The following is a 72,089-nucleotide window of genomic DNA, read 5'->3' on the forward strand; positions in this document are numbered from 1 at the left end:
CTAAACAGCGGTGTTTATGTGTGCCGTCGTGCAATTCGCTTTGGTTTTACCAGGAAACTTTATTCCTTGAGCTTTTATTCTGCGTTCGTGTCATCTTCCACAGCGTGAATAAAGTAGGCAACAGCGTACCTCTCATGTTCGCAGCTTCGCTTATTTGCTTCGCACATGCGCAGGGGACTTAAAGAGCGCATTGCATGCGTGCTTCAGTTCTAACGAGAAAAAATGACGCCTGGTCACGCCAAAATAATGATATTTCAGTTTTATTCAATGGTCACAATAACGCAATTATACACTGTGCACAATGAGCAAGAAATGTCACAATAAGTACAAAAAGGGCGTAGACTACGTGCATTGGTTTTGCCTTTTCTTCCGATAAATTAACCTTACGTGTAACATATCAAGACATGCGAATTAGTGATTGTAGCGCGACAGATAACTTAGCAATCTGTTCACCGGTAACAGGAAATATAGTAGGCACAGCATGTTCACGAAGGAAACCGGGCAAGGAATACTGATCCATGAAAATCCGGCAAGCACAATACTCCGAACCGTTGCCCCGGTGTCTTATCTAGAAGAGACGGCTCGCCAGGCGTACGCGTGTTGCTATTGCATCCTTGGAGCACCACATGGTTTCCGCGAGTGCCGAGGAAAGCGTTCGGCGTGAAATGTTAGCCGCCTCGTGCTGTTGTCCGTTGAACGCCGTAGCCAACACGTTCACCAACGATGAAACACAGCCTCGCAACTTCGCGCACACCAAAATCAAATTCTCACCACATTAATTCACAGAACGCATGCACGTGCGAAATACCAGAACACCTGAGGGGGCGTGTCATCGCAGACGAACTTACGAGCGCGCCTTTCCATGCACTGCAAGGGCTGCCCTCGAATGACAATGACGTGCGCCTCTCTTCAAGGGGCGCTAAGAAAATGATTTTTCGTAAGAATTAAACACTGTCGTACATTCTTGGCACATTGCACCTACATAATATTGTTCGGGAAATAAATGTAATTTGTAAAACAAACATTGTTTTACGTTTGAATAAAACTTAGTTCTTCGCTATTAGTGTTTGTTCCCTCCAAACATAGTCGCGCTTCAATCGCAGCACCCATGGCTTCCCTTGGTGGGTGTCGTTGGCAATAGGTTCTGAACCGTTTTTCGCCCGAAGCTTCGCGACCTATTTGAATCGACCTTGTCGAACCGGCCAACTTCGGGTCCAGCAGCCGAGCACCGTGGCCACTGATCCACAGTGCCAGACGCCGTGTTTTACAAGGAATTACCTTATATTAAAGCGTACTTGTTAGCGTAGCATGCGCCAACAAAGCGTAGATATTTGCTACTTAAAATGCCTTGCTGTCGATTCCATCTGCGGGTAGCATCACCTAGATTATTGGCTCGAGCCCCTGTCGGGCCATGATCTGCGTTCGGGCCGGGCCCGGCCGGATAAGTGTAATTTTTTCTCGGGTTCGGGCCCGGCCCGGGTCTCGCTTTTGAGTCACCGGGCCGGGTTCGGGCGGGTAAACTTCAATGAGTTCCGGGCACGGGGCCGAGAATCGCGGCCCGTGCAGTGCTCTAGCCCGGGCCCCTAAAGTGCTCTGCCCGTATCATCATCAAGACGGTCGAAGAACAAGACGAAGAAGACATCTCCTTGGCGCGAGCGCGTGCTCTGCATGTATCATCATCAAGGCGGCCGAAGAACAAGACGAAGACGACTTCTTCTTGGCGCGAGCACGCGTTCAAGATGTTACAGATGGCTATGGTAGGTTTTATAAAGCGGACGGTCGCCAATGGAACTACGGACAAAGCCCAGCGCAAAAGCTGCTTCGCATCTAAAATTAGTAAACTGAGTGTCGACGCACATAAAAAGCAATGGACCAAGGTAAATACACAATCATGGCTAAATTCCAGGGCTATAAATTAGAAAATAAACATTATATAAGTTAATCAGACAGTAAATTCTTTAGTTGGCATTTAAACAAGTACAATGTAGATCGGCAATTCGATGTAGCTCGTCCTTCGTTTCCCACATCCTCTATTACAGTCATTAGCATTTCATAGCTCCAAGTAAAATATGTGTAAAGGCAAATAGACATTGCAATAGGTTTCTTTATCATCAATCAATATCCCGTAAGCGTAAGTATGCCTTAAGACTGTACACAGTGTTACTCTTCGCTTGCGCGGATGCATTTCTCACGTAAGGCAATAATAAATTCACAGTTCTAGCAATAAAACCGTGTCAGAAGAGAGGATCTGCATGGTATAAACGACGCTTCTTTAAAACTTACAATATAATTCCAAGATCAAGCAAATATGTTTGCAGTCCACGATTGGAATGATCGTTCCACATTTAATTTCCATCATAATTCTTACCAACAAAGTTCCCGACATAAAACAAACAAATGCATCAGTAAGATTGCGCCTGGGCGTTTGTGGTGTCTTGACGTCTCCGTTGTCTGTGTTTGCACGCCCAGTCTTTTAGCATGAGTAAACACGCCATATAATCCCACATATGTATCGCGATAGTAATTATGGCACACAAGCAATTCAACCAAGCTTCACAGCGCGAATGGCTAATTACATCTCGCAGAGGTTTCTGTGCGGCTATTTCAACTGAATGATTTCACACAACACACCAAGTGCAGTCAATTTGGGTTTCCCTAGAGACATCCCTGGTATGGCCCCGTCAATGAACATAGCTATGTATCCGAAAGGCAAACACAGGGAAGGATCTCCAAAATTCTTCTCCATTAGACCACACTAAATACTTGAGGCGATGACGTTTATTCTCGTGATTTCCAAAAGCCAGATAATATTGCTTAACTACGTGCGTCCATTACAGCTCTTTGTCACGAGACGAGAAGCAGACATCTCACACACGGGGTTTTAATCATTTTTGTTTTATTTTCAAGAAAGAAAGGCAGTATTCTTTGTACTGCACCGCTTCTTTCTCACGTCTTGAAATAAAAGTTGAGCTATAAAATTGACTTATGCAAGTACGATTAGGCTGCTACGAGAGCACGCGTATGCATGACACATAAGGAAAGAGGTAAGTTAAAAAACACTTTAAAAATAAAAATAACTGCACCGCAAGACTGCAGTGTGCAGACTGCAATGGAGGTTCATTCACGCGATTAAGGTGGACACGTAGAAACATTTCTTTTGTGTACAGGATGGATTCCATGCTCATTTCGCTAGTGAAGCGCACACGCCTGTACGACAGTGGAGTTACTAATTGATATATCACTTCTCGAAGTGACTGTGATGCTTTCTTTGCGCGGGAGGCTTACAGAGTCCACGGTCTGTGCGCGTTCGTCGATGTCTTTGAAGAGAGCTGAATGCCGTGAATGAACGACCACATATTTCGCATTTAAACGGCCTCTCGCTTGTATGCGTTCGTCGATGACTTTGAAGACGGTAGCCTGTCGGGAATGAATGACCACATATTTCGCATTTAAACGGCCTCTCGCCTGTATGCGTTCGTCGATGACTTTGAAGACGGTAGCCTGTCGGGAATGAATGACCACATATTTCGCATTTAAACGGCCTCTCGCCTGTATGCATTCGTCGATGTCTTTGAAGATGGTAGCGTGTTGGGAATGAATAACCACATATTTCGCATTTAAACGGCCTCTCGCCTGTATGCGTGCGTTGATGTCTACGAAGAGCTCCCGACTCGGCAAAGCATTGGGTGCATGTCTCGCATTGGTAGGGTTTCTCGCCCGTATGAGTACGGCGATGGTTCACGAGATGACTGTCCCATTGAAATGATTTGTCGCATATCTCGCATGTGTGGCGTCGTTCCCTTGGTGGTTTCTTGACGCGGTTGACTTCGCCACGGACACCGTCCTTGCGCTGTTTCCATTGCGTGGAGCCAGTAGCACTGCTGCGAGTAACCGGAGAATGGAATGTAATAGGTGCATTGATATTTTTTTTTTTGAAAGACATCGTCACGTTCTCTCGATAAAGAGCTTGACGAACAGAATATACCTTTTATGGAAGTACTATTTCACTGGTTGTGGAAGTGAGAGTGTAATGGTGGCGATGTAAGTCACCTTACCGTTTACCAACTTAGTTAATGACTCCGAGAAGCCGGAAAAGAAATTTTAAGATTCGACGTTGCTGAAAACGAGAAGGCACGTGTACCAGCATTTTCCTTGACACATACAGGTGCTTGGGAAGTTGAGCACATTGTACTTTGTAGACAACATTTTTTTTTGTCACTGTATATAAAGAGCCTTCTCTCTCGCTCTTTCTCTTTTTCCCTCCCACGTGAACTCATACCTGCACTGGGCACTCGGCGGAATTCAACTCCCATCCAGACAGCTTGGATACCAATCTCCAGCTCCGTATTCCGTCTGGAATATCTTTGAGCTGAGGAGACGCTTCTGTGCCGCCTGTGGCCTGGCGTGCTCTTTACGAATGCCTACTCTTTTCGGATCGAAATGATGCACAACCCTACATGCAATAACTGGAGCTGCGAAGAAACAATTGTCCATCTTTGTTAATATCTGTCTCAGTGCGCCCAGAAAAGAACCTTCGAATACCTCGGAACGACTTCGTAATGGGCCCTTTGTCAGATCAAAGGGTCCTGGGACATTGGGACACTGGCCGAATCCGCCCCCAGCATGGAAGACGTTGATAGCTTTGTCGTGTTCTTTAGGGACAGCTGGGCGTAGAAGCAGACTTTAAACAGCATGACCATTTACTTTCTTTTTATTTTTTGTTTCTCTGCTCTTTATTTTTTGTTTTTGCATCGTCTCTTTCTATTCTCATTCATTTCCCCTTTCCCCAACACAAGGTAGCCAGCCGGTCTAAGAACTGGCTAACCTCCCTATCTTTCTGCCTGTTCCTTCCTTCCTGCTTGCTTAACCATAGTGCTAACTTCGGGAATTTGTATTTATCGATCAGTTGCCATGTTGAACTATGAAGATTGACGCATTTGGCTTGCTGGGATGCCAAACGCTGAGGAAAAAAAAAAACTAAAAATATTTTTCTGGTGATTCGAATAACAAACTTCTTGTCTTGATTTAATTATTAATGCCTTAATGTACACAACTATATTGTTAATAAACAGTAAATACATGTAGTCACTGCTTTCGAGCGTATTTTACTACTTGCGCGACACCTCTTTACAAGCCAGTGGATAGTAAAGCTAGTGAAAGGAGGAGGAGGAGGAAAGAGAAAGGAATGAAAGGCAGGAAGGTCAACCACACGTGCGTCCGTTTTGCTACCCTACACTGGGGGGAGAGGGATTAAAAAGAAGAAACCACTGCCAGATTACACGTGCCCCTGTCCACTGCGCGCTGGGTTATTTGCTTGTCCTCTGCACGCTGGGTTAGTTGGGTTATTGCTGTTCTCTATTTTTCGTACGGCTGCTAATTTCTAGTACACTTACTAAGAACTTAGTAACGGACTAACCATTCGAGTTAGTACTATGCGCTTACTAGCCAGGTAGCAAATTTCCCTAATGTGCATTTTACTACGTCGACTTACTAAGATGTTTTGTGACAAGTAAAGTGTTAGCAATTAGTGAATATGTCGACCTTTTTCTCTGGGAGTGTAGGGTACAACTCGACCAGAAAGGTGGCAAATACAGTTTCTTGGCCAAAACATGGAGAAAACTTGCGCATCCTAAGCGTGATATTTAGAAGTCTTGAAGATAAGGCCTTGAAGTCTGCTGTTGGACGTGAAATTATTGTTACGCGGAAGTTTCTACCCCGCACCTCCACCAAAGATGTTACGGTTAAGAAAGTATATTGCCGCGACATATTGGCCGCATTCAAATAGCGCGCTCGTCAACTTGCACACAGGACACTGCGCGCCGTATCCTAGTGCCACGCAGTGACCATCGTGGCACGAGCACCTGGCCGGACCCGGCTCGCATGCGCCACGCGCTCGTGTGCCTCTCGGGGAAAGTAAGAAGACAACAGCTGATCGACATCTTTGGTGTTCGACTGACTGGCAGTTTTAAGACCGCAGTCCCTTTTAGTTGTGGGCACAGGTTCGCCCTTAATAAATACGCTTGTTTTATTAGCCTGTGTGCTTCAGCATCGCTACAATATACACAGGCTATATGATAACAAAAGCGTACAACGTTGCCGCAGTCCATGCTCGTTTCTCTCAGCACTTCGTCGTCGTCATTTTCTGCCATCTTCGCCCGTGACAATACATACACTGAACAAGACTGCTTATCCGAGGGAGTAATAAGTTTCAGCCCTTTTTCCGACTCCTTCTGCGTCGCCAGTAATGTTAAATTACGACTATTTCAAACATTGTCTCTTTCTGTTATGTATGAAAAGCACAATTAAATTAGCTCCAATCGGAATTATTACAATGAAAACAAGTTGATTCAAGGAAGTCCACTTCTCGAAGCGTTGGCTCCAACGACACCCCCTAATCGAGGATTTATCATTACTTTGTTCACTAGGATTTATGCTATTGGATTTCTTCGTTAAACGCGCAATGCCGATCAATGCGATATAATTTAGTGTAATGGGGTTGCTCAGTCTTCGCGCATTTACACAAGAATTGTAGACCTCAATGATGTACGCTGAGAGCTCCAGCTAATATATTACCATTGGAATAATCCAGACATCAATCACAAGAAACGTCTGTGGGAAAACAGCAGACGCCGTCCTATGTACCCTCATTTGCCCAGTGAAGAGGACTACTGGACATACGCGCTCACCTCGCGTCATTACCACGCATGGTTTCTTCGATGCCTACACGGCTTGTACAGGGGACTGAATGGCAGGCGCCGCTTCTAGACGCTGGAACTGGGAGGCCGCTACTTCCGGTTATGGTCGGGTATGTAAGCCCTGAAAGAAAAGTGTTGGTTGAGTGTTGGCAAATGTATAAGCGGCACTAACAATGTGTCTCTTTTCATAGCTCTGCATAGAGTTTCAGTTGAGGGTTTTTGTGGAAGTGCTGAGATGTTACATATATTGAAGATATAGTTGCTTAGAGGACAAGATCCTTGTATATTGTTCAGGCCAGAGGTGACAGCTGGACTTATTAGCAATTTCCTTGGTAATTCAGACCCTATTGACGCTACCAAGAATGTGTGTTCGACATTCTCAGCAATAATATGTAACGTCTGAATGAATACCCAGCGTTTGTCCACTGCGATAATTTCTCCCAAACAGTTGCAACTGCTGCGAAGCTGTTTAGAGAGCAAGGATGAAGAATGAACGTACGTTTAGAAACTCCGGAAGATAGCATCACTCAGTACCTAGGCATTGAAAGATCGTTCACTCACGCTCACTTGTGCTGGAGGTATTTGAACCTGTCCGTAACTTCTTTGCTGAAGATCAGCTTACTCTATTTAAAGTTAAAAAAATGGTGTTGCTTTACTTTTGGTGAGCTAGGTTGTTATTAATTTCTGCGCATACATTGCGCAACAGAGTATCCTTATACTAAGGTTTGTTTGTTTTATGAGGCAAGATATGCTAATCCTGAGGTTGTGTTCGCTGCTAAGGAAGGTATAAAGTTTATGAAAGCCTCCGCAAACAAACCGTGGAAGGAAGCTGTGCCGTCCTCCGGTAGTGGCAGAACATTACAGGTGCCACCTTCATTCCTGCAAGCAAACATCCAGCACTGTACATCCAGCAATGGCAAAGTTATAATTGAAGCATTTACGGCGATATTTTGCGCATCTGTTTTCTTCATCAGATGGTGGCTTTTTTGTTGGCAATTCGTCTTTTGCATACACGTTATAACACACACCTTGGCCATAAGAACAGAGAGATGAAAAAAAAAAGAATGCCGGGAGAGTAACCAGATATTAGCATCTGCTTTGCTAACCAGCACTGGGGTGGGGAAGTAGGGGCAAGAAAGAGGGTCTGGAGAGAGAGAGGGGGAGAAAAAGAGGACAAAAAAACGCACGTACACACACAAGATAAAAACAATACACACTGGATGGGTGTTCTGGTTACAATCGTTCAAAAGGCCGGGCGATCGCAATAAGCGCAGTAACGCTTGTATGACCTTCTACGACATTGCGTCTTGTCGATGGCACAGAATTATTTCCTCGGACAAAGGTCGGTCATCCGACTTGTTGAGCGCGTTGCAAAGGAATATTCGTTGTACACTGTACAGTGGGCAGTCGCGAATAACATGTCCAATTGTTTCTGCGTTGCCACAGTGGTCACAGGCTGCGGTGTCGGACATCCCGATGCGGAAAGCATAGGCGTTGGTAAACGCAACGCAGAAGCACAGTCTTGTTGGGTATCTGATGTCTCAGCTTGCGGCTGCATCTGCGCGGAGCTGATAGACGGAGCGGACAAGGCGACGGTGAGTTAAGGCAAATTTATATACATATAAACGCAGGCGTTACATACTCGGCACTGGGGCCGATATCTTATTGGGCTCGCACTAAGGTGCGACGACGACTCGCGATTTCTTCGCTGTCCCTTTCCCCGCGAAGCTTGGTTCTTTTATAGCCCTGGCCGACCCCTGGCATCAGCCAGTTGTTCGAAGCCTCCAATCAGGAACCGCCGTTGTTCGCTGGCTGGAATCGGATCCGTGGATGAGAGGGCTTGCCGCACGTTGCGTGAGGAATTGCCGTCGGTTGCGTTCCCGCCTTTGTTGGCACCCGTTTGCACCATCCTCGCTGGTGTTGACGTTGGTTGCATCAGACAGTGTATCGATGGTGCGCCACTTGCGTCAGACGTTCTACCAGCTTGAATACCTTGCCGAAGCAAGTAAGTTTGGGTTGGGAGCCCTGGCATAACAGTCTACACAAAAGGGTCGCGTCTACTCGGCGAAGCCTCGATGGCACTTGAAGACTGAAGGTAGGGTCAAATGAGTGCAATCGAGCATCCTTGAAGTGAGGCTCATTCAACTGTGACGTGGTGCGTTGGCGAGCATGTAAGCAGAGTTTGCGTACAGCGTCGGTCCTAGAAATCGGTAGGTGTAGTTCATGTTCTTCTGCATGGGCTGAGCGTGCAGATTGATTGCCGATGATTCCGAAGTGTCTGGGTAACCATTAAAAGTGATTTGATGTCCTTTCTCAGTTAGGTGGTGTATAACCTCTGTTCGTGTGGCCCGCGGCGTAAGGCTGACAGTAGAGACTGCAGTGCCGCCTTCGAGTCGCAGAAAACAGTCCACATGTGTGTCGGTTGGTCATTGTCGAATTGTAACGCTTTACGAAGGGCTGCCATACGAATATGCGGGACAGTAAGGAGGATATACATTTATATATCGTCAGAAGCATGCAAATAAACTAATTAAATACTCCTACACTAATTCAACTTTTAAACATTCATCTTTTCCACTTGCCATTAGAGACTGGAATGAACTGCACCCATATATAACAAACATCAAAGCGTTCTCGGAATTCGCTAATAAAATGGAAGGCACAAATAACAAGAATAGTGCCAATCAAATGGCATCCCACGTACACTCATCCGCCATTTACACTTGTGGGTTGCCTCACCTTTGCACAACCAAGAACAAACACATGTTAATTCCTTATTTTCTTTGTTTCAGGTACTTTGCACGGGATGTGATGTTGCTGTTTTATGGCCCAAGTGGTGTTCACTTGAGTTCACTGAATTACACTTGAGTAATGTAGCAAATATATGCAAGTTCATTTTATGAATTTATTTGAGCACTGTGTGGTGTCATATATTACTGTAACCTATCTTTTCCTGCAATCGTTTGCATATTTGATGGTTCTATAAACCTTTCGTTATTCTACTGACTTTGTGTATTGCCCTCCTACTATGACCTCAGCTTAGGGCAGCAGTGTTGAAATAAATAAATAAATAAATAAATAAATAAATAAATAAATAAATAAATAAATAAATAAATAAATACGGATGTACGGTTGGAGTATACCATGTCCGGGCCTCGGGCATTTCGCCTGCACAAATAACATCTTTCTGTGAGAATGAAAAAAAAAATAACAGTCGGATCCTTTACAACGGTTTCATACTTATGACCAATGCGATATACTTGCTTACCTGGAACTCCTTGTGTACGCACATGCATTTAGGTGCGCGCGTGTGTTTCTATATTTGATCAACATGGAGACACCGCCTAAAGTGGTGGCGCGAGCAGGTGTGGCGCCTATGTGCTCCAATTTAAACGTTAGATGCCTGAACCTGCTAGGAACAAGCATTCAGCTCTACCGTCAAAAGGTGGACTCACCTGTCGCCGTTTCTCATGGTGTCGGATTCTTCCCCTATTTGAAGACGTCTCACCATAGGTTCGAGAGCAGCGGTTGAGTCACTACCGCCGGAGGCCGGTGGCTGGAAACCGGCGACTCCGTTTTGGGACATGCGTGCGAGCCCTGAAAATAAGAAGTGTGCGCAGGTTCAACTTACTTAACGTCGCGAAGGCTGATTGAAGAGCGAAGCCGGTGGCATCAGCGCGCCTTTAATCCGCTTTTGCCAATGCCACGGCACTGTCTTCCTCCTTTCTCACGAGCACCACCTTTGCTCGAACGAGCGCTGCCATTGGTCGACTCCTTTCACCGGCACAGGCAATCGTGCTCCTGCTCTCTCCTTCTCTCCACACCATCTGCCCCGTTACCACCATAGCTTCGTCTTCACTCTGCTCCCCTATACCGAGATTCAACCTCTCCACGTCGCTATATTTTCTCTACCAGTCTCAACTTGCTACACTAAGCTACCCTCTCATTCACTGAGCTACAGCTGTGCTCTCCCTCTCGTCAGGCTTCACTCTCGCAGCTGGGCTAGAATGTGCGGATGACGGATCCCAGGGATTTAAGCTGGGCTTCACACAGCTCCGTATAGCAAAAGTGTTGATTTCCGTGGCGCAGCTCGCCACCACAACTTATGGCGATGCTATGTCAAGGTTTTGAGCCTGTCAGCCAGGGTTGCCAGGCCAGTGACTTACGAGTAATTAATGGAGCGATAAAGTCGATAGGTATATATACCGGGACTTCCACTGATACAATTCAATTTCCCGATTAAGGCACGCCATTGAACGTACGTGGACGTTAATGATTGCTATGGATAAGGTCATCTTTAGTACAGAAAATTTAACCTTTAACACATGTCGGCAATAATAATGTGGAGCTTACTCAGTATTATTCAGGGAATCTATTGTGCGCTTAGGGCTTACTAGGATTCAGAATCACCAAACTTTTCCACAACCGGACTAACTTGGACTCAATATCACCAAAATATCACTCAGCCGGACTCACTGAGTCTCAGCCTCACCGCCCCACTATAGTCTGGGTGAGTTTGATTTAGTATGCTCATGAGCGAGTTGCCGACTTATGACCTTTTTACAGTTTTCTGCCCTGGTCTTAAACCAATATTTCAGAGACTACTTTGACTCAATATATCCCATATAAATGCACTTATAATAGCTTCCTCGATCGCAGGGGAGAGGGAGTGTACTCTTCAGTGGCACTGTCCACACACACAGTAGGAATCTCTACAGAAGGAAAAATATTTACCGTATGCGGCACTGCTTTGTGAATTCAGTGTTTCAGCAGGGACCCTGCAGTTTAAAGAAACAGATTGGTATCAGACTGCTAACTGCGAGCGACCACCATGCGTATGATAACCAAAACGGTTTTGTGGTTCCGGACAACATCAATTTGAAATTGAGAGCTCAATTGAAAACTGAGCCTGTTACACCAGCCGCCCCCGCCGGTTCGTTACCTCAAGGGGTCCATCACCACTACGACCAGTCCACAAGGGTTACCCGTCACATCGACGGCTGAGAACCACTGGTCTAACATAACTGAACCACAAGCATGCATACCGACTCACATCTTAGTTGCTCCATTCAACTTTACTCGCCTCGAGTACTTTTCCAGTGTGGCTGACGGCTGCACGATGCCGTCGAGGCTGGTACTGGGCACTGCGTCCCAGCCACTTCTGATGGAGGTCGGACTCTGGACACCAGTCCTGACGTTGCTCAGATCTATGCAGTAACACGCAAGCGTTGATTCGCCATTGAGCGGCATTACACGGAAACACTCTAGAACATTGCAGCCTAAGAATTCTTGCACACAAGGAAGTATTATCTGAGTCATTGCTCTAGGGGAGCCTTTATGAACAGTGCACTCAATGCTGGAATGGGCAATTATTCGATAGTTTGTCGTGCGTTTATAGATAGGCGTTCAACTCCTACATTGTCTTCCTTCTTGGGCCTTATGAAATGTCTTGGTCGGTTAGTCGAGGCAAGCGGTCAGTGGCGCACAGTAAGGAACAAGCGCACCATTGAGTAGAACGCGTGCACCAATAGCAAATCGCTAGTCTGATGTTATTTATTGAGAGGGATCGGGCTGTCTGCCCCAGAGAATCGCAGCAGCCAATGCAAAAATCTCAAATATTTATTCTAGCAGAAACATTAATAGAAACATTAAAGAAAACGCCTAAGCTCATGGGCCACGACACCGCCCACGAACCTACGCCCCACCGGAGGGCACACGCGTGTGCAGGCCGGTCCGTCGCTGACTCTCCGGCCGGCGCGTTGGCTGCTCCTTTTGAAGCCCTTGTCTGTGCCAAGCGCATCGCTGGTGCGCAGCCCGTTTCGCGCCAGCCGCACGATGAGCGTCACTCCCAGATTATGAAATGTACACTGCAGGGCCCACATTGTTTGGATGCGCACGGTGTCGTGTGGCGGCGGGCTTCGGAAACCAAGCGACCCGGTTATTGCGGATCAACGATCACCATAGGCATCCGCAGGATCCTTCATTTTGGGGTGCCAGGTTTCACCAGGTTCTCTAATTGAAAGCTCCAAGTGGTGCTTATTCATTACATAAAAATTAGCGCAGCTTACACTACATCGCGCAAGGCTGGGCCACAGCAGATCCTGTCTTGGCTAGGCTTTTACCCTCTCAGCTGTCTGTTTCCCACCCTTTGCTTTTCGGTACATGGCTATGCTTGCTCTCCACTATAACGCTTATGTTGCACAAAAATCTGTCAAATCTCACTGCTCGTCACATAGGTCTACTACTAAAAATTAAGGGAACACGCGAACGGAAAACGCCGATTAGGGGCTGCACCGCTTCAGCTTCTCTTGTTTACAATCTGTACGGACTGTTTGGGCGGTGATTGAGCGCGTGCTTGTTCATGATGATGATAAATTCCTATCTATGACACTGCAAACCTCCACCATACCAGCTCTGCTGTAATAAAACTGTGTACACTGCTATCAATAATGAAGCCTTACCTCATCTCTAGTATAAGCAGTGAACATGTGACAAGGGGTATGACCTATGAAAGCGCATAGGACAGGCAGAGAGGTAAACCAAGATTGAACGTGGATACTGCATCGCATTGGCGAAGGAGAAAGGGAAGGAGTGTTTTGATAGAAGGAGAAGCCCACTGTTTGCAGAGACTTCATTTGGAGCAGTTTCTGTTGGCTACACTGCTTTTGGTTAGGATTCGCTGCGTTAGGATGTTAAACAGAAGGACACGTACCGTAGAAGGAGAACGGGTGGTCGGCTTGATGGTACTCCATATTACGATGGTAACTCGAAGTGGCCCCAGAAGTCCTACAGGTACAAGGCGTACAGATCTCGTGACGTGTGCAGCCAGCGACGCCAAAAGTAATGGAAGGCTTTACGCCCAAATGTCATTGTATCAGCAGCGCGGCGTCGCTAACTTCCATAAGCTAGCTTGTACTGCACTAAACGATGTAAGTGGCGTCTCCGTAATTTTGAAAGCACATCCTGCTACAACCGTTCGCACGTAACACAGACACACCATGCGTCAGTTCGCCAAAGACAAACTTGCGCGGTAACACTTCAAGGCGACAATCAGTCGTGGGTACATCCTGATGAGGCACTGAGCGGTGAATTGTGTTTATCTGAAAGCGTATATTTCAGAAGGAGCTTGATGTGGGCGAGTTGGTGTAGCATACTGGAAAATTTAACGTTGCGTAAAACACACGAGGACTAGAAAGGAACACTTAAACAGATAAGCGCAAACTAACAAGAGAAGTTTATTTCAGGAACCACTGACACTTATACATGGAAAAAAAAACACACGTCACATCACATGCTCAGGCTCTATCGCGACATAAAGGTAATTGTTTTTCTAGGAGTGCTACTGACGTGCAACTGATGCAAGTATCTCCGGCACGCGCAATGTTAAACACTTCGAGGATCTCCCTCTCTAATATATCACCGGATCGTGCTAAGAATTTTTTCTGATTAAGAATTGGTCGGCAGTTGCAGCGCTTGCAGTGCTCTGACATACGCCCCCCCCCCCCCCCCGCGTTGTTATTTTCTGAAATAAACTTCAGTTCTTAGTTTGCGCTTGTCTGTTTAAGTGTTCCTTTCTAGCCCTCTTGTGTTTTGCGCAACGCCAAGTTGTTTGGCGCAACGAGCGGCGATATGCGTTCGCTTTTGTTGATGGCTCTTTCACTCTGACAGGGAAGAGTATTTCCACGCGGACGACATGAAATCTCGGATCCTAGCCATAAACGACTTCGCTCTAAACATAAGGCCTTGAAGGTTGCAACTGAGTTGATAATGTACACAATATCAACGGAAGAAGATTGGCACGAGTTACCGGTTGCCTGAGCGACAAGATTGCGACACGCGGCGTTGAGTTTCAATACTCTCGATATCACTCTCGATATCAACCGAGCGCGCTGATATCGAGAGTGCCAAGCACATTCCATTTTCCGAAGCAGGGGTGGCCGGCGGAAAGCACTCCAACAAGCAGCTTTTTGTGGGCAACTGCGATTAAGATACGGCTTCTCGCAACTTCAGCGAAAAAAAAAAACGAAAAGGATATTGTGTCCATAGCCACATCTGGCGATAAGCAATGAAGAAGCGTTTCTTTAGGATATGGGCTTGCGGATGGGCCAACAGCAAGACGGGCTGCTTTCCGACGGTCCGCCGGCCTCCCCTGCTTTGGAAAGTGGAATGTGCTTGGCAATCTCGCTATCGGCGTGCCCGTGAACAAGAGGGCCGTGTGTCGCAATTTGCGGCTCCGGCAACCGTTCACTTGTGCTAATCTTTTTTCCGTAGAGACTGTACGTTACGACGCACTTCCGGAAAACACATCGCTAAGCGCTGCGGCGAACTACTCTTGGAAACAACCGGTTTCCTGATGAGAGAATTGTGCCGTGCTTTTAAGGAAATTCTGAGGAGCCGACGGTGATCCAAAGGCACTACCGATGTCGAATATTTGCGCATACACGCAGCATCCGCACATTAATTGGAGGTTCACTATCGCTTATCGTCATCTTCTCACTATTTGTGCACATGAAAAATGCGTAAACGCGGAGCGTGCTTGAGCCGCCGTTTCGACAAATCCAACGTTTCGACAAGTCCGCTTGTCGAAACGTCGGCTCTAGCGCACACCCCTTGTTTACGAAATTTTCATCGCAAGCTTCCGTCGTTCCCTGACCCCGCCTTTGTACATAACGTTCATTGCCGTCTAGGAGGTGAGGTCACTCAAAGGCGTAGGCAGAAATTTTTTTCGGCGGGGGGGGGGGGGGCACCTCCTTGATTTGAAGTGGGGGCCGGGCAGGCAGATGTGGTCATGTGTCACTTTGGGCTCTGTATGCCATAGCGAAAAAAAATTCGGAGGGGGGAGGGGCACGGGCCCGGTGTGCCCCCCCCCCCCCCGCCTGGCTACGCCACTGAGGTCACTTCTTCAAAGGGCTCACCTCGCGTTGTTTTCGTAGCTTCCTGGTACTTGCACCAAGCTCTCCTGTCTTGCACTCTGAAGTGTGTGAAAGGCGCCGGTGTTGTCCATCGGAATCGAGAAATCGGTGCTTCCGTAGTGCAACTGATCTACGTGCCCTGAAAGCAGAGAAGTTCCTCACGCACTTCGTGATACTACGTTTCCGAGGCAAAGCTTCATTTGCTAATAAACAGTGCAAAGCAGGAAGTTCGACTAAAACACCAATACGGGGTTGTTTAGAACTCACAAAGAAGTTTTGCTGACACCTTCAATGTGGAAGTTTGATAATTACATTATTTTACACAAAAAGAAAGCCAACGCCAGCAACTCTGTGAGAAGAACTTGTTTTTTATTCGCTCTTATGAATGACTTATCGATGTTAGAAAGAATGGCTAGGGTTATGAAGTTCTTTCAATAATTTCTTATCTTTTCAGCCCACAGTAAACATTTGTTAATTTCAAAATGCCAGTTTTTTTGCCCACTTTCATCTCTCTATCTTGAAAGCTTGGCTTTGTGAATACCCAATGGTATTCACACACGAACACGTCCAAATCCACCGCAAAAAAATGCTAGCACATGTGACCGATGAACGGTGCTACAAAAACGCGACTTGCCTTTGTAACATTTCGTGTAACATTGCATACAGTGTGCTGGTCACTATCGCTTTGAAACATTGACTGTTCTTGGCACTTGCTGGTGGCACGCCCGGTAACAATAGCTCGTCGTGTCAAAACTTTACCGCATCCGTCACCGATTTCAAATCTTTCTCGTGGCAGCTGCATTTTTCGTTTTCAAACTGCAGAATGCTTAGTTCGCATTGAAATTTCGTCAGAGACGAACAATGAAGCTCTTGATTATGGTTCTTCACTCTCGGCTATTATACGAACTAAGTCCGAAGCTCTTTGAAAGAACGCGTTGACTGTGGTGTTTTGTAGCGGTCATGTTAAAATCAACATTTTATCATTTACTCTCTATATGTGTGGCACAAAATATGCTTAGCTGCTTCACTTGCCTCTCAAGTTGTTTGCAGGTCTAGCTAGTACTTGAGGAAGCGGGGGTCAAAGGGACATAGCTCAAGGCAAGATTTCACTGTAATCCCATAAATGTGAAAAATTAATGTAGGGTTGCTTATGCCAACTCGACGTTGGTATTATGAGCAAAACGTAGTTGTACACACCGAATTACTCTTCACCGACCGAGGTTATTTATTACGCACATAAATGTTGTGGTGAACTCGGAATGCGCCGCTGTCCAGTTGGCATGGAGAATTCCAGCCGCACGCGTCGTCTCTGCGGTACTCACACGTAGCCACAACGTAACTATCTGTGTTACTTTTCCAGTCTATTTTATAACAGTAATCAAGTGACCGTTGGCAGCCTTCATCCGTGAAATTGCGTCAAGGATGACGCAATCTCTTCTGAAATGTGGGAGATAGCGCTGGTGCGTATATTACGCTAGCGTCCTACCATCTCTGCCCACGTACTTACCTGACGTTGTGGCAATCGTGTCGTGAGCAGTGTTCAGGGGGACATCGTTGGTGAGGCCGAGAAACCTGCAGGCAAGCAAAGTCATTCCTCTCGTGTGGTTTTCTATCAGCTATGCCTTAGGCAGAAAGAACAACTGTATCACATCAAAGTCTTTTGTCTCTTGCTACTGCAATATGTCTTGTTACACGGACAACACTTAGCTGGCTGATAATTTTCACGTATTAACATGTTGAGGAAGCATAAACAGGATACAATGGCACCGCAACCAGCGCAGCAATAGATGAATACTCAGGGCGATTACGAGAATAAAAAGCGGCAGTTTGTACGTCTGCAGGTCGTCAATGTTGTTATTAATGAAGTCTCATGCCATAACAGCACTCCCCCATCCGCAGTTTCATTTTCAAGCGAAGATTGGTATGAGTTAGATTTCTATGGCGGCGCCGGCTAGCATGCAGAAATGCAGCCCTCGAAGCTGCACCGTTCACATGTCTGTATGCGGCTTTTTCCAATAACTGAAGCTCTAGATCATAGGCTTGTCTCCGAATGGCCTTTTCTGATATGAAAATCTGATCTTTTGTTGACGTTACTTTTGATTTCACGTTGGCATATTTCATTGTTGCCTTGGTATCGACGCATGACCTCACGTTCCGGCGCCGGAAGGTGAGTGATTGCGCACGGTGCCAACTGCGTAGGCGCGCCCTTACGCCACGCCCGCAACAGCCGGTGCCGTCTCGCTTTCACCGAGGTTAAAAAAAATAGAAGGAACGTATAGGCACGTACGCAAGCGCCGACCTTTTCCGCCATTTTCCGGACATTGGAAAATGGCGGAAAATTCGTTATTGTAAATGCTTCACGATTTCCTATCTTTTTATGTTTCACCTTTTATGTCACCGTCACTGTGACATCCCTTGCGTAATGCAGCACTGGCAGGTGAGTATGCCCATAACCGCGCCAGAGTAAAGCGCTTCTCGATGCCGCTCTTATGCGTGAGCGTGCGTGCTGGTGCGTACGCTCACAAAATGACAACCTACGAAAAATTACATTACAACTCCTCCGTTTGCTTAGAAAAAAAAATGGTGTAAATTCACAGTCTCCTGCATGCGGAAGAATCTAACAGTGTGATTTATGTGGGCGGAAATATTGAATTGCCACCCACCTAGCATTATGCTGTTGAATTGGTGCGCTGCTCGTACTTAACACCGATATGTTATTACTGCCACCCGTCTTCTTGAACAGTGATGTTCCCGCTATCTCTCGCATCTCTGTCGGTGGTAGTAGCATGTACAATCTGGACAGCACAATAATCGCGTAATGCAGTAGTCGCACACTTAACGTAGATTCCTATTTATCTGCGCGGCTTGACTGATCCTTCAGAGCACCTGAGATGGCGGTAGACAACAGTATCAGTTTTTTATTCAAGCCATGCCATGAGGCCGAAATATCGAGTAAAAAAGGGATAATAGAGCGGACGGGAGGAGGGGGGGGGGGCAGAACGCTCGTAAATATAAGAAACACCTAGACGTACAGCGTAATACATTTGAAATGATCTAACAGAGGAAACAGGTAAGTAACATAACGGGCACGCACTTTGTGGTTATCAAAGAATAGGCACAATTACAACTTTTTCGTAATCTTGAAACAATAGGTGCTTCGCAGGGAGGACTTCAGCTCTCCCGTTTGAACCCGACCTCCTGTCTCCACTAATGAAAACAGTTAATTGATTTATTGATATTACTACCCTAATTGATGTCCCTTGTCATGGTATGATGTCTGCTGCTACAGAAGATGTAATTACCAAGGCAGCGAGCAGCCATTCCGTTTCCCCGCTTATTTTTGATGATTTTCGGACATTTGTGGAATATGATGGACACAATGTCTGCTATGCCAGGACGCACAGGCTTTTGGGGGTCACGATCGATCAAAATCTCTGCTGGTGTAAGGAAGCGCGTAACGGCCATCGCACAACTTTTCAAGTTCCTCGTATAATGAAGAAAGGAAGACATTGAAGACACGAGCTCAGCTATCATCATCGCGGGAGAAAGGCACGAGATCGGCGTTGGAACACCACCATCTTGTTCTACCTGCGTACTTTTCCGAGCTACCACCCGTTCGTTCGGCTCGCCCAATAAACCTCTTTACATTTGGTGGATCGTGCGGGGTACCCACATCGCCTGCACCCTGGAACTACGATCCCGCACATTGCAGCCGACCATGCAAGTCGACGCTTCCCAACAGGCACCACCTCTCGCGGCCGCCGTTTGCCCCGGCTCGGTTCGCCAGCGAGACCCCCCGATATTTGCGGGAACGGAAGATCAGGACGTCGAGGACTGGCTGTCGTCCTTCGAAAAAGTTAGTGGACCCAACAGGTGGGATGACGCTGCTAAATTAGGCATCGTGAACTTTTACCTGGCTAACGTGGCGAAGCTATGGTATACTAACCACGAGTCCGAGTTCGAGAACTGGTCCGCTTTCAAGGAGGCAATATCCGCAGTTTTCGGTCGCCCTGCCGTGCGGAAGACGCGCAAAACAACGGCTGCGTACTCGGGCACAAGAACCAGGTGAAACGTTTACCGCTTACATCGAAGACATAATCGATCTCTGCAGGCGCGTCGATGCTTCAATGAGCGAAAGTGCGAAGATACAGCACATTATGAAGGGTGTCGACGACGATGTCTTTCAAATGCTCCTTGCAAAGTCTCCTGGTACGGTGTCCGAAGTGGTAACTTTGTGCCAGAGCTACGACGAATTGAGAAGGCAACGAGCTCTCACCCGACGTTCATCTCAGGCTAACCAACCGCTCGCTGCACTGGACGTCGTACCTGACCACTCATACCTTCTCGCACAAATGAAGGACTTTGTGCGTGAGGAGGTGGCACGTCAGCTTTCACTCCTGCCGTTTGCTCAGCGCCAAGAGTTCCCACAGCAGCAGCAACTGCGGCAACCGACCCCGTTGGCTCCCGTGCTCTGACACGTCATTCAAGAACAGATTTCGGAGGCCCTGCCGGCACCCATTCAGCAGCACCCTGTCGCCGCACCTCTTACTTATGCTGAGGCAGTAAAGCGGCAGCATCTACAACAGCAACAGCCCCCACCATTCCATGGAGTGCCACAAGCCGTGGCCTCGACTCCTCCACCTGTCACATGGGGTGCTCCTATCGCTACAAATCCCTGGCGAACGCGCGATAACCGGCCGATCTGTTTTGCATGCGGCGGCCCTGGCCATGTCGCCCGACACTGCCGACGTCGAGTGCCGGGATACACAGACACCCGTTCACAGAACAACTACATGGATCGTCCCCGCTCTTGCTTTGACAGTTCGGATGCTCACTCAAGCACGTCTTCACGTGAATATCTGGAACCTACGTCTCGTCGCGCACCTTCACCCCGTCGCCGCTCCGTGTCACCCATGCGTCGTCGACCAGCACCTGAAAATGAGGGAAACTAGCCACCGCAGTTCAGGAGGCAAGAACTGCGCTGTCGAAATGCTCAAGTCCTCGAACTTTGCCGTCGAATATTGTTGAAGTTTTTGTAGAAGGCACCCATACATATGCTCTTGTCGATACCGGTGCTGCCGTTTCCGTTATAGACGCTAAACTATGTCGCAAGCTTCGAAAAGTGACCACGCCTCTTGATGCGATGTCTTTACGTACCGCAAATGGAGAACCTGTTCGGCCTATAGCCGCCTGCACTGCCCGACTCATCAGCGCGGAGGACCCCTACATTGTTGAGTTTATCGTCCTTTCCTCCTGCTCTCACGATATCATACTTGGCTGGGATTTTCTATCGCGCAATCAGGCTGTTATCGATTGTGCCAGATCCGCACTTGAACTCTTCCCACTGTGCGACCAGCCCTACGGCCACAATGATCAAGCCGCACACAAGCTAGTCGTCCAAGAAGACGTCGAAATCCCCCGACAGCAGCTGTTTTGCTCCCTGTGTTTTGCAACTGCGTGTGTGATGGAGCTGCATTCTTTGAACCATCGAGCCTCTTGCTTAGTCGGAAACCACTTCTGCCTTATTCGACAATTTCAATTTCGAATGGAACCAGTGCTCTCTGCCTCACTAATCACCTTCCGTATCCCATCAACCTGTTTAAGGGTGAATCTCTTGGATGCGTGCAGCCCATTGATAAGGAAGAAATTTTTACTGTGCAGCATGATTCATCTCGTAGCGACCTCGACGCCATCAGTGAACTTAACACCTATGATGTACCAGCTTCCGAACTATTCGATTCGTCGATCGCAGATGGACTGTCGCCATCTGAACGATCTGATCTTCTCCAGCTACTGCACCGATTCCGCGATTCTTTCGATGTTGCTCAACCTGCCCTTGGCCGAACTTCTACCATTCTTCATTACATCGACACCGGCTCCCACACGCCTGTGCGACAAAGACCATACCGTGTTTCCGCGGCGGAACGCCAAGTTATTAGCGAACAGGTTGACGATATGCTTCAACGCGACGTTATTCGCCCATTACAAAGTCCATGGGCATCACCTGTCGTTCTAGTTAAAAAAAGGATGGTTCGATTCGCTTCTGCATGGATTACCGGCGCCTAAACAAGATCACTCGAAAAGACGTGTACCCTTTGCCCAGGATTGACGATGCCCTTGATAGTTTACAAGGCGCCGAGTTTTTTTCATCGTTAGATTTGTGTTCTGGGTATTGGCAGGTGCCCCTAGCAGATGCTGATCGTCCAAAGACAGCCTTTGTGACACCCGACGGTCTATATGAATTTAATGTCATGCCCTTCGGCCTCTGCGATGCGCCTGCCACCCTCGAGCGCATGATGGACTCGGTTTTACGGAGTTTGAAGTGGCAGATCTGTCTCTGCTACCTCGACGATATTGTTGTCTTTGCGCCAGATTTCGCAACACATCTCGAACGCTTGAAACACGTCCTGACGTGTCTGAAGAATGCGCAGCTCCAACTCAATCTCAAGAAGTGCCGCTTCGCTGCACAGGAACTTACGATTCTCGGTCACGTCGTATCAAAGGACGGTATACTTCCAGACCCGGCCAAACCACGTGCTGTCGCCGACTTCCCCAAACCGACGATTGTGAAGCAGTTACGGAGCTTCGTCGGGTTATGCTCCTACTTTCGCCGGTTTTTGCGCAACTTCGCCTCTATTATTGCGCCTCTGACCCAACTTTTAAGCAGCGCCACCGATATTTCGTCATGGTCTTCCGAGTGTGACCATGCATTCTCCACACTCCGTCGTCTCCTCACATCACCACCTATATTACGGCACTACGATCCTACAGCGGTCACTGAGGTTCACACTGACGCCAGCGGTGTCGGCCTCGGTGTGGTTCTCGCACAACGAAAGCATGGGTTCGCCGAGTATGTCGTCGCATACGCCAGCAGAACCCTCACCAAGGCTGAGTCGAACTATAGCGTCACCGAGAAAGAATGCTTGGCGATAGTTTGGGCGCTTGTCAAGTTCCGCCCATACCTTTATGGCCGTACGTTTGATGTCGTTACGGACCACCACGCGTTCTGCTGGTTGTCTTCGCTAAAGGATCCATCAGGTCGTCTTGCCCGTTGGGCTCTTCGGCTTCAAGAATATGACATCCGCGTTATATAGCGTTCCGGCCGCAAGCATGCCGACGCTGATGCACTGTCGCGGTCCCCATTATCCACAGAGTCTTCATCCATTTCCACTATAGACCCCACGTTTTCAGCTCTTGACGTGGACACCGTCTCTTCTGCACAACGCAAAGACCCATGGATAGCTTCGCTTCTTGACGTTTTATGTGAGGCACCCACGCTTCGGACCACTCGAACACTGCGACGCCAGGCACCACACTTTAGCATTCGGGATGGCCTTTTTTACCGGCGTAACTACTCACCCGATGGTAGGAAGTGGCTCCTAGTTATTCCCCGAACGCTGCGCTCTACAATCTGCGCGTCCTTTCATTCCGACCCGCAATGTGCTCACGCCGGCGTCTTCAAGACCTACGAACGTCTACGGAAAAGGTACTACTGGCGCGGAATGTTCAGCTTCGTCCGCCAGTTCGTTCGCGGCTGCCACGAGTGTCAGCGGCGGAAAAAACCACCACATCCTGCAGCAGATTCATCACAGCCACTTCCGTGCCTAGGCCGTCCATTTGACCGCGTTGGAATTGACCTTTATGGACCATTGCCATTGACAATGGCAGGCAACCGATGGGCTATGGTTGCCGTGGACCACCTTACACGGTACGCCGAAACCGCTGCTCTTCCCACAGCGACAGCACAGGACGTCGCATCTTTTATTCTCAATCGATTTGTGCTTCGTCACGGTCCTCCTCGCGAACTCCTGAGTGACCGTGGGCGGGTATTTCTCTCCGATGTAATCCAAGCACTTCTCCACCAGTGCCACATTGTACACCGGACGAGTACAGCCTACCACCCTCAGACAAACGGTTTGACTGAGCGGTTTAATCGGACTCTGGGTGACATGCTTGCAACGCATGTTGCATCTGATCAAACAAACTGGGACCTCGTTTTTCCATTTGCGACATACGCGTATAACACCGCTACGCAAGTCACAACTGGGTTTTCCCCATTCTTCCTTCTTTACGGTCGCCAGCCGTCACACACTATCGACACTTTGCTGCCATACTCACCAGACGCCTCCGAGTGCACACCCGTGTCGGACGCCGCCCGTTACGCTGAAGAGTGCCGCAGACTAGCCAAACAGTTTACTACGGCCGACCAACGGCGCCAGAAAGAGACCCGCGATGACAATCATCCTCCTGCCGCAACGTTCGCTCCTGGAGCACTTGTGTGGCTGCATGTACCGCCGTCCACTCCTGGTTTGTCTCCCAAACTGCTCTCAAATTATCATGGTCCCAACCGCGTGGTCGAGCGTACTTCACCCGTCAACTATGCCATTGAACCTCTTACGCCGCCCAGCGACCGTCGCCGGCGTGGACGTGATATCGTTCACGTAGAACGCCTCAAGCCGTACTTCGACCCGCTTGTTCCCACCTGTTAGATCGCCAAGGTAGCTTCATCTTTCTCGACGGGGGAAATTATAATGAAGAAAGGAAGACATTGAAGACACGGGCTCAGCTATAATCATCGCGAGAGAAAGGCACGAAATCGGCGTTGGAACACCACCATCTTGTTCTACCTGCGTACTTTTCCGAGCTACCACCCGTTCGTTCGGCTCGCCCAATAAACCTCTTTACACTTGGAGGAAAAACGTGGGGCACATCAGTGCACGCGATGTTGCAGTTATACAAAACGCTGTTCCTGGGGTACCTGCGGCATAGCTTTCCGGTTCTGACGAACGCTTGCAAAAGCAGTATATGTACCATCAAAAGCGCCCAAGGCTAGGCACTGAGAGTTTGTCTTGGATTACCACGCTGCACATCAACAGCCGCAACCATCGCAATTGCCAAAGTTCATCCGCCCACAGTGCACATTACATTGGAGGTGCTTAGAGCTCACATTAGGCACCTTGCTAGCGCCCCTGCCCACCCCTTCGCTTCGCTTCCAGAAGATCGATCAAGTGCCTCCTTCTGTAAGAGAATATTGACTTACCGAGAGTGCCTTCCAACAGCCTACATGCCTCCGGACGGATTCTAACGCCCACTTGGTGCTTGGACCCATAGAGTTTCCTACAGTACTTACTAGAGGTGTGTCATAGACACGTTGCAGCTCCCATAGACACGCTAGTGTCTATGGGAGCTGCAACGCATGAAGCTGCAGCCAGCATGGGAATGATGGGTAGTTCACAAATTTGTCTAAACTTCGTTCTTTTGGCTCCGTTTGGCTGCGTGTCGCCTGCATTCGCTTTGTCGCAAAACAAAGTTCAGCAAAAGTCAGCAGTTCCACTTCACCACTTTAACTTTTTTAGGCTCACTAATTCAAATCTGGTCACAAAGTTCGCAACGGTCTGTTCTTTTATCGGAAACGAACGCCAAAACACAGCAATAAACAAAGCGTTTGAAGCCGCAAGCACGAAGACAAGGCAGATTTGTGTGCTACCCATCATTCCCATGGTAGCTGAACGATCGCAGCGCCAGAGTCCCCTCTAGTTAATTTTAGGAAACTATGCTTGGACCGACCAAAACTACGCTTGACAGTGCCGGGGATTCGCAAGAAGGCGGAGCTCTCATCGCCAGCTTTGAAGCAGATGACTCTACTCATGCTGCAAGAAGAATACAATGATCATGTTAAACTTTACACGGATGGCTCGACAACTGTTGGAGGATCTGCAGGAGCTGTGATCTTCCCAGCAAGAGCCGAAAACATCCAGTTTCGATCGTCACGCTAGACAACATCGACAGCCGTGGAGCTCGCGGCACTCCGCAGCGCACTCCGCAGAATTTATGGAGGAGCACCACAAAAATGGAGCATTTTTACTGACTCTAAACCAGCTCTGCAATGTCTTCGAACTGCTCTACGTCGTGGGGCTCAAGACCAATTTGTGCTGGAAATAAGACAACTGCACCATTAACTAATAGACGAAGGACATGCTGTAACTTTTCAGTGGTTACCAGGCCACTGCGGCATCATCGGTAACGAGCATGCCGACGATGCAGCTAAGAATGTTCACGAAAATGGCGTGATGGAACCTATACCACTATCAAGAAGCGACGCAGCAGCAAAGATCAATACGCTTGCGCATGATGTCGCATGGTCTATGTGGAACACGCCCGGTTTTCTCCACACCCGTCTTCACCGCCTGGATCCATGCCTACGACTCACTATTCCATCTGGCCTACCCCGATCCGAGACGACCCTCCTCTGCCGCATGTGGCTTGGGGTGTCTTTTACGAACGCCTTTGCTTGCTGCATCGCAATGACAGACAGTGCTGCATGTGACCATTGCGGTAATGACGAAACCATTGAACATATTTTATGTCAGTGCCCTCAGTACAGCTCTGTTCTGTTCAGCCTCTGCGAGCAGCTAAATTCCTTGGAACTCTTTTTTTGTGAAATTGACGCTCACCTATCGTCGTTTCCTGGCAGATCTGGCGTTTCCTGCTTGACACCATGGCTTGTGCTGGGTATGAAATCAACGACGCTGGCGCTCGACATCGGAGGCTGGAAGGCCATGCTTGCGTTGTCGGTCGTGTCGCTGTGCCCTGAAAGCGAAGGTGCTGACTGACCAAGTAAAGTGACACAAGTTAACGGGGCATGAACATCCGGTGCTAAGGAAAGAGTGGCAAACACGTTTTGCACGGTGTCCCGCAGGAAGTACTTACTTACGCCTCCGGAAGTACCTACTAAAGCGAAAGGCTTAGATATGCCTCATCGAACACGAAAAGTCACCCGCGATGCCAACAAGAGTGCTGTAAAAAATCATCATCGCGTGACTAAATTTGCCGTCACATATTGGCGTCAAAATCGCGTCGCGAACGTTTGGCGACCTGTGAGGGCATGATGACATCACCCTGTAACGCCATCATGTCGTTAGAGATCGCCAAAATTTCCGACATAACCATGACCTCGCGATCACTTCATCATGGCATAATGACATGACGTCACATGATGACGTCATCCCACGACATCGTTACTTGATCAAAGGTGGGCGTATCACAGACGCAGTGCCAAAAAAGTGAGGTACTGAAAGCTTGGAATGCCTCCAATCCCAGAGGCAGCGCTGAAACACGTTTGGTGCAGAAAGCTCTCGGGGGGGGGGGGGGGGGGGAAGGTACCAATTACCAATGCAATCGATAGGCTTAAAATGGTCTTAGGCGAATGCGTGAAAAACCGTGCCACTTTTCTTCTACCTAGTTATGTACTCATATTCATAATGTACAATTTGATATCATGTAAACAACGCACTGGCATGCTCTAAAATGCCCTAGGAAAACATATTCACACAGTCAAGCATTTGCAATGGCAGTTCTGTTCACTTGTTTAACTAAAGCAGTCCAAATAATCTGACGTACCATAGTACCAGGGTGTGCTGAAGGCCAGGCTGTCTTGCAGGGTCCAATCGACATTCCAAGTTCCATCAGAAGTCCTGCCGGCGGAAGATTTATTGGTTATTTTCTTATACATATAGAAAACGTGGGAAGGTAGACAACATTAGAACCTACTATCTCAAGGTGCACCTCCAGCAGTGGGGTAGTTAGGGAAACATTTTTCCGTCGGAATGTTGTAGTATTGGCAGTAACGCTACTTTTACAACAATAAAAACTTGATAAGGTCATGAACGAACGAACGCTAGTCGTATTAGGGTAGCTATTATCGCAGCAGCCGTTGCCTTTGTATCTTACCATGGCTTTCGAATCCTGAACAACGCCACAGATGACACACCACTCGATGAGCGTTAACACTAAACATGTCAACAAGCTGGTGGGATGGAACACTCGCAGGTCCACTCGCAGGAGTGCCTATCACAAAGCGAGCGTTCCCAAGCGCCGCTATCAACCCTTTCATTGCGATATGCTTCCAAAAGACTAATCATGCCACGCACAAAAAAAAAGGCTCGCAAGAATACAGCGAGTACATCTCAAGGTGGCAGACTCTCCCCCATATACTGAATTGACGAACCCGGGAAGTCCACGAGAATTCAACCGATAGTGATTGCGTCAACGCGTGATCATCGAAAGAATGGTAAATAGCACTTTGCAATAAATGAATTTTCATCGCGAAGCGCCTGCTACGATTCAGCATCACAATCGTTGAAATTGTATTGCGATAGCAATTATATGGGTTCTCGAGGCGCATTTTTGCCATCGCTGTCATGTTCTCCCTAAAGTCCGGATCGATAAGATCGGCCCGCGCGTCGTATGTTCCCTAGGCGCGGAAAAGCTTGAGAAGGCTGCAGATGTACGCGGCTCAATCAGAGATGAAACGCGCCGGCCGGCTCCGTCGGGCGAAGGAGCAGGAAAGGGTGGCGGTGGGGGGAGGCATCGCTCGTGCACCAACTGCGAACTCTGATGAAAAGGGCGTGGTCACGTGCGTTACTCTACGGATTAATAGACGGCTTATACCTTTGTGCGTGTTATGCTCTCACCTCCTACATTGCGCTGAAGCGACATACAGCATGAAAACGACTTCGCTGACTGGAGCAGACGAATTCCCTTGCGCCAGCGTTTTGTATAGTTGCGCCAGATGGGATCCTAAATGAGTTGGCTTCTCGCCTTACTTCGTGTAACATTCCAACGTGTTGCCATCGCATTTGCAGCATCGCCCTTATGGTGAAACTGCGACGTTTTTAAAGACGACAGTCTTTCTTGGGACACTTGAATGCAGAGTTTTTGGTCTGTATGTCTGTCTGTCATACGATTCGGCCACCCGACCAAAGTTTATGCACTTGCTGAACGCCCAGTCATCTTGAACTGGTAGTTGCGTTCAAACTTGTGGACATTGTCGATCAAAAAGCAAATATTACGCATATCTGAGACGCAGCATCAATACGTAGATATTAGGTGGTGTGTTCCTTTACTAGAAAATGCATAGATACGTAATTCTGAAGGCCGTAGTGTTTCTTAGGCTGCGCTGAAAATGCGACGCTATGCACGAAAAAGCCCTCTGCCGACGATATGTTGCTGCCGCTTGGCAGTGACCCTGGGAACAGCATCACGGGTGGCTGCGGATGAGACCAGGGTTCATGTAGTACGGCCGGCAGAAGACTATCGTCTTTCAACAACATTTGCTGCGAAGCACGCACATACGCTGCCAATTTTTAAAGAAGTAAACTTGCACAACATGTCATAACGGAAGGCTGGCTTGAGGAGCGGTTAAAGCTGGGGATAAACTGAATACGGAGCTAAGTGTCAGGAATTGTCTAACATTAAGGAATGCTAAGCCTACTACCCTGTGCTACAGGAGCGCTATAACACTTTGTGAACACACAATGGCACCAAAGATGATCTCTACACATTATTATCAAACAGCAGATTCATGCGTAGTCTTGTAGGGAGATTTAAATGTGGCATTAGAGATGTGTCCCTTCCCTTACAGTAACCATCGATGAACTTCGTGTTAGCCTCCGCTCATGTTATGCTGTCAGCATAGCTTAGACAGCGTTAGCTATCGGGCCAGTGTACACACATGTAGAGCATGCTAACTTTAAAGCAAACATTAAGGCATGCGTCGACGAGGCGTCATAACAGAAATGACACAATACCCTTTTTCAACTTTTAGGCAATATTGTGCAACAGCGACCTTATGGGTTGCAATAGTTACACTTCACGGAAAGACGCTGTGTAGGATTGCTTAAATATACAAAGAAAGAAAAGGTTCAGAAGATGGTTTGTGGGTGTTCTGACAAGCGCCAGCTTAGTCACAGCTGAGCTTAAATTAAGCCCTTGAAGAAGGAATTCGGTGCACCATTGTTGAACAAGCAGGGTCGCAGGCACTGCTTTGGAATTGGCGCAGCACCAAATAGAAAACGCGTGAAGCATCATTTGGAAAATTACCACTACGCTGTTTAACAGGTGTGCGAACAAGTACGATAACGAGATAGAATGAAAACACGGAATGAAATTGCGGTTTTTCTTTCTGTGTGATAGGATAAGACCTGTTGAAGGTCTGGTAACATCTGTCGATTTCGCTCAACACGGAATGAAATTGCGGTTTTACTTACTGTGTGATAGCTGAAGACCTGTAGAAGGTCTAATAACATCTGTCGGTTTCGCTGAAATGATGGGCCCACAAAAACAATTTCAATTTAGTATAAGAGCTATAGACTATTTTACTGATGGGCTTCGGTGCTGCCACATTAGACTGTTAACTTTATTGCTTCGTATGTTCAGCAAAATAAAGGAACAGTGCCACAGTTGGCGTATGCACGTGATAGCGGTTGGGTTGGCGCATTCGACGTTTCCTACCTTATCAATTCGCGTCGCGAAATAAAAGTAACAAAACATTCGTTTAACAGCCCAAGGTGGCGACGCCCTCATGTCTTACGTAAAATAGTCTATAAATAGCCATTACCCGCCATATTGCAAGGATAACTCCAGAAACCCTCCACTGGCGACAGGCGGCACCCACACTCAGGCGCCAGCGTCGTGTGGGAACAACTCCTAAGGCTAGCGGTGGACATCGTTGCGAACACTGCACTACCTTATGCCAAATACCCAAATTTCAAGAGCGCCATCTGCGCGCCAGATGTGTTCTGCACACTCGGTTTTTTTTGCTATTGCCATTTTTTTTGTTCTGACGTTTGGGCTGGAGCACATTTAATGAAAGGCTGTGTTGTCACCTTTGAAGAAACGTCGCACCAGAACCCTTTTAAGCAGATCAACGCGCATGGACGGCGGTTAAAGAAATGAAGATGGATGCGGGATACTATCGAGTAAAGATGTTTTCCAGGAAATGATAAGTTTTGCATCACTCGCGCTCAGATTATTACGAGGGTTTTCTCCCGAGTGCGATAAATTTTAAGCGCTCAAGCGAGAGCAGCAGGTTTCCCTTTAGCGTGTCCTAGTCACGCGTGACATTGGGCACAATCACTATTTAATATTTCGTTATTTTTTGTACACACATTAGGTAGTTGAGCCTATACTTCAAAACGTGTGTTAATTAAATGATGCGAGTGTTGGTTGGCTGGTACTGCAGCTTCAAAACGAGGGCTTAATAAACGCAGCGCGTCGCCATTTGCCCAGACCGAATAACTTTGAAGAAACAGATCACGATGAAAATGACAAATCAGCATTTTCTCAAGTTTCGACGTAAGTAAAGAACGCCTAAATTGAGCACATGTATTGCTACCATGTTTTTACCGCGACACCGAACGGAAGCGCGAATTGGGGTTTGAAGTGTGCGGTGGTCTGGGCACTGCACGTGGAATACTGGAGCAATGATATCCCATGCCAGCATTCCCAGTGGTATAATACGTGAAAGCGCACTGAGCATAACGTCTATGGTCATGCATTAATGCCATGAAGGATATGCATCATCAATTACTAGCGCTGAATGTGTCGGCGCTTGTCTTTTTCGTTCTATCATTTTGATCTGCTTATTACGCTATTGTGAGAGCATAATCACTACTTTCCCACACCTTTTCTTTTTGAAAATCAATTGCCTGCATTTCATGTCATGCGAAAAGCCGTAGTGGGGGACACGGGCTAAATTTTCACCACCAGGTGTTGTTCTTTACAGTGCACTTGAACGTGAATGCAAGGCTGTTAAGCGGTTCGTCCCCGGTAGAACTGCAAGCGCCGCTACCAGGAATCGAAGCCGCATCATCGAGCTTACAACAGCGCCACGCATTATCGGGCAAGATACCACGGCGGTACCGCTGTGTTCCTGCAGCTCGAACACTTTTCTACAAAAAATAATATTTTCCTTATCAACCAAACAAAGTTCACGACAGTTGCAGAGGGGTCTTTTTCATATCACTTCTTGAATATGTTGTCCGTAGCGCTGGTAAAAGACGTGACGCAAGGTCGGTGTCGCGAATGCCCTTGCTTGTCTTCTTTTATCCTGTCTTTTAAATGGCCCTAAGGAAAACGTATTCAAGGCCAACAAAGGGACACCCAATTTTAGGAAAACTTCATTAAATTTAAACATTTGAGCTAATTACCTTGGTTTCCTTATCATGTGCGCCAGTAGCACGAAATTAAGTTCCGCAGCAGCACATGAGATTATTCGTGCTGCAATATCTCGGCTGCGTAGAAATGAGCAGAAGGGCTCAGTGGCCACGAAGTGGCTTACAACACGCTCGCTTTACCGTGCCAGGTAATTTGAATATGCCGTACTCAGTACGCAAGGTAAATACTAATTGTTTAGGTTTCATACGATAAAATCACCGCATGATTATGCGGCACACCAGGTTGGGGAGGGGGGGGGGGGTTCACCGGATTACTTTAGACCACATGAAGTTCTTTAACATGCACGTAAATCTAAACAGACGGGTGTTCCTTGCATTTCGTCCTCATCGAAATCCGGACGCCTGGGCCGGGAATCGAACCCGGGCCCTCGACCTTAGCAGTGCGAAACCCTGTGTGCTAAGCTAACACGGCGGGTCAGTACCTAAGGTCGTGGATACGGGTAGCGTTATTCAAGGAAGTTCTTGGCGTAAAGAAAGCCTCACCGATAAAGGTCCAACGGAAAAGGCGAATCCTCATCCGAACTTTCAATGGCTGGGGATGTGTCGATGCTGCTGAGCGCAGGAGGCGTGTTTAGACCGTTTCTGTCCTCAGCCATGTCTCACAATGCGTTTGAAGAGCACTGTCGTGTATTCGCAGCTGCGCGGTGTCGACTCTCAGCGCATGCGCATTCAATGCCAAAAAAAAAAAGAAAAAAGGAAGGAAGCTAACAAAGCATCCGCACTTCGAGTTCAGACAGTATTTCTTTCTGAACGAAAAAAAAAAGAGAGATAGACCATAGGGTGCACCACTCTTGGGCACAAAAACGAACGCCTATACTTTCCTTGTATACTCGTGTATTGGCGCCACGGTCACCCTAGCAGGCGCTACATATGCACCGAATTATTGTAGTCTATTTATTTATTTATTTTGCATTCGGATTCTCATGATTAAAGCGAGACAGTACGTTTCTAGGGTACTTAAAGTTGGGGTTATTAGTCGTCGTCGTCATCAGCCTGTCTACGCCCACTGGAGGGCAAAGACCTCTCCCATGTTCCGCCAATCAACCCGGTCCTGTGCTTTCTGCTGCCACGTTATACCTGCAAACTTCTTAATCTCATCTACCCACCTAATTTTCTGTCTCCCCCTCACGCGTTTGCCATCTCTTGGAATCCAGTCAGTTACCCTTAATGACCACCGGTCGTTAAGATAACCGGGCTTATTGGTACGATAACACAATTCAACTGTTTTTAGCGCGAAAGGATGCAGACAAAGGCGTAAAGTCACATGGTCCTTTATGCATTCACCTTTGAACACTCAAAGACGAAAGTAGGGTGTACTAGAACAGGGGTTGTGATCGAAACGACCGCATCACCAATGCACAGAAAGCGAAACCAAAAGAGAGTAAAGCCGCTTATGGCGCTGTGATCGGTAGCCTGCAATGTGTGGTCTTTAAAGAGCGGCGCGCGGCTCTACCAAAGTGTTGCATTTCTAAAATGCCCGCTAGGTAAAATGCGCGCCGATGGTGCGGGGTTTTAGTTTTTAGTGTCACTTGTTACAGCTGTATTGGTTTTCAATATTTTTTTTTGTTTCTTGAAACTAGATTCAGTTGCTACGCGTTGTCAAAAAAAAAAAAAATAACGCGAAACGTGAAGTAAAAAAAATTCGGCAGATCCCACTCATTGTGGGAATCGATGTAATGCGAAGCAGCCAGCAAAGAGCTGCATACATCGCCTTGTTTGTCTTTGAGCCAAATGAAATCATTCATGCCATGGCATCTAGTCCACCATATATCGCATGTTTGCCATGCACGCATGCATGCACAATCTACTGTACACCACGCCAATGAAACATATTCTGGTATATACAATGCATGACCTGTCGTTTATGTTCGTCACGCACTCGTGTCATGCCATACCAATTTTGGTATATATCCAGTTAACAAAACGGCCGGAAGCGCACCATGACAGTGGCATGTAAAGCATACCGTACATGACATGCACAGCATGAATCGCATATTAAGACCTCTCATTTATGTTCGTCATACAGTCACATCGCGCCATACCAGTTTTGGTGTATATCAAACGAGCGAAATGGCCGCGAGTGCACCATGAGTATGGCATTTAAATCATGCCATACATGGCATGCATGTCATGGTGTTTAAATGCGAAGCATTTCTTAGCGAACTTCTGCGACTTTGAGCGTATCTATCTATCTAGCCGCCTACGACTTTGTGCTCTCCTGGCCGTTTCGTTAATCGGATGTACACCAAAATTGGTGTATCATAACATGGCCTGATTGCGAACATAAATGACAGGTCAAAATTGGTACGGCGTGACAAGATTTCATGACGAACATCATGACAAGTCCTAACATGCAAATCATGACGCGCATGTCATGTGCAGCATGATTTACATGACATGGTCTCGGGGCGCTCGCGGCCGTTTAAATGAAGGGCTATATACGAAAACTGGTATGACGAGACATTTCTGTATGACTAACATAACTGACACGTGGTAACATGAAAATCATGATATGCATGTCATGTACGACATCATTTACATGCCACGCTCATGGCGCACTCGCGGTCGTTTCGCTAGATTGATATACACCAAAATTGGTATTGTGCGATGTGACTATATGAAGAACATAAATAACAGGTGGTAGCATGAAAACCATTACATCTCGATGGCCACAGCCTTGTGATCGTGTCTGCTCATCAGCTTCCATTTCTAGTTCGCCATCTTTGACCGTCACCAACTTACCGGTTCAACGGCGCGAGGCTCCTTGGTCGCTTCCCTGCTTGAAGTTTTCTCTCCCCTTCCCTAAAATCCGTCTCACGCACCATTTGTCATCAAGTTCAACACATTGCCGTTCGGGAAGGCTTGCTGCATCGTCGCAATCAGCTCATTGACGGTCGCAGGGGCCTGCACGTGATTCTCCGTCGTCCGCGTAGGGACATTTGCAGCGCTTTCCAAGATGTCCGAAATGGAGTCACACTGGCACAATAAAGACCTACTCTCGTCTTCGGCTGAGGCACTACTGGCGAGGCATGTGCCGATACGTTCGCCGGTATCTTCAGTCATTCCCTGCGTGTCAACACCACAACATACCTCCTTAAAGTGCCGCTGGTCTCCTACAGCCATTGCCATGTTCTTTCCAACCATTTGACTGCGTTGGAATCGTTCTTTTCGGTCCACTTCCGAGCGCTAACGACGGCAACCGCGTGGAACATGAGGCCCGTTTGATTCGCCTGCGACAATCGGAGCCGGTTCACGCCTGTGCACGAGAAGTCCAGAAAATGTGCAGCGCCAGTTCATTGGCGCAAGCACAGTGCGACACTAAAAATGAATGATGAGGTGCCGACATGGCGCAGGCCTTATTTTTTTTTTTTTTCGCGTAATTTACGCCATCCACCTAGCATTGACAGGTGGCAAGCCACACATCTGGACAGTTTATGAGGCGCAAACGCTTTGGCAAAGCACACCACCTAAGCAGACGTGGGTACGGTGCCTGCGCCTGAATGCTGCGTCATCTGCTCGGCTGCTATTGCGCACGCGCACGACTGCACCAAGCCGCCACCGTCAGCATATGGGGGTGCATGAAAATCGCGAACCAGTGGTGCACCTCTCCTGCAACTTTTGAAACGAATGACGTGGTTCAGAGGTCGTCACGGCTGCAAGCCCTGAAGCGAATGGCAATGGGCAGAAATAACTTAATATTTCTGTTATGAAATATCTTCGTTTGCTGATATGTATGCAAAAATATTTTGCATTGTCCTATATACTTGAATTCATAATGAATCTAAACAAACGTCGCGATGGCACAAACAATCGGAAGGAAGACAAAACACAAACACACTCTCCGTGACAGCCATAGAACTTTATTTAATCTTTTGTTTATTTGGAGTACCTTGAGGGTAAATATATATTTTAGGGGCAGGCGGCATGCATTGCAAAGGCGAACGAAAACAAAAAATACCATATACAAAAAATGTATACATTTAAAATACACACAGTGATTATACATTACACGTAGAGTGCAGACAAGCAAATAATAGTGCAGTATCCTTACAACAGCTTAGAGCATTTTTAAAAGTACTGGCATTAGATATGTCTCTTACGGAGTTCGGTAAAGGATTCCTGTCCTTTGCGGTTCTGGGACGAAATTATAGTGTGCCTGCAGCAGTTGAAAACATGGAATGGTATGCTTATGAATGTGATGAAGCCGGTGTGAGTGAAATGGCGCTCGAAGTAACAAGGAACGAAAAGCGGGGTTGTGATAACGCAGTTTGTGAAAAAGATGCACGACTGCCTTTTATGGCTGTTAGAGAAGGAAGCTTAAAAGTAGCCTTCATTTTCCGTGACACTCGTGTTGCGACTATGTTTTTGCTGAAATGAAATGAGCAGAGCGATTTTGTACTGCCTCAATGATTTGTATTTGTGTAGTGTAATGTGGACCAGCACAGGGCTGGTGTATGTGATAACCACACACCCAGGCGAGGCAGTAATGTTGACTTGTGCCGCATTTCAACAACACACGATGTTTGAGCTTAGGCATACATGAGAGAGGTAGGTAAAAAATGAATTCTGACCACACATGTACACTGAATCGCTATAGAATTCAAATCAGCCATCCAAATTGCACATCAAAAGTAAGTGATCTGCGTGCACATCGTTTCCGATCCTCATTTTTCCACTTTCCGGTTACAAATATTTTGGTACAGCTACGTCTACAAGTAACATTGGTAGCTGCACGAAGAGGACACACACAAAGGAATCACCAGTATTCTTCTGCGCTGGACCATTGCAAATAGTTCTGACTATGACGTCAAAGAAGGCCATACAACGTTGCTTAATACGTGCATTTTAGTCCGATGTTTTTCATTAGGAATAAAACACTCTTCTCACACGGGTGGTTTTAATATATTTTTGTTATCTTAAGGAAACAGCAGTATTGTTCCACACTGCTTTTCTCTAACACCTGGAAGTAAACGTTGACATGTAGGACGGAGTTATACCCAAAAATTTACATCTACGACAGCCCACGTGTGCTGTCATGAGGTATCACGTCGGGTAAATTTCTGAAAGCATCGCCTAATCAATAGCACGTAAGAATTCAGTACTCGTGTTCATCGATGTTTTCGTATTAACACTTTCGCTCTATGTGAATAATTGATTGCACATTTTGACAGGGAAGGGATACACGGCCACGCGAATGGGGAAGTGCCCACGTGTTCTTGTCCTTAGGTAGGAGCATAGGTCGTTAAAAAAGTGGACGTCATTCAGACTCACTCATGTTATATTGCTACGAAGCGCTACCGAAGATGAAGAGGGAGACGTGATGAAAGAGGACGACGTTCCCTGATTCCGCGCGGACTTTGGGCCCCATCTTGTATGCCTGGCTTTTTCCTCTGTATATACCTTGTAAATAGAACCTTCAACGCCTTCTTCTCCCCGTAACAATATATTTTGCGGTTAGGACTCACCCGGACACATACTCACCGAAGTTTTCCTCAACCGGACTCACTAGAACTCTAGCTAAATGATAATTTGCCCACCCGGACACACCCAGACTAAGACTCGCGGCTCGATTTGAGTCTAATTGAGTCGTCTCATGAGTGAGTTTGCCGAATATGGCCATGAGATCAGTTAAATTTCTAAAAACATCGGCTTGTCAATAGAACGTAAAAATTAAGCACTCACGATGCTTGCGTAATAAAATATATACATTTCTTTTTGCACGTTAATTATTGCACATTTCGCCAGTAAAGGAAGACACAGCCATGCGACTGTGGAGGTGCCCATTGATACATCGCTGCTATAAGTGATTTTGTTCCTGTTTTTGGCAGGCTCACGTTTTTTTTGTTTCTGTGCACGCGTTGGTGCTTTTTGAGAGCTGCTAATGTCTTGGATGAATGACGACACATTTTGCATTTATACGGCCTCTCGTCCGCATGCATGCGCTCATGTACACGAAGATTTGCCGGCTGTGCGAAGGATTTAGGGCATGTCCGCGCACTTGAAGGGCTTCTCGCCTGTATGCCTGCGGAGATGTACCACCATCTGACACTTCTGTGCAAATGATTTAGCACACATGTGGCAATGGAAGGGCTTCTCGCCTGTATGCGTGCGAAGATGTACCCCGAGATTACCCTTCTGTGAAAATGATTTAGCGCATGTGTCGCAGCGATAGGGCTTGTCGCCTGCATGCGTACGGCGATGTGCCAGGAGACTACTCTTCGTTTTAAATGACTGGCCGCATATCTCGCATTTGTGGCGTCGCTTCCCTGATCGTTTCTTGCCGTGGTTGACGTTGCCGTTGACGCCGCTGATATCTTTACGCTTCTTCCTCTCTGTAGTGCCAGTAGAATCCCTGCGAGTGACCAGACAACGGAATTTGACGCCGTGTACATAGTGCTTTGTGGAAGGAAAGGAGCATGTTTTTCTCGATAGACAGTTTGGCGAACAGATTTTAGCTTTTATAGGAGCCCGATTTGCCTAATATTACTCCTAAACTTCGGTAATTTCTATTTATCCCGCATTTGCCTTGTTCAACAGCACTTGAAGACTGATGCTTAATTTCAGGGGACGTCAACGTTGAGAAAAAAAAGCAGCGCTCCACCTGATCACACGTATACAAAACTTTTCATTCTTGATTCAATGAGTAATGCCTACTAGTTCTCTAGTAGACACTGGGGAAACACGGTAAATACAGTTTCGTGGTAAAACCTGAAAGAGAATTCTCGTACGTGCTAAACGCGATACTTAGACACCTTGAGGATAAAAACTCGAAGTGCGCTGTCGGACGTGAAACTATAAGCACAAGCACCCAAAAAGAAGGCATGTTGCACAGCGCGTCATGGCGCGGCTTGCATAGGGCTTTGTTTTCTAATAGCTTCTAACCGACATTAGCATGGCTAATTTTTTATGGTAGCTCACCTCAGCTGAGCACATCCAGACAAAAACAGCAGCATAATGTAGTCCTGCACGTTCCGCGCAATAAAACGTTTCATAATCGAAACACTAACTACGCATGGACGGGAATCTTTCTCCATCTGTCTTAGAAAAGACATGCAAACGTGCACGGCCGTTCACTCTGCTGTAACAAAGGCAACAGAAATGTGTACATTTCCTTCGTTGACTGCGGCTAGTTTCTGCAGTACAAAACTAATTATATTCCGAAGCTACTCCTGCTCTGTTGATTCGCGGTACATTTGTAAGATTATAGTTATTTCTTTTACCTCTAAAACACTACATACGAAATCTCATGCGGTGCATCAATGTACGACTTCTTTAGTAAACTTAGCGAAATTTACTACAACTGGAACACAATACATACCAAAATATATAAATTAGTAATATATATTAAAAAACATGGTTGATCCCTCCGTCATAGGAATCGGTATAACACAAAAGTAAAATGCGTCATCGCGAAACTAGTTGAATTTTTACTGTACATTGATATCAGAGAGCTTTCACATTATCTCTTGGTCTTTGGCAGCTATAGCACCGTTTAACGTGGATGCACCCACGTTGGCGCTTGATGGCACATCTCCGTCCCGACGACTAACGTCCATGAACAAACCCATATGTAGCTGTAGTAGATAACGGTGAGAGCGTAATCAGAGAAAGAGGTGTGACAGCCAGAAGAGCGTCGCTGATTGAACGCCGAACTTGTGCTAATGTCGCCACACCACCGCATGTTAAAGAGTAATTGAACACCACGGCCGGACTAGAGGGAAACGCAACGCGCGTCGTGTCTACCCTCAGCCCGGCCGCGATTTTTCTCGGGGCGAATGCAGTGTTACCACCAGTGAGGCAGGCGCGCGTCGCAGAGCTACAATAATATAGATGGATGCTATGACCGAGGCCGATGCTTGGGTAAGGTTGCCACCCCGTGGTGTGTCAAGGCGTTGACAAAAGTGCACTTCTCTTATTGGAAACGCGCCGAATGGGACGGACACGTAGCAACGACCCGCTGCAGGAGCTAATCGAGAAGGCCACGGTCTTGATGCATTACTTCCCCGCTCCCAGACGGCGACACCATCCCGCCGACTAAAGTGTGAGATATACAAGGTGCGTTTGTAAAGCCGCCGGAGTGTGACCGTGGCGCAGTGGACATCTGTTCCCGTGGAGCGCGAGGTCGTGGTTTGACTCCCGTTGATGGAACTTTCTTCCAAGTTTCTATCTGCCATCTGATAGTGTAGATTTTTGCGACGTCATTGCCTTGACGGAAATACGTCACTGAAGTCTGGGTGGACTCCGGCGTAAAACACTTTCGTGTTAAAAATAAAAGTGATTTCAGTATAGTGCCTCCCCAATATAGTAAGTAAGAAATGCAGCTCCAGTACGGTAAAACCTGAGGCAGTGCGTCGGGTACACCGCGATTCCCGTTGCGCAGTTATTATTTTGTTGCTATCTTTATCGGTGCTATCATTGTTGTCAATGCAATGTGGGTGAAGTCATTGCAATGTGGGTCATTGCAACGGTGTCGTGAAGTGTTTACGTTACGTGCTGTGCGGTAATACGTAATGGCGATTAAATGCTGTTTTACAAGGGTTGTGTTGTTGCGCACGTGAAATGCGATTGCGTTGCTGTAGCGCATTTGACGTTGCCCGGCAGCTACTTTCTCGCGCACCATGGTTAGTTTATTCTGGCGCTGTAGACGTTTGACTAACTCTTGCTTCACTTTGAGTATAGAATAAGCGTGTCTGCGCTGACGAGCCGCAGCGCTCTGAGCTTTAAAGGGGTACTGACACGAACATTTTCAGTGTTTTTTTTTTTTTTTTTGCGTCAAAGGAAAGGTCACGCCCTGAAGAGCCTAGAAAAGGTAGTGCTAAGCGTAAGTGCACCCTGGAAAAGTAATTCCGGTATGTTTCTAAAGGCTGGTTTCGGTTCCTACTTTACTCAGACGTCACAACACGGTATGAGCTTCACGTCACGTGCTCGCACAATATACAGTAAAACCTCAGTGATACGATCACAGCTCGTACGAATTTCGGGGTGATACGAATTTTTCTGTGGTTCCGGCCAAGACCCATTAGCCTGCAATGTATTGGAGTACGGTTGTTGTGAACCGATTGCACCCCGCGACGTTTGATACGAACGTACTCTATCGCACACCTACGAAAAGGTGCAGCCCGCGCTGTCGCGGAAGACGCGGCAGTGACGCGCGGGCGCGAGCATGCGCGACCATCAACGGTGCGGCGTTGCCTCCGAGATAGTGTGCGCGAATATTGGAGGCCTTTAGGCGCCTTCGCGTTTAGCTTACAGATGACGTTGACGGCGCGCTTTTTTTTTTAATGCGAAGCATTTCTTAGCGAACTTCTGCGACTTTGAGCGTATCTATCTATCTATCTATCTATCTATCTATCTATCTATCTATCTATCTATCTATCTATCTATCTATCTATCTATCTATCTATCTATCTATCTATCTATCTATCTATCTATCTATCTATCTATCTATCTATCTATCTATCTATCTATCTATCTATCTATCTATCTATCTATCTATCTATCTATCTATCTATCTATCTATCTATCTATCTATCTATCTATCTATCTATCTATCTATCTATCTATCTATCTATCTATCTATCTATCTATCTATCTATCTATCTATCTATCTATCTATCTATCTATCTATCTATCTATCTATCTATCTATCTATCTATCTATCTATCTATCTATCTATCTATCTATCTATCTATCTATCTAGCCGCCTACGACTTTGTGCTCTCCTGGCCGTTTCGTCAATCGGATGTATACCAAAATTGGTGTGTCATAACATGGCCTTATTACGAACATATATGACAGGTCATATCATGAAAATCATGACACGCATGTCATCAACAGCATGATTTACATTCCACGGCCTTTGGGCTCCCTGGCCGTTCCGTTAATCGGATGTACACCAAATTGGTGTGTCATAACATGGCCTTATCACGAACATAAATGACAGGTCATATCATGAAAATCATGACACGCATGTCATGAACAGCATCATTTACATTCCACGGCCTTTGGGCTCTTGCGGCCTTTCCGTTAATTTCATATATACCAAAATTGGTACGGCGTGACAAGAATTCCTGACGAACATAATGACTGGTCCTAACATGCAAATCATGACGCGCATGTCATGTGCAGCATGATTTACATGACCTGGTCTCGGGGCGCTCGCGGCCGTTAAATGAAGGGATACATACAAAAACTGGTATGACGAGAACTTTCTGTATGACGAACATAACTGACACGTGGTAACATGAAAATCCTGATTTGCATGTCATGTGTGACATGATTTACATGCCACGCTCATGGCGCACTCGCGGCCGTTTCGCTAGATTGATATACACGAAAACTGGTATTGTGTGATGTGACTTTATGAAGAACATGAATACAGGTGGTAGCATGAAAACCATGACATCCATGACATGTATGTCATGATTACATGCCACGCTCGTGGTGCATTCGCGTCCGTTTCGCTTGCGTGATATACACCAAAATTGGTGTTACGCGACACGACTGTATGACGAACGTAAGTGAGACGTGTACATGGAAATCATGCATGCAAGTCATGTACGACCTGATTTACATGCCACGCTCATGATCCGCTAGCGGCCGTTTCACTAGATATACACCAAATTGGTATTGCGCGATGTGAGTGTCTTGATGTGAGTGACTTGACCTTGATATCAAAATAATATCTTATCAGCATTTGCTGAGCTTTTGTTTTTCAGAGCCGTTTCTGCATGCAGGAGATTTGTATGGCAGAGTAAACTCGCCTTCGAAGAAAGGTGCCAGTATCCCTTTAACGATGCCGCGGTTCACTAGGCACTTACGTTCTGCAGGTGGTCGCTGGGCGTTCACATGGAGAGGCACTGGCTGTTGTCGCTTGGCTTGTCGATCTTGTCGAGCGGCGGCTGCTCGCTGAGCTTTCACCTCGGAACTTGCCCGGCGTCGACGCTGTCTTGCGCGATCCAGCATTAGCTGACGCTCGCTGCGCTCTTGCTCGGCTGGATCAATATGGAGAGTTTACGAGGAGGCATAGAGTTAGTACAGACCAGAGCAAAGGACCCCATAGGGCCCATGCATTAGAATCTCGACAAGAAGGGCGCCGCCATGCCGCCATTACACTACCGTGCGAGCGTTAGTAGCCCCCGAGACGCATGCTAGACTGAGGGTGGCATCTATTTTTCATCGTAATTAACGAAAGTGACCTCCCATCAATTAGAGCTATAAGTACGTGTCCAGAGAACGCGCAGACGACGGCGCACTACGACTGGCAACTCAGTCAGAAGGCGCGCAATAGGCCGCGCACCTCAAACACGGAGTGGTTATGGTGGCGCCATCTTGCAAAGCTGAATCTAACGCTTTTGTGGGCCGTGAGTCCGGCGCACAGTAATTTGCCTAAATTGCCTTCAGTCGTTCCCAAAACATATTGCAAATGAACAATGAACAACGCCTACAGGCTATTATTTGGTCAATATGACCGTGTTTGATTATATTGCCAGTATTTTAACATTAAATATAGCTGATATTATACCTCTGTAAAAAATTGTAAAGGCAACCCTGACAAAAGTAGGGTAACGGCGATGTTCTTGCGGTCGGCGCTCTTTTCCTCTAGAGTGTGTGCTACATCTATGAGTGGAGGAGCGAGTAGTGGTATATAAAGGTTACGTGCAGTTGCAGTTGCGACATGGCGCGCGCCAATTGGCCGCCGGAGAAGTGCTGGTAGGAAGAGCCATAACGTCACTGGCGAAGCAATGGGGCCCTCTCTTGCGTGACGCCGAAGTCAACCGCATGTCTCCAAAATGATTTTTACGAATTTTCTAGGTAATTATTGCGATTACTTAGGTATTTCTGTTAATTGTATAACTTTAGGCCTTGTTCTTTCATTTGAACCCGGTTTTGACGATGTGCTAGCCTTGTTACGGGCTGTATTGAGTGCTTTATTGTGAGTGTCATCACGCCACTATGATGCATGGATGGACGACAAGCCGGGTCATTAACGTGCTCCGCACTTAAAAGTGGTTTTTAACTTTATCGTATAGGTCAAAGGCTGTGACCTTACAAGTCCCACAAATACATTGCAATAGACTATATTACTTTTGTCCACTCTACATTTATATACGGTGCAGTTCGGAGATCGTGATATCATTTTAAGAGCGGAGCTCTTTAAGCTTTTCGTAGCGGCGGATATTGCGGATTGTAATTATCATGAACATGAAACGGTGCACGTTCGCTTCGTAATTTTTAACTTTTCCTTCACTCCCATAACACACGTGCCCTGGCTCTCTCCGGCGTGGCCTGTATTAACCCCTGATGGTGAGCGTAGAGAACGAGTAGAGAGAGAGAGAGAGAGAGAGCAGGGAAGAAACAGAGAGACAACGAAAGATATAAAGACAGAGAAAATCATGGCGAAAAAATTTCTGATGAGCTCCGGGACGCCACCCGCGTACCCACGATCCAAAGGCGAGCATCCTAACCACTCGGCTATCCAGGCACGCTAGAAGAGCATAGCGTAGACTTGTATAATATAGTATTGCAAGGCGGCGGCAAAGGGAAGTGAGAGTGAGGAGGAAAAGATGAGAGGTAATTATAACTGCTGGGGTTTAACGTCCCAAACACCGTATACGACTGCTTACAACTTTCTTTTAAAAAAATAAAGAATTGATTGCCGGTAATAACTTAGAAGAAAATGTAATTCAATTACTCAGAACGTTACAGTTTCGAAAAACGAATAGATTATTACAAAAAACAAGAACATGCCATTGATTGCAAGTAATCGATTATTTGTACCGCGTACCGTACACCTCTGCTACTGCGGCACAGGCTACATCTGCTAAAAGAACGTCGCTGTAATAACTTTAATGTTGCCCATAAAGCCCCCCATGCGTTTTTCCGCCGGCTAGGTTAAGTAGCGCCAACTCGTCCGCCCCCCTCTCCCTTCACACCGGTTCCCCGCATAGCGGAAGCCTAAGTGCCGCCATGATGTTTCTGCTGCTTTTTTCCGGTTGATGCACGTGCCCCATGCCCCCTGATGCCCGCCCATGCCCTCGCGACGCAGAAACACCGAGCGAAAACTCCCTCGGCGGCAGGCAGTTTACGACGAACCTCAAAACAACAACACTTGCGAAACGGAGAAGCAAATATGAGCTTTCTCGCGTGTGCACATCGTGCGCAGAAACAAGATGAAGAAAAAGCGGAAGGAAGTGGCTCAAGAACTTCCTTCCGGAACTCCGGAACCGGAAGTGGGCGTCGTCGTCGAACAATAGATGGCGGTACTTAAAAAAGCGGCAGTAGACGCGATGGAGGGCTTTAGTTGCCCATACCTCGCGTTGTTTCTTGCCACGCAGCTGCGTTCTTGTCCGCACGGCTCGTGCTGGGAACCGCATCATCGCAGGCGCCACTACTGGACACCGGAAGCAGCAAACCAGTTTCCTTTTTTTCCGTATGTGTCTTCTCTGAAGGCAATTGTAGTGGTTCGTCATTGTGCGACAATGATTCGTGAGTACTGACTGGAAAGAAATCGCAAAACTCGGAATCTTCTAGAGAACTCCTAGAGACACAGGGACAGTATCACAATGAAGGCAGGCTAAAGTTCACGTCTTTTGAAACATGTAATCTATGGGGCCAGAAACACACATTGTGGTGCACGAAAAAATGGAAGGGATGTTAAAGGAGCTCAATGCATTATTGCATTCTTAGTATTTCATGCATATCCCCGTGACTTCTTTCACGCTGCAGTGCTGTCTTATTTCTATCTTTTTTGTCACGTTTTCATATTACAAATTCCTACTTAGGCGCCCTGTAGGCCTTTCTAATGACGCTTTAAAGGGACACTAAAGGCAAATAACAATTTATGTCAGTGAAAGCTCAATGTATGACAACGTCTAAAACTGCAATATTATTAAGCAGTGCCCTACGTACCGAGAATTAAGCTAAATGTATCTAGAGTCTGTATGCTACCTTTAGGTAGCAGAGTTGCGCATAGGTCTGGCTAGCACCACAGCTATGCGGTGAAGACGCACTCCGTTTTTGCAGGCGACATGCCTACCGGGTCACCGATCGGCAAGTCTGGCGTGTCGAAGACGGCTGATTAACTTTACTGTGAATGAGTAGTGTCAATCCAGGTCGCTGCAGCGGCGCGATCGAGAAATACAAGAATTGACCCGAGCGTCAGCTTCTCCGCAACGCATGGTTACTAGCGGCGTTTGGAAGACGGATGCGCAACTCCTACTCTGCTACCTAAAGGTAGCATATACAGTAACTCTAAATGTATCAACGATGAGCGCCACCAGCGGCACATTTTGGAAATGATCCCGATGACGTGAGAGAGTTCGACTGAAATTAATCACTCGTAATCAAACTAGCTGCAATAAAAATAAACCTTCCGTGTACCAAGGGACGTAATAACATGCTGGTTGTTCGTTGTTTGATTCATGGAAAAAAGAACCTCCTTGGCGTTGCCATGAGGAACGGCGCGCGTGGTTCAAAGGTTCTGTTTTCACCGAACCCTCTGACAGAAAGTTCGTCGTAATGCCGCCTGCATGTGATGTTGCCGGATGCCCGAATGGCGCACGCCGCCGGTGCACGCCGCCGCGCAGTAAAGGCGGGAAACGTTGGGCTCGGCAGCAGTGACGTGAGAAACACCGCTTTCAGGCGGGTGATCTGAAGTGCGCTAACGCGATGCGGACCACTAAAATGTGATTTTATTTAAAAATAAGCACTTCCGTCGCACAAGAGTAGCACCACGAGGTTTGTGGACCTTTATTTCGTCAATCAACGTCGACTTAATATTTACCTTAAGTGTCCCTTTACGTATCTGTCAGATCATTGAAAATCGACGACGAGGATACGAAAATTGTGCAGAATCTGTATTTTTTATGTAATCACTATACTCATAACATATGGAATTATTGGAATTGTATGCGGAGTGGTACAGTAAGTTCGGGCAGAAAGAGTCACTCTTGTGCCACCATATTGTACCACAACCACACAAAACGTGAAGTCATGGATGTACATTCCGTATGTACATGTCTGTTCCTACCGATAAAATAGCAACGCTGTCAAACTAGCTCATTCGGAGAACAGAGAGGTGTGATACGTTTCTATGCTATAATACTAACGGAAAAAAACTTCCATCGCTTACCACAGTGGATGACTGTATCGCCGTCCTGGTAGTTCGTAGTGTCCAGCTCTGCATTGCGGCTTCCATCAGAAATTCTACAGACAGATCATTTTGATCAAGTGTGATGAAGCTCCAACGATTATATGGCAATGAAGCTATGGTGGTAAAGACGACCAAGCGCTAAAACCATAAAAAAATTCCCTAGAGTCACGCGTATCCACATCCTCTAAGATGCAGTGGCAACTGAGCATTATTGATGCGAAGTCTCCCCGAACTGTCCGATATGCTTTGACACAAAACACAGAAGAAGCAATTTGCCTTGTAAACGAATTATGCTCCTTGCGAGTATTAACGATCATTATTGCACACTGAACTCGATATGTATCGACATGACCATAAACGCACGCGAGAGTTCGCTTACAATTGGAAACACTCACAGTCTCAACACTGTGGCCCGTGGAAACGGTAAAAAAAAGAGGTCGCTAGTTTCTCCGAATGCGAACATTTCGTGGTGTGGCTCCTTTACCCATTTTCATTGTATCATGTTAGCCCTGCGCCAATCATGCCAACTGCACTACCCAGAGGGAGCTGGAAGGCACCGCATACCAAGGAATTCAACTTTATGGATCACTGTCGCATGCACGCTTTTTAAATTGTAAAAGTTCACATTCACGTGTCTTCAAAGGTTGTGGTGACTGTCGATATACTCCCATTCCCGTAGTATACGCCTAAAGTACGTCACAATAAGGCTATACTCTTTCGAAAGGCTGTACTGCAGTTCCCCATTACCCGACCTGATCGTTTCTCCTATAAATCTCTGTTAAAGCATCTCCTACGAATGCAGGAATACTGCGCCAAAGTGCGCCGCTATTGACGGAAGGATTATCTGCACATGATTTTCATTGCCGACCGCATTTGTATGGTCACTAGAAGCCCATTTCTGCCGTCGTCGTCATGTTCTGCATGAAGTCCAAATTGATAACATGAGCACCGCGTCGTGTGCTCTATCAGCAAGCGAAATCTTGCGAAAGAAAAAAGTGATTCCACTGGAGTGCCTCCCCAACACTAATAAACAAGAAATAGCAGCTCCATTACTGTGGAACCTGAGGAGGTGCGTCGGGCACCCCCGCGATTCCCGTTGCACAGTTATTGTTTGTGCTATTTTTATCGGTGGCTATCATTTTTGTTATTGCAATGTGGGTATTATGGTATCGGTTATGGCTTGTGCGGTAATCTGTAATGTGCGAATAAATGCGGTTATAATAGGGTTGTGTGGTTCCTGCGCGCGGGAAGGAGACTGAGTTGCTCTGGCGCATTTGACGTTCCGCAGCCGCTGCCTTCTCAAGCACCGTGGTTAGATTATTCTGGCACTGTAGACGTTTCACTACGCTTGCTTCACTTTGAGTTTACGATCGGCCCACCTGCGGTGACGAGCCGCAGCGGTCTGAGCCTGACCGATGCGGAATTCACTTGGCGCTTACGTTGTGCAGCTGCTCGCTGGGCGTTCACAAGGAGAGGCACTGGCTGTTGTCGCTTGGCTTGTCGCTCTTGTCGAGCGGCGGCTGCTCGCAGAGATTTCACCTCGGAACTTGCCCGGCGTCGACGCTGTCTCGCGCGATCCAGCATTCGCTGACGCTCGCTGCGCTCTTGCTCGGCTGGATCAATGTGGAGAGTTTAGGTGGAGGCATATAGTTAGCAGAGACACTAGAGAAAAGCTCCCCATGTCGCCCATGCATTACAATCTCCGACGAGAAGGGCGCCGCAATGCCGCCATTACACTACCGTGCGAGTGTTACCTGCCCCTGAGACGCATACTAGACTTGACTTGTACTAGACAGACTTTATCGTAATTAACTAAAATGCGCTCCCATCAGTTAGAGCAACGCGTCGAGAGAACGCGCAGACGACGACGCACTGCGACTCACAATTCAGTCAGAAGGCGCGCACTCGGCCGCGACCTCAAACTCGAGTGGTTATGCTGGAGTCATCTAGCAAAACTGTCTCCAAACGCATTTTCCGGGGCCGTGAGTCTGGCGCACAGTACTTTCCCTAAATAGCCCTCAATCTTTCCCTAAAAATCTTCAAAATGAACGACAACCAATGCCAGCACACTTGTAATGCGTCAAAATGACCGTGTTTGATTTACACTGCCAGTATTACTAACACAAATACCGCTGATCTTAGCCACTCCGTAAATAATTGCAAAGGCAACCCTGGCAAAATTGGGTAATGGCGGTGTTCTTGTGGTCGGCGTTCTTTCGGCCCAGCTTTTCCTCTAGAGTCTGTACTAAACCTATGGGTGGAGGAGCGAGGAGCGGTTTAGTGGTTTATAAAGCTTCCGGTAGTTGAGGCAGTTGCGGTTGTAACCTGAAACGCGCTGAATGGCCGCCTGAGAAGTGCCGGGGGGAGCATCCGTAGCGCACTTGGCGAGGCGGTGGCGCCCTCTCTTGCGCAACGTCGGAGTCAACCGCATGTTTCGGAAAGTTGTCAGCAATTTCTAGATAATTATTCAAATTACTTGGTTATTTCTGTAAATTATATATTATACCTTGTTCATTCATTTGAACCCGGTTTTGACGATTGCTGTCCTTGTTACGGCTGTATTGAGCGCTTTGTTATGAGCGTGATGACGCCACATGAGATGCATGGATGGACGACAAGCCGAGCCATTAAAGTGCTCCGCGCTTAAATGGGTTTTAAACTTTATTGTATAGTTCGAAGCCTGGGAATAGGTCCCTATTTACAGGTCACACAAATACAATAGGGTTAGGCTCTATCACTTTTGTCTACTTTACATGCGGCATATGGTGCAGCTCAGAGGATTGTGACAATTTAGGAGCGGAGCTCTTTAACTTTTCATTGCGGCGGATAGTGCGAACAGTAATTATCATTAACATGAGCGGTACACGCTGCTTCGTCCTTTTCAACTTCTGCTGCACACCCACAACACGTGCCCGGGCTTCTCCGGCGTGGACCTGTATAACCCTGATGGGTTAGGGGAGAAAACTAGTACACAGAGAGAGAGAGAGATAGAAAGACAGTATAAAAGAAAATGGCGAAAAGATTTTGATGCGTCGGCGGAATTCGAACCCGCGTATCGATCCGAAGGCGTGCGTCTAACCTCTCGGCTATCCAGGCACGCTAGCAGAGCATAGCCTGGACTTGTAAGTATACCAGTGTAACAAGTGGCGGGAAAGGGAATTGAGGGTAAAGAGGAGAGATGTGAGGCTAATAATAATTGTTGGGGTTTAACATCCCAAACGCCGTAGAAAAAAAGTAATTCGTTACCGGCAATAAATTACAAGAAATGTAATTGAAAAACCCAGAACGCTACAGTTGCGAAAAAAAGCACACATTATATTACATAAAATTCGGCAGATCCCACACGTTGTGGGAATCGGATTCAGGCGAAGCAGTCAGTGAGTACTACTACGCTGCATTTTATGGCTTCGAGCCAAACGTTAGGAGGTGGAGCGACGTGTTTTTGTAAATGTGGTAGCTCTGTGCGCACCGTGACTTTACCAGGCACGTTGACACCACAGGCGTTTAAGGGTTAACTTATGGCGCGATGTAACGTCATCCCTCACGTTAGAGTACACACGCAACTATTATCGAAACTAAGTGCACTTTATGGTGCAATCATGTGAATGTCGTGCGAGACTTTCGTTAATGTATTACTCGCGGTCTAGGAATGATTGAATATAGCTTGCTGAATCATAGGAAGAATGTAATTTTTATTAGACTGCTATGAAATCGGAGCCAACACTGGCTCCGATTTCATAGCACGTAAATCGTGTATGACGCCTGTATCGTAAGGGTACATATAGTGTTTATTGCTTTCTTGTAAAATTAGAAAGCCTGCACCACAAACACAGTTGACGTTACATCGCCTTACGCCTGCATAGGCTCTTTTCGTGGCTCTGTGGTAGAATCCCTGATTGCCACACAGCATTCTATGGTTAGATTGCTGCTGGGATCCTATTTTTTATTCTTTCCATTCGTCAGGTGAACGCTGCCGATGTTTGTTTTTAACGCACTCGCATTTCAATTACCAATGTCTGTTCCCGCCGTTCCTGGGTAGATATAAAGTTTCAATCACCTGTGGCGCACACCCGTACGCTGTGGCCCATGGTAAACGGGTATGTGCCAGACGTGTCTGGAGGAAAGTGTTCGACGACGTACGCGACAAGATTTTCACGTTATTCATGTCATGGCCAGAGAATCACATTCGTCTAGTCCTCTTACCCTCCCATGCCAATTTTGGTCTACACCAAATTATGGAGGCGACACGAAAGCACGTAGACAGACAGACAGACAGACAGACAGACAGACAGACAGACAGACAGACAGACAGACAGACAGACAGACAGACAGACAGACAGACAGACAGACAGACAGACAGACAGACAGACAAATAAATAATAAATAATAAATAAATAATAAATAAATAATAAATAGATAGATAAATAGATAGATAGATAAATAGATAGATAGATAGATAGATAGATAGATAGAGATAGATAGATAGATAGATAGATAGATAGATAGTAGATAGATAGATAGATAGATAGATAGATAGATATAGATAGATAGATAGATAGATAGATAGATAGATAGATGATAATAGATAATAGATAATAGATAAATAGATAAATAGATAAATAGATAAATAGATAGATAGATAATAGAAGTATAGATAGATAGATAGATAGATAGATAGATAGATAGATAGATAGATAGATAGATAGATAGATAGATAGATAGATAGATAAAAAACGCTCAGAATGCCAAAGGTTCGCTAAGAAGTGCTTCGCAATAAAATCAACAAAATTCCACTGATTGCAAGTAACGATTATTTGTACCGCGTAACGTACACCTCTGCTACTGCGGCACAGGCAAGATCTGCTAAAAGAACAACGCTGTAATAACGCTTTAAATGTTGCCCATACCTCGCGTTGTTTGTCGCCAATGCAGCGGCGTTCTTGTCCGCACGGCTCGTGCTGGGAACCGCATCATCGCAGGCGCCGCTACTGGACACTGGAAGCGGCAAACTGGTTTCCTTTTTGGCCGTTTGCGTCTTCTCTGAATGCAAAGCTGGTGGTTCGTTATTGTGCGATAATGATTCGTGAGGATGACTGGAAAGAAATCGCAAAAGTCGGAATGTTCTAAAAACTGGTTGAGACTAGGGAACACGATCACAATGCAGCTAGGCTGCAGTTGACGTCTTTTGAAACATGTAATCCAGAAAACGCAAATTGTGGTGCAGAAAAAAAAAATGAAAAGGCGTTAAAGGAGCTTGAGCATTATTGCATTATTAGTATCTGATACATATTCCCGTACTTGTTTTAAGTTGCAGTGCTGTCTTATTTCTATCCTTTCGTTTGTCTCGTTTTATATTGCAAATGTTTCCAACCAAGGCGCACCGTAGGCTTTCTAACGACTCTATAAGAATCTGTCCGATCACTGTGAAAATCGACGACAAGGATACGAATATTGTGCGGAATCTATTTTTTCTGTAATCATTATACTCATAACATATGGAATTATTGGAATTCCATGCGGAGTGGTACAGTAAATTCGGGCAGAAAGGGTCGCTGTTGTCCCATCGTATTTTACCACATCCACACAAAGCGTGAATGCATAATGTATGCATCCCGTTTATACGTGCCTGTTCCCACCAATAAAATAATAGCGCTGTCAAATTATCTCCTCCGGTGCACAGAGAGGAGATATTTTTCTATGCTATAATATTAACGGAAGACCTTTCATCACTTACCGTAGTGGACAGCCGTGCCGCCGTCCTGGTAGTTCGTAGTGTTCTGGTCTCCATTGCCCTTCCCTCAGAAATCCTACAGACAGAGATCATTTTCATCTTGGGTTATGAATCAACGATAATACGGCCACCAAACTATGGTAGTAAAGACGACAAAGTGCTGACGCCTTAAAAATACTTTACTGCAGTCAAGCGCATCCAAATCCTCTCAAATGCAGTGGCAATTGAGACTCATTTATGCCACAATATCGCCGCACTGCCCGAAGTGCTTTGACACAAAAGACAGAAGTTATTTGCCGTGGTAACGAGTGAAGTTTTTTTTAAGGGTATTAACGACCAGTATTGCACACTGAACACGTTATCTTTCGACGTAACTAAAGAAAACGTGGAGTTCGCTTACGATTGGAAACACTCGCAGCCTCAAAACAGTGGTCGTGGAAACATTGGAATGAAAGAGGTCGCCATTTCTACGAGTACGAAACTCTCGTCGTGTGGCTCCCTCTCGTGGGTGGCTGCTCTACCCATTTTTATGTATCGCGTCAGCCTTGCGTAGTTCATGCAACTACACCACTGAGGGAGCACGAAAGCATCGCACCCTAAAGATTCAACTTAATGAATCACCGTCGCAAGCACGCTCTTCCAATCATCAAAGCTCACATTCACGTTAGTTCAAATTGTGGTGACTGTCAATATGCTCCCATTCCCGTAGTATATGCCTAAAGTGCGTCACAATAAGGCAATACCATTTCGTAGGGCTCTACTGCAGTTCATTATTACCGACCTGATCTTTTCTCTCTAAATCACGGTGTAAGAATATTCAGGTGTTGACACCGCGCGCGCCTAAGCGGCCAGTAAATGTTCGGTCGTCGGTCCGTTGAGCAGTGCGCCATCTAATGGCTTGAGGCGGAGAGCGCCCGCGAGTAGCCGAATCACGGTGGTGCTGCGTCATCGCCGACGCTCTCGCCGTTCCCTCTCCTGTTGCTCTCTCGATTTCGCCCCTCGACGCCGCTTGGCGGATGCACATTATCCAGCAAAATGGCACAGAAAAATGCACGTTATCAGCAGCATGCGCGTTGCTATGGAGACGACTGCCCCGCTTTTCGTAGCGCCCTCTGCAAGTCATCTGATAAGAACCCGAACATTATCTGGACGCGCGTGGATTGCGGTTTCCCATGCGTTGGGGGAAGAGTGTCATCACCTGAGTATATTCTTACACCGTGCTCTAATGTATGTTAAAGCAATCTATGCGAATGCAGAAATACTGCGCTAAATACGCCACCATCGAAAGAAGGATTATCTGAACGCGATTTTCATTGCGACAGCAATTGTACGGTCACTAGACGGCCATTCTGCCATCGTCATGTTTTATATAAATACCAAATTGATAACATGAACCCCACGTCGTGTGATCTATATTCAGCGAAATCTTGCGAAGGCTGCAGAGGGGCGCGGCCCAAAGAGAGGCAAAGCACGTCGGCCAGCTCCGTCAGGCGAAGAGGAGGAAGGGTTGCCGGTGAGGGGCAGAAAATGCGAACTTTGAACAAAAAAGGTGACAGCGCACGCGAGCGCGACCGCAACTTCCAGTGACATCAGAAAATGGCTGGTATGCTGTGCTTTCACCGATTACTTCGCGTTGAGGGGACAAACAGCACGAAAACCGCTTCGTTAGATCGAGCCGCTGTATTCCCTTACGCCAGTGTTTTGTATAGTTGCGCGTCGTTGGATCCTAGAGTAGTTAGCTGCTATCATTTGTTCCTGTAAAATTCCAATTTGTTGTCATCGCATTCATGGCTTCGCCCATGCCGTGAAACGGTGACTTTCGCGTTCCTGCATATTTGTAATTCCTTACATATTACTACAGCGCAACACGTTGGGAGAAGCAGGCGATGTCGCAGCATTTTGGGACACTGGCCACGTCAAGCACAATTAGCGACAGTAAGCGTTCCGGTCAGTTTTTGTGAAGACCTTAATGAATTGAACTATTTTAAAATGATCCTTACTTCATGTCGGTTTACCAGCAGTACCACCATGTCCTCGCCGCTCGTACTCGGGAATGCCTCTTCGACGTTGCTGGACTTCGGAAGCTGTACGCCGGTGCTCCCATTTTCAGTGTTGTCTATATTTCGCGAAGGACAAGGTATTCGGCTGTTAGTGACAATATTTCGTGAGGCACGGTACAGATTCTATGCCTACGAAAAATGAGCACCTGTTGTCTTTCATGACTTCGTCATAGTGTTGATTTTTTCTTCAACATAGTGAAGCGTTTCGTCGACGCTGCTATGCATAATGCTAGCTCTTCGTAACTCTCACCACGCTTTTAGGTGTCGCTTCTGTGAAACTGGTTATTCGATGTGAGCCGCAGGTTCGTTAACGGCGGCGGTGTTTGCAGTTTGGGCAACGCTAGAGGCCCGTGTACTCTGCAGTGTACATGTCGTCTTCCGGCATGTACGCTGCATCGCTGTTTTCGAATCATTCTCGAGGTCTTTTATTTATGAATGAGCAACAACGGTGGTTCAACGGGTCAGCTACGACCGAAAAGTTTCGCATAAAGAACGCTTTCAGAGCGAGTTGCACTACAGTGTTGACTATATCAGCCGATATACAATGCTGCACATACTGTCAGAGGGAAGTAGGACGAGGCAGGGCAGCTCGATTATGGTTCATCCAAGGTGCCACCAGCAGTCTCACTGGAAGAAAATTTATTGTTGTCAGGATATGTACCACCAGCGATGCGAAGGCTACGACAACATTTTTATGTTGAAATGTGACGATATTAGTACGGATGCGGAGCTTTGAGATGGATCGCATGTACCAGAATCATGACGGAGGTAACGGTCGTCGTGCAGGTAGTACTATACATTGCAGCAGCCATTCATTTAGTTCCTTAACACGAGTTGTGTCCCATGAACGATAGTCGACACGAGTCATTACACGACTACAAAAACTAGCGAGCGACAGCACTGGCGTGATGGAGCACTCGCAAGCTAGAGTGACAGTTCTCTTAATAAAGCAAACATGTCCTTAGAGACTGGCCCCTTAAAGGGACTGACAATCAATTTTAGGGCGCCTGTTTTCTTGAGCGCATTGGAAGGCTAACTGGCCGAGTCTAGCCACGGAATGGTAACGTGGAAAACGCCGTGAAACATTTTTAATCAGAATTTATCTGCGGCGAATATGAAGTCTTATACACGCTTGACCACACCTTGACCACACCACGAGAGGATGCGCTGCTGGTCACGCCCAGCAGCGCATCCTCTCGGGAGCAGGCAGGCGTTGTGCCCCTTTAGGTGGCAGTTGTCAGCCTGTTCCATCCGTATTCCCTGCGTCCTTATGTGTTTTGTGCATCCATACCAAATAACAACAACAACAACAACAACACACAACAACAACACAACAACAACAACAACAATAACAATAACAATAACAATAACAATAATAATACAAATAAATAATAATAATAATAATAATAATAATAATAATAATAATATAATAATAATAATAATAATAATAATAATAATATAATAATAATAATAATAATAATAATAATAGAGACCTGGGTGCAGCGACAGAGGGGTCACGCCGGGCGGTATAAATTTAATAATATTGCTTTCTTCTTCAGTGCGAGCTTTTTCTCTTGAGATACTATTGCGGAGCATGAGAGCGGGCACTTAGCAGTAAGCAGCACTAGCACTAGTAAAGTTTGGTATAAATACTGAAATATACAGCGGTTTATATGCTGTTCTAGATAATACGGGTCTCCAATGTGCCATATATTATACGTACTCATGTTAGCTATAACCAGAATGACACGTGTTGAGAAGGTATTCTTCGAAGTATAAATACAGGGGTGTCCTATGATAACCGGTTTATCCGATTTTTCTAAAGGCTTAACATTGCACAAAACAAGTGTATTTCCGAAAATGTAATTATTAAGACCTGATTAAGGGCGCAAGTGGTTTGTTGGCATGTGACATATCTTAGCATTCAGGGTAAGGCTGCATTTCCAACTGAAAGACTTCACGTAAACAACACAGTGCTTTTGCATTGAAATGACAAATCATGCAGGATACAATGACGTGCACATTGAGCACATCATCATACGACTGCATTCAATAGAAATATTCAATAGACACTCACCCACTCTGCTGCTGATTTGTTGCACTGATTGCACCCGGTGCTGTGTCATGGCTGCCCCCTGGCGTCGTAGGCATTGGTCCTTCTTCTGGTGTTACTATCACCCATATTTGCAGGTCGTCACTGGACATGACAGAAACACGTGATGGAAAATTAAAGACCTAGCTAATTTCAATTGTACTTTCGCCACATAAAAGATTCTTTCGCTCACCCGAGATTATTTGAGCAGTCACGGCCGGTATTGTCTTGAATATTACTACAAGCTGACATATTAGCAGAATACAAGCTACAAGCTCAGATTAAAAGGTAAAGCACAACACGACAGCTGACAGCAGTCAATTAACTGAACCATTTCCCAAGGCACCTGTGAGAAAATGTTTTTTTCGTGTATTTCACAGATAATAAAATAATAAATATGCATTATGTACCTGCTGTATGCTTTCCGTATTTTATTTGCTTTAATGACACATTCAGCATTCTCGTGAAACACGATAACGCACTTACATTATAGCACGGAACAGCAGCAGCACTCAAATTTCCCATGTGGGCTAAAACACCTGGTGACGAAGTAACAATATTTTTCGTAAGCGCATTTTGTCATTGGTCAGTAATGATATGTCGAGCATCAGAATTGACTGAAATATTCTCCTACCAAAATTATTAGCGTAACGAGAAACATTTCGATGATGGGTTGGTGGCACCCTCCCTCGGCCTAGCGGTGAAGGTCGGCGGCGTTTCGCTTGGAACTGCGTGACCACGGATGGACCCCATTCGCCTTCGGTCTTAAAGTGCATTGCACTGAAAGCTTGATGAAACTACATCGTCGAAAGGGGGTACAGACTCCTCTAGAAGTGTCGCGATACTCCGCGGCGGCACCTCCCACCTTTCGTCTCGTGACTTAGAGTTGCGCTAGCGCTCTTATCAGCGGTTGCCCTTTGGATTCGCTATAGAACGGAAGCGTCCCATAGCGAATCAGAGGAAGAAGAGCGGTAATAGAAGGAGTGCCAACGCGCACAGAAGTGTGAATAGGCGCGAAAATGGCGCCAAGCCGCAGCCGCTGTGTCCATCTCCACATTAGTGGATGTGCTCCGGATTTTTTCTCTAAATGTTCTTGCACTTTCACTCGCTTCGCGTTCTGTTGCTGCTCGCTACCGGTTGACTAGTGCTGACCTCCTTGTTCGCTATTTCCTTCATATACAATGCGCCGACTAGAGGGGTGCATTCGGCGTTGCTTTGCGGGAGAGTCGACTGGCATAAAGTTAGAAAACAGAGAAATGAGCCACGCAAATGCGATTACTTTCGTGGCTGAAGTCACTTTTACATAAAGCGTGTCAGGCAAGAAGCAATCATCGTCTCGTTGGATGTTGCCGCGATCACTTGTCATCCTTATCGCTCTGCTTGTGATGCACGTAACTAGTGTGTATCTGCGCTCCATCATGAACGCGTGATCCGTCAACTTCGTGCCGCCTTTTTATCGAGAACCGCCCCTTGCCGTTAAAGTCAGTACAGGGTAGTTCTTCCCCCTCCGTACGGCTGTTCACTTGTTTCTTTCGGGCGCAGGTCAGCCAACTGAAATAAAGCATTGTTGCGGCTTGCTCCTGATCCTGTCGTGCACGTCCCTTCATCGTCGCGGCTGCGTGACAATATCGTATTGGCCGCAAAAAACAGTCCTTTGTCACTGATTAACCATCAAGTCGTCGTGGCAGTGGCTTCTATCCCAATTGCAACCCGCCGCGGTTTGTCAAGTGGTTACGGCGCTTGACTACTGATCTGCAGGATGCGGCATCGAATCTCGGCCATGGACGCATCATTCTATAGAGGCGAAATACTAGACGCCCCTGTACTTTGATATTGGAGCGCCTAGAAGAACCCCAGGCGGCAGCATTTCCCGAGCGCTCCGCCACGGCGGTTATCATCATATCGTGGTTTTGGGCGTCAAACCTCAGCAATTATTGTTAGTATCTATTCGAATCGGACAATAGCCATCGCAGAGAGTAATCTTCTCGGAATATGCCAGAATGTTTCCAAATGCAGTCCATCTCAATGTCAGTGCAAGCACTTGTTGTTTATAATAAATTTGCATGTTCCACACGAGAGGGTCTTCGCATACGCAGTGCCAGCGCTGTGACGGCGTCAAGAGGCGAAATAACGTAATTAGGCATGCCCCTGCTGATTTTACAATTCTTATCCCCACTTTCAAATCGTAATTCGTAGCACACCAGCACTGCTCGCGTTGCCGTGTATCCCTACAAATTGACCAATAACAATGCACAGTGTTTTGTGCATTGAGGACGTTGCTTAAGGGTAAGTAACGCCTCCTCTTCATAAAGAACAATGCGACAAGTACGTAGCGCTTACGTCAGCGTAATCTTAAAGTGTGCCTCGATAAACTACTGCAGCTACGTATAAAAGCACAACCGCTAATATAGGATTCAAGGAAAGCTAATACGGGAAATTAAACGTGAAAAATGTTGGGGCGCAGGAGTCGTTACCATCGAGTGTAGCAGTCAGAGTGCATTCACACTCATCCGAGCCACTCAATCTACAGCAGTGAAAGAGGAGTCCTTCTGCAGAATCCCAGTACTGGCAACAACGTTCTTACCAAGTCGGCATAAGCTTCTTGACGCACAACAGCATGTGGTGTGTAAGCTTCGTACGGTGATCACAGTGCGCAGTCAGGCATCCTGTTACTCCCATTCCTTCTTTTGCAAACACCAATCACATTATTTTCAGTAGAGCATCTGCAGCCACACCGGTGTAAGGCACTTAAGCCTCCAGAGACGGAAAACCTGTGTTATAGATTCCTCTGAACTCGGTGAAACAAAAGAAAGAGCATATGCCATTTAGAGATTTGGCATGTTGTAGGGTGTACTCGAGCTTACATTGGTGTAGCCGGGGGAGGGGGGCACACTGGGTCCGTGCCCCCGCCCCCCTGGCTACGCCACTGTAAGCTCGAGTACACCCTACAACATGCCAATCTCTGAAAGCATATGCACCCCCCCCCCCCAGATTTCTCGATCACATTTGCCTGCCCGACCGCCACTTTCAGATCAAGGAGGTGCCCCCCACCCGAAAAAAAGTTTCTTCGGCTACGCCCCTGCGAGCTTAATATTCAAATGCCCAATATTCTGCAGAAGCTCACCTGACATTCTCTTGAGACGCGCCCGCCTGATTTGGTTTCCGGATGTACTTGTAGCTGCCACAGCAATCTGTGAATAACGTGGGAGTTGTTCGTCAACGGCCATGTCCGTTTGGTCTACGTGCGCACTTTGCAGAAACGTAGCACAGTGGCAAGCCGTGGACGGACCGTCAACTGGAGCACCAGTGTAGCGTGCACCCTGTGCCAAAACTAACGAACGGCGGTCGAGAGACGTGACACGGCGCATGCCGCATCCTTGCGCGCTCAATGCGCGAGGAAAATTGCCGCATTATGTTCTCTCTCTCATCGTTTACCACAATCCAGACCTGCCAATATGCTCTTATCACGCATAATCATATTTCCGCTTTTGTTAAATGTCAAATGGTGGCTAAACGCTTCTCGCGAACTCGCACAATCGCCGAGTCTTGAATGAATATTATTTTTCGCAAAACGGCCACTTCCGCCAATATTCCAGGTGGCGTAGTTGCAAGATTGCTATTCACTTTTCAATTTTCTCTTTTTTAGGACTCTAAAATTCAACATCACGCTTCATATTTGAGCGACCATTAACCAAAGGATCGCTGTACTGTCATAAGTATAGCGGGCTGTTTGGAAGAATATTTGGACACTAATTCTCTAAAAAATTTTCGCATTCCCCGGGAAATCTTTTTTCGGCTCACAACAACAATTTTACCGTGGCTAGCTTGCGACATGGGTCCTTGCCCACTCTAATTAAGATAGATATGTCACGCCCACAGCGAGCGCTCGCCGTTCGTGTCCTGGAAGTTAGCGGGCTGCCTGATGCAATGCAGAAAATGCACGCGGGGTAGATTACAGTCATTAGGCGAAAGCCCTTCATACCTCATCAAACGCGAAAATTGACCGTTGGCAGCGTACTCAACACGAGTGGGTGGGCAAGAAAGCGTCATGTGATGGTGTGGACTGTATGATGTCATCATGACACCACAAACAGTTGAATCTGTTACGTAAATATAAAACGTCGCATTATGACGTCATCACTTACGTCGTCGATTACTCCGAACCAAAGAGTTCCTTGCAATATTTACTAGAGAGAAACTGCGGCGCTGCGATCGTTCAGTCATCATGGGAATGATGGGTAGAACATGATTTTGCCTAGTCCGAGTGCTTGGTGGCTTGGGACTGCTTGCGACTTTTGTTACAGCGACAGCTGTGATGACGTCCAACAAGGGCCATTTTTTGGCGCCGTAGTTGTCCGCCGCCGCCGCCGGTGTCCCGTAACCGCTATCCACGCGAAATAAGAAACATTTGCCAGGAGGGAACGGGGTTCGACCTGGACCCTCTTCGTGGGAGCCCGTATTCGACCCCGGAGCCATGCCTGTACTTGAGAACCGCTTTGCAAAAAAGACCCTATACAGGCTTCATGTTGGGAGGGAACCACATTGACATGTGTAATGTAGCGTGGTAGAAGAGTAAATAACAACCATGCGTCACACAATGCCAATTGCGCAAACGAGTGGTTGTTGAATGCTTCCACTTCAATTCGAAGGGCTATGTCATAGTTCTTCATCTTGTGCCTCTGCTATTTCTTCCACTGTGATGCCATTACGCTTAAGCTCTTACAACAAGAACCTATCTTAACCCGATGTTAAATAACAGGGATTTATCCGGATTTCTCTACTCCTACAACATGCCACAAATGCCACGAAACCATAGATCTCACTCATATGCTCTGGCGTTGCTCCGCGTTACGCCGACAAGCAAAACATTGAAGAGCGATGGGACGCAGCTCTGCGCAGTCTGACATTTAAGGGACAATTATTGGCAGTCCAACGGGCCCGCGAAGCGGCCGAAAGGCTAGGTCCTTCGGTTCCAACGTGGGAGCGGCCCGCTTCGGGCTAGAAAACTGGCACGACCTATTGTACCTCAATAAATTATTTCATCCATCATCCATATTTCTTCATCTTCATCAGCCTAGCATTAACAAAGTGCACATGATGCTTACAGGTGTTTAGTGGTACCATGGTTCTCCGCAGAATGACGAAAAATGGTGTAGTGGCTGTTTCCCTACTTCACACAAAAATTAGATGATTTATAGCGTACTGGGTTCCTCGCAAGTGCACTTCTATTGGTTGCCAAGGAGGCCCATGAGGCCGCCATGGTCCATTTCCTCAGGGCCTCAATAAAGTTCTTTCTCTCTCTCTTTCTGACGTTAACGTATGTTATATAGTCTGTTGGCAGCGTGAAACAGCGACCGGGCGTCACGACAATGCGAAATGCGTAACTATAGTGGGTTGTTTTAAATCTTTCCAACTCATTACAAAGGGCTCAGCCATAGTTCTTCATCGTCCTAAGCCGTCGCATCAACACGTGCACATAATGCCTTACAGAACAAAATGGCAACGAGCCCTGTAACAAATAGACGACTGGTATTTATTATCACATAACACATAGTTTGATAAGCGCGAATCGCACAGTCAATGAAAGTGCACGAGCAGGAGGAAAATCATTCAAGTGTTATAATCACGCCGACCTAATGCTTAAACTACATAAAAGTTGGACCAAGAGAGGATTGCCTGACACGTATATCACGATACTGTTATAAAATCTTCGGTCTTCATTGATATTGACGGGTCGACCACATTTTAATAATAATCGCGATTGATCATTACTGTAGTGCATGACCATTCCAAGTCGCCTCGAACATGCGAATGTTTTGTTAGCTGTCTCTTCTAATGAGCGAAGGCGACGCGTTTGGCCTCGGTCACCGCAACTGTCACGTTCTATAAGCAGTCATGTACTTAAATTATTACAATGCGCCAGCGCGTGTGCTCCGAGAACCACCTCCCATGTGACGTCTTCCGCAAAGGTTCGCATTTCTTAGCGTACGTATATAGACGGTGTATTAAAAACCGCCCAAGGAAGCGCGAAAAAAAACACGAAGTACGCGAAGCAAGAAGTGCGAAAGAGTGAAAAGCCGTGCTTCCGTTGCTGCGGCACACCTGGCTGATCCAAGCATGCGATGGAGCGTAACCTCCTGGAATGCGTCGAGAAAGAGCGAAGGAAAGAGAGGCGCAGTGCGGTGGCAGCATAAAATCTCCTGCAAGCCGTTTTCTGCAAGCAGTATGCCGTGTACTGTATAACGTAACTCCTATTTTTCCGTGAGAACGCGCGATATTGTGAACGGGTGCTAAGGGTTTTGCCATAACGTCTATTTAAGAGTAACTTGTGCATTTTTAATAAAGGTTAATTTTGCAAATGTTAGGAGATAACTGCTATTTTGTAGTACACAAATTTGTGAAAATGTGCACCTTTAGTAGGTAAACATTACCGCGCTTAGAGTGTATCGTAACAGAACTTATTTTCGTCGCAATATGCCGTTAACTAACTTCATTTCCATCACTTTTCGAAGACATCAGTCGTAAAATAGCAAACAGACAAACGCAAGTGACCAGTGGCGCAGGCAGAATTTTGGTCCGGAGGGGGGGGGGGGGGTCGGTGGACGCCATTGATCTGACATGGGGGTACTGGCAGGTAAGTGTGATCGAGTGCTCTGTATCCCGTGGCAGAAAAACAATTTCGGGGGGTGTGGGGGGGGGTGGCACAGGCCTGGTGTGCCTCCCCCCCCCACCCCAGGCTACGCCACTGCAAGTGACGACGAGCAGGGCTTCAACACTTTGATTAAGTTGTCGAATTTGAAGCGCAGAAAAAACCGTTTTACTGGGCATGACGTGAATGAGGACTTCACAGTGATGCTGACCATTTATAACGGACGTAAATATACGTACACTTGCGCATGGGACTTTTGTCCCAATTGAAAAACAGACAGTACGGCTGGGATCGAACCCACGACCTCAATCTCTGCAGCAGGCCCGTAGTCAGGGGGGGGGGCGCCCCCCCCTCGGAATTTTGATGATATATGGTGTTTTATCGAAAATAAATCATGAAAATAGGCGTTTTTGTCAAATAGTCAAGGTTTTCAGCAAGTGCCCTCCTCCCCCCCCCCCCCCCCCTCGAAAAAGATTACTGGCTACGGGCCTGCTCTGCAGTACAATGCTATCACAACTCAGCTACTACTTAGTTAGTTCCATGCCTGGGCAGCGATCACAATAAGGGAATAGATGTGCTAGAATTCACATTCTTTGTTAACTATAAGAAGTGTCGTCAATAATGCATGGCTCCTTTAAAATGCATATACCACCCACTATAAGCACCGCTAAATATAGAAGATGAAGGTTGTATTGCAAGGAGGCCGACTACACAACGTTAGTTTATTTCTTGGGATAACCAGTTGGTTGGTTGGTTGAAAAACTTTATTTGGGTCCTGCAAGGCACGCGTCAGCGCGCCTTGCAGCCGTATTTGAGTTGCGATCTTTAAGGAATCATGATTAGCGCACGCGTTTTTGTCAGGATGCTAGTAGTGTTATTAACCCCATTCCCCTTCCCCAGTACAGGGTAGACAACCGGAGTATATTTCTGGTTAACCTCCCTGTCTTTTTTTCTACCTTTCACTCTCTGTCTTAGCCGTGAGTTCGAAGCATTCGGCGAAGCTAACAAGTACTGCGAGAAATTCACAGATTTCCTCGCCGGGAGACTCTTTTGCAGTAGTTGCGTCACGTGATGAGTGTTATTGCTTGACGTGCTTCTGCAGTCTTCGCCTATGCTTGTACTCAGGCCCGCATTCCTCGCAACGAAACCGTCTTGCCTCCGAATGGCTTGTAACGTGTAACATCATCCGGATAAGGCCTTACGCCGGTGCGACTGATGCAATGGCTTTTGAAAAGGGAAGGGTACTTGAACAATTTGCCACATGCACGGCGCAGATGGCTTCGACTGGTGATGTTGTTGTCCTCATGGTTCTTGAGGTCGGCCGCCCAGGTGCATTCCTCCACGCAGTGAGAGCATACCCAGGGTTTGTTATCCGCCGGGTTTCTTCGCGGTTGGTTCGATCCCTCGGCGCTTTCTCGAGGCTGGCTTCGACAGAACAAATAAATGTTCAACAAAGGTTACTGCGACAGCATTTATAGGAACACTTCTCTTCCCTCCCCTCTCTGTCATCTTTCTATGCCCCTTCCCTAAAATCCCAGTGTGGGGCAGCCTACCGGAAGTTTTTCTGGTCAAACTCCCTGCCTTCCGTTTACCTTCCGTCCTCTAGGTGGATTTTTACAGTCGCCGTCATGTTCCGAATAAAGTCAGAATCGATAACGTCGGTAACGTAGTGCGTTCTATGGGCGAGCGAAGGCTTGCAAAGGGCAGCCGACGATCGCCGCTTAAATCGAGAAGAAAACGCGCCGGCTGTCTTTCGTAGCACGAAGGGCGCATGGAGATGGGATCCAGAATGGGGCTGCGTGTCTGTGGCAGGAAATCCGTACTTTGACCGCCCGGGCGTTGTCGTCCGTGGTCGCTCTCGCCGTATCTGTAGAGGGAGCCAGCAGACGGCTAATAGCATTGTACGTCTTGTGGTCTCGTCGCGAAGTTTGCGTTGAAGCCATAGACAGCACGAAGGCCACCTCGCAATCCCTGCAGCGGGCGCGTTTCCTTAATTAGTGAGCTGCTAGCGTTACTTCGCATAACATCCCACTTTGTTGCCCTCACTCTCACTACTTCGTCCTTGCGGCGAAACTGATCGCTTCTCCCAATTAACGCTTGATTTGCAGAACCTTCGGTGTGTGAGTCATGCCATTTCCGCAGCAAAGATTTTCTTCAATATCCGAGTTTTCCGAGTTAGGGAGAACGTCTAGGCGGAATCTCTGCGGCGTGACGTCACCTTGCATCTACTATAGTCGGGTACAACTTTAGAAAAAAGGAGAGGCCCCGCCCATATGACCGAAGCGCGGCAGCCGATTGCCTCCGCGGCAAAGAAATAGTCCCGCTTTAAAAAAATTGTGGTTCTAAATCGCGTAATTCCCGGTACGTATAATACTTTCGTACCTTGATGACTGGTTTGATAGAGCTGTCGTGATGGGAATGCAACAGCACATGCCGGATCGCGAGAGAAAAATAACCCCGTGCCTTCTACAACGCTGCGTGTCGTCTGCTCTCTAATTCGTTGCAAGGGACAAAAGTAGAAAGGGCAGTGCTGCATGGTTTTTGCGCTCGTTTACATGTACACGGATAATTTACTACTCGTTTCCCGAGCCTAAAATTAAGCAGTTGCTGTTTAACAAATACTTAAAGGCACAATGCACTTAACGAAACCATTACAAACCTGGGGCGAGAAGACGACCGAGGCAGCAAAGGTTAAGGAAAGCTTCGTTCATCGTTTTAAATAAATACATGGATGCTTGTCTCCTGGTTTCAAATAGCAAAATATTTCAGCTTTTTTAGTTTTATGCTTTAACAAACTTATTTTCAAGAATGTGATGCATCTTATTTTCTTTTCTTTCACGTTTTTTTTTTCTTTTTGCAAACCTGCGATCTCGCGAGGATTTCGCACGGCGTTCAGCGCGAGTTTTCCGCCATGGAGCCCAGCGAGGTGACATCGGAAAGCGATTCTTTGTTGCCGAACGAGCCTTGTGTTGCCTCGATGTCCACACCACCAAGGAGCGTCGGCAAGAACAAGAGCGGCCACATCCTCAACAACAATTCACAGAACATGATCTTCCACTGCTACACGTACTGGCGCAACAGGGAGCCCGAACGCAGCGTGGAGGACACGAGCAAGTTTGTCGCCGAGATGCTCGGTGTCAGCGAAAGCACAGTCTTCAAGGTGAGGAGAGAGGCCAAGGCTTCGTCTTCTTCGGGCGGCAATCTCTCGACGCCCTCGCGAAAGCGCCCACGAAATGCGGAGAAGAGAAGACGCAGCACGAAATATGACAGCTTCACGTTGTGCGCGCTGAGGTCATCATGTGTGCACGATTTCTTTCGCCGCAACGAGATACCGACGGTCGAGAAGATAACCAACGAGTTCTCGAACCGTATGGATCTCCCGTCACTGAAGCGCTGTGCTGTGCGGCGCCTGCTTGCCGAGATCGGCTTCAAGTACGAGAAGAGGTGCCGCAACTCGCTGCTTATCGACCGCGACGACATCGTCGAGTGGCGGTATCGCTACCTTCGTGACGCGGAGCGCTACCGGGCGGAAGGCGTTGCTACACAACACAGGAACAACGCAGCCATACCCTCGGCTATCTTATAACACTGCTGCTAACAATCGTTCGCGCTGAGCTGGCAGAAACGAATTTTTTGCGTGGGAGGTCGCTTCCACAAATGTATTCCGTTGATGAACTCGTAGGTTTGTTCCATCCGCGTACACTTTTCTCATTTCTCCTGAGAATGCTTCTGCTCGATCACCTCACCACGTCCGACGGAAAACACAGCGACACGGTACACGAGCACACCCACCGCTCACAGTAGGCACCACACAGCGCACTTTGGCAAACTTCCCTCGTCATAACTTCACTTCGGAGCAAAACAAAACACCATGGAACGAACACACACTATGTTTGCTTGCAGCGGTGTGTCGCCGCCGCGTCCCGTTTTTCAGACGAAGCGAAGCGCAGCGTCACCGATGCTCGGTGCAGTCTTCCTTCGCCGGATAATGGCTCAGAACAAACACACGCAGTACAAATGGTGCATCGTAAGCTCGCAATAATATTTCCGGCATGACAGGCCACCAAAAACAGCTTAGGAATTCACTCTGACGAGGCATGCTCACAGCTGACGCGACTCGGCCGAGTTCGAAGCGCGGGCGGCCATCTTCTCCTTGAGCGGAGTCACCGGCCTTCCGGCTCGTGACGTCAGTCTAGAGCGCGCGCCCATTGGTGGAAGCGCGTGGTGCATCCGCCTTTGAGGTGCAAATGCCGCTTTTTTCTTAAGTTGTACCCGACTATAGAAAAAAGTAACCAACAGTGCGTTATCCATGTTTCTTTAAACTTATTTTTTGTTGGAACCTGTCAAAACGGCATGAAAATTTTGTCATGCGGGTGCCCAAGCGTGATTTTGCTTTCCTCCTAGCAGACTTCTAGGGTCTGTAGGAGCACACAAATAAACTACGTCGAAATGATAACGACACACAAGGCTTATTCGTCAGTCCGAACAACGTTATGTGCCCACGAAAATGGCCTTGTCGTTCAGACCACCTCTCTCACCTGCCCGACCTGAAGTTTTCCGCAACTCAAGTGGCACTGCGCTTACTCCCGCATGGGCCTGTTTTGAGCAGCGCCACGTCAGGAGATGACGTAACTTCATGCTGTGATAAGGACGTCGTTGATGACTCCACCACATTAGGTCACTGACAGCGTAATGTGACCTTTTGCTCAAAGCATCGCGTGATGTGTCTGCGAGGTCATGTGTCCTTTGGTGCTCACACGACCTCGGCGGACGCCGACGGCCACTTTGACTTATGAGACATGTAGGCTATTTTACGAATGGGTTCCGGCGTCGTCATATTGGGCTGTAAACATTGCGGTTTTGTACCTTTAACGATTAAAGGAACAGGGCTACGTTGGACGCATACGCATGATGGTGCATTCGACGATTGATACCCTTATTAAAAGTGTGGCAGATCAGAGCTCGTTTGTACCGATTGTGATCTATAGCGTAAAAGCGAGGAAACACTACAAAGGACAAGAGGGGACACCACCAAACGTTAGCCTTCACTGAGCTTTATTGTCAAACGAAGGAAGATAGACCGAAGTAAGACCGAACGGCGATCTTGTTGGTAATTCGCAAGCACGAAACTTCGCCACAAGGAATAGGAACGAAACAGACTGGCGGTAATACCGTATGTGCATGCTCTATCGCATAGAATAAAAAAGGCCGCCCATCCATATTAGAGCCAAATAGAAATTTTTCTCCTGAATACCGACGATAATGGGCTGTAAACATTTTAGCCGCAATGTATAGTTGAGACATTCAGGGGGCAGGAACCCACTGGAAAAAAAATTGTTGGAGCAGGATCGACAAAATTGTAGGTAACAAACAAGCGCGTTTTTCTCAGTTTTCAGTTAAAGTGCACTTCGCTCTTTTAGAAAAAAATCACAGCATATCCACGGAGTGAATAATGATGAGTGGGCGAAGCTGCGGAGGTTCATCGGTAAACCGTGAATCTTCCGTGAATTCTGCCCAGTACATCATCTCCGACGTGAGATCGGGCGCGTTTATACTAAAGGTTCGATGAGTTATGACGACTTGCAGCTCACTTTAATTTTACATGTACGCTGTGAATTTTCATTGTTTAGAAAACCATTTCTTTAGAAAACATCTGGCGTTCTTTCGTTTTGCTTTTAGAAAACATCTGGCGTCTTTCGTTGGTTTATTTCATCAATCAACGGCGTTTTGAACAAAATTTTTATTGTTTAATCACGCACAGGAAAAATCTCACCAGGCACTACCTTGGAGGTAAACAATGGCTGCTAATGGGAATGAGAGACAGAAGAAGTCGGCTTTTAGCTAACACTTACACTTCTACTTCTACTAACGTTTCCTACTGGAACATGCCAATGACTGCTGATGGGGAATGAGAGAGAGAAGAATTCGGCTTTTAGTTAACGCGCACGCTGCGAATTTTTGATTGTTCAACAACGCACAGGAAAAATATCCCACCGGCACCACCTTGGAGGTCAAGATCTGGTACTAGCGTTACGACGGTTACGCACTACTACTACTACGACTACGAGAGACGAACGGGTGCCGCCTTAAGGAGCTTCGCCCCTAAAAAAGTTCGGCAGATCGCACGCGTTGTGGGAATCGGTTTCATGGAAGCAGTCAGCGAGTACTTCTATGCTGTATTTCATGGCTTTGAGCCAAGCGTTACGAGGTGGATCGACGTGTTTTCGTAAGTGTAGTAGCTGTGTACACACCGTGGGCTTGCCAGGCACGTCGACAACACTGGCGTTAAAGGGTAACTAATTGTGTGACGTAACGTCAGCACTCACGTTAGAGTACATACGTCAGTATATCGAAACTTAGTGCAACTTATGGTGCAATCATGTGAATATCATACGCAAATTTCGTTAATGTATTCCTCCAGGGTCAAGCAGTTCTTCAGTATAGCTTGGTGAATGATAGGAATATAAACGTAATGTTTATAACTCTGCTATAAAAGCGGAGTCAACATGAACCACCGACGATAATCTCACATAATGCCTGTATCGTAGGAGTACATAATATGTAGTGTTTATTGCTTGTAAAATTAGATATCCAGCCCCACAATCACAATTGACGTTGCATAGGCTGTTCTTCCAAACCGGTTTCCAGATCCGGCGCTGACTGCCACGCAGAATGCTTGGGTTCGATTCCTGCTGAGATTCTAATTCTTATTCCTTGCATTCGTCGGGTCAACGCTGCCGATGTCGTTATTTCTAAAGACTCTCGCATTAAGTTAGTAATGTCTGTTCTCGCCGTTCCTGGGTAGATATAAACTCTCAATCACCTGCGGCGCATACCCCTACACCGCGGCCCGTAGTAAAAGGGTATGTGCCACACCTTTCTTTATTGTGAGCTGTCTGAACGGAAGAGTTTGACGACTTACGCGGCAGGAGTTTTACGTTTTTCATGTCATGACCCGACAGTCATGTTCGTCGAATCCTCTTACCCTCCCATGCCAACTTTGGCCTTCACAGAGTTAAGGAGGCGATCATGAGAGCACCCAGACGTAGGCGGCTAAATAGATAGTTAGGTAAGTAGATAGAAATTCTCAAATTGCCAAAGGTTCACTAAGAAATGTTTGAATTTAAAAAAAAAAAACGCCACAAATGTCGATGGTAGTGATGCTGCCGATGCCGTTTGCGCTCCTGTGCAACCGTGATAGCAATACGCGTTTTTGGGCGAAGGGGCAGGTGGAAGGGGCGATGGCCGCACTAGAAAGCTACCGTAGCTAGTTCCAACGCAACCGCGAGTGATCGTGTCGTCGCGCGGTATCCACATGGCTTAACGTGAAGAACAAATAAACAACAACAAAAAATCTTGAGTGAAAGCTTTACCGAACCTCAGGAGAAAGGTGTAATGATTGAGGAAAGAGACGACAGCTTTGTTCTTTAACGGTTTTCGCAGCGGGGAACTAGCTAGATTTTTTCTTTCGTGATTGCGCTAATGTCACTGCTACATAAATTAAAACACCTTGATTAGGATAAAATAGATCGCATACAGCGTTTCTATTTTTATCAACTATACTTTTCCAAGCAAACCTCTGATACTGGTAAAACCGGCAGAAGGGGGATCACGCTTACAATCGCGTTTTGTCTATACCGACTTTAAAGACGCATGGAAGGCGCTCACGTGGTGACTAAAAGTAAGCCAAATAGCGGCCAGCCCTAATAGCCGAGGAAGCAGCTCATCAAATTTGAGCGCGATATTCGCGAGTTTGCGTTATTGTCACGCCTATCGTAAATAAAACTCATCTTCGTCGCAATATTCAGCTAACTAAATTTGATATTCGTCAATTTTCGAAGAATTCAGTCGTGTAACGCGAAACAAGTGAACGCGAGCGAGGACCCAGTAGGTCCCCAAAATTTTATTAAATACTAATAAATGCTCAGATCCAGTGTGAAGGCGCAATCTTTTTATTAGATATGAGGTAAAGGAGGAGTTCACACTAACGGTGTCTATCACAGACGTGAACGCATGCACACATGCGCATGGGATTTTTGTCCCCGTTGAGTACAGACAGCAAGGCTGGAACCGAACCCGCGACCTCAATCTCAGCAGTGCAATGCCATAACCACTAAGCTACGATTGCTGGCCGCACATTTGGGCAGCAATTATAAAAATGTTAAGAGCTGGACTAGAATTCACATTATTCCCTGTTGACGATTCCAATTCTTGTTAGTAATGCGCAGTTGCTCTGATATGCACATAATGCTTTACTACAAACAACGCTAAAAAATGGAAGACGAACTTTGCATGTCAGTGAGATCGACCAAACAGCGTTAGCTTATTGCTGGAGATAACCAGGGTAAATATCTTTTTCCAGCCGTACTTTAGCTGTAGTCTTAAAGAGTAAAACTAGCCCATATGTGTTTGTCAGGATGTTAGTAGTTAGCTGGAAGCATTCAGCCAAGCTCAAGGGAACTGCGAGAAATTGTCAGATTGTCTTGTCGGGAAACTATTTCTCTGCAGTGGTGCCACGTCCCTAGTGGTTTTTCCTCACGTGCGTCCTCAAGCTTCCTCTATGCTTGTATTTAGCCCCGCATTGCCGGCAACTAAACGGCCTTGGGTGCGTATGCACTAACTTGTGATCGCTGAGGTTGTTATCACGGGAAAATTTGCGTCCGCAAACGTCGCACGAATAAGGCTTCTCGCCTGTGTGACGCACGTGATGCCTTTTGAAATCGGAAGGGAACTTGAACAGCTTGCCGCATGCACGGCACAGATGTTTTCCATCAATCATA

General features: G+C 46.9%; 1 protein-coding gene and 1 long non-coding RNA gene across 3 annotated transcripts; both read right to left on the bottom strand.

The window, feature by feature from the left end:
• Window positions 1–2,508: 2,508 nt before the first annotated feature.
• Window positions 2,509–32,292, bottom strand: LOC119405216 (zinc finger protein 768-like). Of its 2 annotated transcripts, none has more exons than XM_049419233.1 (5): window positions 32,107–32,292; window positions 27,008–27,081; window positions 26,062–26,197; window positions 18,271–18,402; window positions 2,509–3,881 (listed from the first exon to the last, which is right to left on the bottom strand). In XM_049419233.1, exons 1-5 carry the CDS (start codon window positions 32,217–32,219, stop codon window positions 3,239–3,241), a joined length of 1,098 nt encoding a protein of 365 aa, XP_049275190.1. In that variant the 5' UTR covers window positions 32,220–32,292; the 3' UTR covers window positions 2,509–3,238. The 2 variants fall into 2 exon arrangements, with proteins under 2 accessions (XP_049275190.1, XP_049275191.1); XM_049419234.1 differs by lacking the exon at window positions 2,509–3,881 and adding an exon at window positions 16,768–17,179.
• A 10,186-nt stretch (window positions 32,293–42,478) lies between these two features.
• LOC125759835 (uncharacterized) lies at window positions 42,479–51,852 on the bottom strand. Its single transcript, XR_007417541.1, has 3 exons — window positions 51,685–51,852; window positions 48,317–48,390; window positions 42,479–42,543 (listed from the first exon to the last, which is right to left on the bottom strand). It is a non-coding gene; the product is annotated as an uncharacterized LOC125759835 (long non-coding RNA).
• Between the last annotated feature and the right edge of the window lie 20,237 nt (window positions 51,853–72,089).

This window comes from Rhipicephalus sanguineus, chromosome 9 (assembly GCF_013339695.2).
Source record: "Rhipicephalus sanguineus isolate Rsan-2018 chromosome 9, BIME_Rsan_1.4, whole genome shotgun sequence".
Classification (NCBI taxonomy): domain Eukaryota; kingdom Metazoa; phylum Arthropoda; class Arachnida; order Ixodida; family Ixodidae; genus Rhipicephalus; species Rhipicephalus sanguineus.

What these genes read in the sequence shown, in the direction of transcription:
- LOC119405216 (XM_049419233.1), bottom strand. Translation starts at nt 32,219, where the DNA reads ATGGCTGAGGACAGAAACGGTCTAAACACGCCTCCTGCGCTCAGCAGC. An exon ending in CAGCACACCCTGGTACTATG is followed by an intron (nt 26,198 to 27,007) that starts GTACGTCAGATT and finishes CTTCGCTTTCAG; the next exon opens with GGCACAGCGACACGACCGAC. An exon ending in ATTCAACAGCATAATGCTAG is followed by an intron (nt 3,882 to 18,270) that starts GTGGGTGGCAAT and finishes GGTTACTCGCAG; the next exon opens with CAGTGCTACTGGCTCCACGC.